The 72,089-nt window shown below is 43.4% G+C and overlaps 4 long non-coding RNA genes across 9 annotated transcripts; 1 reads left to right on the top strand and 3 right to left on the bottom strand.

Annotated features, from left to right (window-relative positions):
* Window positions 1–19,525: 19,525 nt before the first annotated feature.
* Window positions 19,526–21,385, bottom strand: LOC115548533 (uncharacterized). Its single transcript, XR_003977615.1, has 3 exons — window positions 21,232–21,385; window positions 20,886–21,005; window positions 19,526–19,655 (listed from the first exon to the last, which is right to left on the bottom strand). It is a non-coding gene; the product is annotated as an uncharacterized LOC115548533 (long non-coding RNA).
* A 376-nt stretch (window positions 21,386–21,761) lies between these two features.
* Window positions 21,762–22,260, bottom strand: LOC115548584 (uncharacterized). Its single transcript, XR_003977620.1, has 3 exons — window positions 22,218–22,260; window positions 22,005–22,076; window positions 21,762–21,885 (listed from the first exon to the last, which is right to left on the bottom strand). It is a non-coding gene; the product is annotated as an uncharacterized LOC115548584 (long non-coding RNA).
* LOC115548246 (uncharacterized) lies at window positions 21,774–28,262 on the top strand. Of its 6 annotated transcripts, XR_003977569.1 has the most exons (6): window positions 21,774–21,923; window positions 22,634–22,679; window positions 22,781–22,912; window positions 23,132–23,309; window positions 27,593–27,701; window positions 28,080–28,255. It is a non-coding gene; the product is annotated as an uncharacterized LOC115548246 (long non-coding RNA). The 6 variants fall into 6 exon arrangements; XR_003977562.1 differs by lacking the exon at window positions 21,774–21,923 and having other exon boundaries at window positions 22,601–22,679; XR_003977586.1 differs by lacking the exons at window positions 22,781–22,912; window positions 23,132–23,309.
* LOC115548638 (uncharacterized) lies at window positions 22,286–22,868 on the bottom strand. Its single transcript, XR_003977627.1, has 3 exons — window positions 22,743–22,868; window positions 22,569–22,659; window positions 22,286–22,480 (listed from the first exon to the last, which is right to left on the bottom strand). It is a non-coding gene; the product is annotated as an uncharacterized LOC115548638 (long non-coding RNA).
* Window positions 28,263–72,089: the final 43,827 nt, after the last annotated feature.

Below are 72,089 nucleotides of genomic sequence, written 5' to 3'. Positions count from 1 at the left end.
CACACACACACACCACACACACACACACAACACACACACACACACACACCTCCAAGCCTTCAGTCAAAAGACAATTTTCTAGTATGGTAACATACTAGACAATAAAGCTTTTTGAATCTTGAATCTTGAAGTTCTTTACAGTGTTTGGCCTGCCAAGAGTTATCCAGACCGACCAGGGTTCGAATTTTATGTCCCGTGTGTTCTCTCAGGTTCTCCAGCAGTTGTCTATTGAGCACCAGACTTCATCTGCTTGTCATCCAGAGTCTCAAGGAGCCCTTGAGCGGTTTCATCAGACCCTAAAGTCCATGTTACGAGCCTACTGTAAGGAGTTTGAGAGAGATTGGGATGAGAGAACACCTTTGCTCCTCTTTGCAGCTAGAGAGGTCACTCAAGAGTCCCTTGGCTTTAGTCCAGCTCAACTGGTGTTCGGTCATACTGTGAGGGGCCCTTTGAACCTTTTGAAAGAGAGATGGTTGGCAAACCAGTTCCCCTCCACAAATTTGCTAGACTTTGTTTGTCATTTTCGGTCAAAGCTGAACAAGGCATGTGAGCTGGCAAGGCAGAACTTGGGGGAAGCCCAAGGACGGATGAAGGGGTGGTATGACCAAAGGGCAAAGCATCGGGCATTCTCTCCTGGTGACAAGGGGTTGGTGCTGCTGCCACTTCCAGGGTCTGCTTTGCAAGCTCGATTTAGTGGTCCATATGTGATTGAGCGTCGGGTGGCAGAATGAGGAACTCCAACCACCGGCTGATGCGATGGAGTTTGTTCCTGCAGAGCTTTAACCCGGAAATAAAGCACATCCGTGGAAGGGACAATGTGCTCGCAGATGCCCTGTCAAGGTCATGAGTGTCATAAGCAAATGTGATATAGCTTTTCATTTATTTTGTTGTTATTTTGATTTATGTAACTTGGCGGTTGCCTAGAGCAACCGTTTTAAGGGGGGGGGGGGGGGGGGGGGTGTTATGTGCAGATCTGCTCCATGTTTTGCAGTGCTCCCGGAGCTCCTCCTTCAGCCCCTCCTTCTCCTCGTTACCTGGAACCTGCTGTTGCCTTTAAAGCCTGGGAGGCTTCACTCACTAGGGCTCCAGCCAGGGCCAGCAGCATGGTTCCCATTCCCCAGTCTGTTTAAACTTTGTAACAATAAACCCGGTTTTCTTATATTTAATCCTTTGTTGTCGACTTCATGTTACTTCCCTCGAGCCGGGTCGTAACACTGGGCAATGAAATTCTTAATTTGCAAGTTCCCTTCACACAAAATATACTTAAAATAAAAGTAGATAAATAAACTAAACTACAAAAAAAATGACATTTCATTCAACGCCATTAATGTTAAGTAAAAGGAAAAACCTCGGACACGAGAAGTTAAAGGAGCTTCTTTAATAGGTCCATGGCACTGAGCCGTTTGTTTCACTACGATTCCTTTCAGCTGCCCATCCCTCCTTCTCCAGCAAAAAAGAAATACATAAAACGGCTAATAAAACGTTTGAGGAGGTGTTTTGAAAAGAGGAAACTTCTTTTTTTTTTAGAAACATGGTATAAATATAATTATGAGCCTTTTGATTGATATCCAGACATTTTTGGTGGAGACACATTCCTGTTCCCCACTTGTATTAGAGTGAACGGAGATATCTACTTCTGGGACCCGGTGAGTTGACGGACCCGTTGACAGCCTGCTAAACAGCTGCAATACCAGGCTTGGCCGCTGAGCACTGGTGGATTTCGGAAGTATGCACTGTTCCTGTAGCCTGGTCCTACCAGACCATCTACCAGACCACCTTTGTACAGAAGGTCTTGAACTGCCCAATTGACAAACGTTCACTTACTGTCTGTTGAAGTTTTAAAATGATTGGATCTGCCCAGTGCCACTCTGGATCTGCCATAACCAATCGCATAGCGTTTGGTCCTGACGTATGTCATGCGACGGGACCGGCTCCTTCACCGCTAACGGAGCCAGCTAGAAAATCAAACTTTTCCCGAACCCGGTGGGGAGAGGCGGCACAACATCATGGCCACCAACAGAACTCAGCAAAGCTTGTTCTTGCTCCGGCTTTAATTGATCGATATTAGGCAGCGATCCCACAACAGACCGAATAGCCTTCTTTTGTATCCTTCTTCATTGTCTTCCTGGTCTTCATCTGACTACCAACTGAAACTGGCGCGCGACCTCGACGTCATCGTTCTCAGCCACTCCCTCTGTTCGCTGATTGGACCGCCAAAAATCTGGCTTCCAAGGAACCCATGCATATGAAGCAGACCCAGACCTAGTACTGAAGTGAAATGAAAATTGAGCGGAAGTAGGTAGGTGGCGGTGTCATGCTACGGTTCCTGAGTGCCTGGTGGAGAATTATCATGCAGGGCAGGTCTGACCTGGTCCGGTCTGGTCCTGCTGGCCCGTCCAGTGGTGTGTGGCTGGTCCAGGGGTCTGGGCAGTGAAAAAAATCGAAAAGCTATTTTCGCATAGCTGTCGTTCCCTTAAGGACGCATTTTACTGCAACACTAAACGGGAGCTTCCAATGCGAGTAGAGTTTACTTCTTTGTGATTGAATTACCAGCAGCCACAGATGCAACATTGTAGCGTGTGAAAACCGCAAAATTCTGCCGTGTCCATGTATGGGCAGATTTAGAAAAATTAGTTGCAAAATGTTGCAAATTCAACGTCGGTATTCTTTCTTCTCTATGCATAGCGCATCTCGTCGATTATGCTGTTTCGTGCTGCTAGCCTTTTAGTGAGATCAGAGAGTGTTGAGAAGGACAGTACCAAAATATCTTTGGTAAGATGGATATAAGAGAGACCCGCAGTGAATTCAACCCGGTCCACTTGACATCGGGTAGGTGCATGACAGGTAGGCCTACCGTAAAACGTAAATAGCCCGGGCTATTATTTGTTTTCTATCACTGAACTTTCGAACAAAACTCTTGCTCAGCAACGATGGGAAATAGCCTATCAAATGCATTATTTAAAACAGTATGAATAGTACCGTAGGCCTACATGTTTACCAGCAGTGGCGTCACTAGGCTGTTTTATTCGGGGCTAAAGCCCCGGATCTAATTTGATTAGCCCCGAATCTTTTTTGTTAAAAAAAGAAAGAAAAAAAATATTATAATTTTTATTTTTTTTATTTTATATTTTGCTGCATGCAGAGCCTGTGCCATATCCGCACGTCGCACATGCTCCCATTTGTTATGACTCTTGCGTAGCTAACTGCTAGGAATTTCTGTTCTACTGCTCCAGATTTTAAGCCATGAATTGATGAACTTGCATTGAAGAAAATATGTCAGTTTTCTGTGGGCTGTAAATAGGCCAATCTATGAGGCTAAATAGCATGCCAATATTGATGACTGATTGTGTCACATGTCTAAGGATGAATGCTAACATGATTTGTTTCCAACTTTGGCCTTAAGTTACAATTCGTTAACTAGCTAGCTGCCCACCCTTTTCAATTCCAATGGTGGCTGTCATTTACCAATGTTAAGTGTTATAAATAGTTAACACTGGTGCTGAGTCATGATTCCTAAAAAAGTAATACCCAAAACATGTGATATGTTTTCAATTTGCAGAAAGTTTTGAAAAATCCAGGATGCCTGAGAGCCTTACTGCATTATATTCCATAATAGTTGTTTCTTTAGGAACCTCAATGTTGTCTTTTCCTTCACAGAAAAAAAAATATTTCCACTATAAAATGATTCAGACTATCTGCAGGCACAGATAGATGAATAAAAATCCATCAGAATGCAGGAAATTAAGTGTTTGATGCTTTAAACGTTTCTGGGGGAGCACCCCCCATACCCCCCACCTATAATTTGTCCCCTAAAATGTTGAAATGAAACCTAGCCTATATGACCCTCTACGCAGGCTGTATACAATATATTCATAAATATGTTCTTTTTACTTTTTGGATTAAAAAGAAGGCATGTCAGTAAACTCCATGTCGGCCCTTAGTGTGATTAGTGGCCCTTTGTGAAAATGAGTTTGACACCCCTGATATAGGTAATGTAAGGTCTGTCGCACTTGTATTCATTTTACTCTTAAATAACTTGAATGGAACTTTAGATGTCTGGGGATAAGCAGCAGTCAGGTAGCTATTCAATGTGATTACCTGCCTATTTTTTTTATTTAGGTAAAGCATTATGAAAAAAAATGTGCATGCGCAATAAAGGTATACAACAAAATTTGCCTGTCCTATTCCCTCTTGGGCTAAGCCCCGGATGTTTCAGAAACCTAGCAACGCCCCTGTTTACCAGGCAATTGAATAACGCCTGCCCTGCACACAAACACAGGCACGCACGCACACGCAGTGCGTGCCTGTGTGGTAATCGGGAGAGTTGGGAGAATTCACTGTGATACATTAACTTTTCGGGGGGCGCCGGGTCAACGTCGCAACCAATTCGATTTTGTCTAGAGGGGAGTAACTGAGCGCCCCCCTCCCGAATATACAGCCCAGGTCGGCCTTGAACTGCGATTGGTCAGAAAGACGTAACAGCTAATGACAACATTGAACTCTCATGCAGGCTCGAACAGAGTGACACACAAACACACACACACACACACACACACACACACACACACACACACACACACACACACACACACACACACACACACACACACACACACACACACACACACACACACACACACACACACACACACACACATAGTTTTTCACCCACTCCGTATCCAGCTTGTTCCACGCTTAAAGCACCCAGGCTACTATGCGGCGAGCTGGGGCTCTCATGTTCTCCCCTGCTGTGTATTCCTATTCCGCATCCCCTGCCATCCAGTTGTCATACGATTCATGCAGACTGGTTTTGAACGGCTGATTCCATGGATGTTCTTAGTGTGCGTCGTGTTTTCCCGGCGATGTGGCGAAGGCAAAGCTGTATGGTTATGATGTTGAGAGCTTAAATAAATGCACTATATAAGTTGACTATGAACAATTATTGAAGTTTAACAATTTCTTCAGCAAATTTGACAACTGACAGATACAATATTGTAGCCAGGGAAAATCGCAAAAATGAGACACTAAAATAATGGACTTATTTTCTCTAGATGTACCCTCTAGATGGGTATGTTTAAGTTAACTCCAGGATTGGGGACTGGGACTACTAGAATAGTTAGAATAAACTAGTTGTTTTTTCCGCTGCCTGGTATGTCAGCGGTATGAAAAGGCCTAATACTATCAGGTAAAGCCGACTTTAGATGCTTAATGAAAACAATCATGTTTCTGATTTATGTGGCCACCACTATGAGAATTTTGGTCCCAGTCTGGCCACCCCTATAAAATTATTCTGGCTCCGCCACTGGGTCTGGGGATCATCTCCAGGCAAATTTCAGGCTCCACAATTGTGGACATTCATAGCTATAAATATATGCAGTGCAGCACGTCCTTCATCAGACTCCCAGAATAACCTGAAACACCTGTCCTGAGACACACACGCACACAGACGCACGTACGCACAGGCACACGCATACACACACAAGCACACACACGCAAACATGTACACACACACATACACACGTACATACGCATACACTTGTACACACGCATACACACTTACACGCACACAGCCGCACACACACACGCACAGAGACACACGTACACGCACATACATGCACACGTACACACACACACACACACACACACAAGTACACACACAAACACACACACACACTCTCCCACACAACACACACATTCAGGCATGTACACTGTGCTTACATGCCTGTGCACAAAGCGTCTCTAAAGCACCCTAACGGGCTGTCAAGACCCCCTGCTTGATAGAAATCATGGAAATATTGGACAATATTAATTACGAATGTATTAACAATGTACGTATGGTTATAAACATTAAGCCACAATTTGATCCAATGCCCCGAGTAAAACAGAGAATGAATCAGAGCATGATAAATGGAGTGAAGGCTAAGGACGTTGAACTCATTATGAGGTTCAATTACAGATTCTTGAAACAGAAATCATTATTTCTGTCTGTGTGCGAGTGCGTGTTTGTCTGTGTGTGCGTATGTTGGTTGTGTAGGTTTGGTTGTGTCTGCATGCTGGTGCGTGCATGTGGGTGTATGTGTGTGTGTGGTGTGCATGCATGTGTGAGTGTGTGTGTGTGTGTTTGTATGTGCATGTGAGTGTGTGTGGGTGAGTTTGTGTCTGCATGTGTGTGTGTGTGTGTGTGGTGTGTGTGTGTGTGTGTGTGTGTGTGTGTGTGTGTGTGTGTGTGTGTGTGTGTTATGGGGGTCAGGGGCCCGGGGGGCTATGTTGCCAGCGGTCAGCTGCCTCCTTGGCCCTGCGCTCCGCTCCTGGAAAGTGGGCCTGGAGCCGGCCATGTTCACCTTGGCACCAGGTTGCTGCTGACACACACGCACACATACAAATAAAACCCAGCTCCGTTAATAAGAGTCCCTTGCATCTTTCATATTCATTTAGGTGCCGTCTGCATGTATGTAGGAGTATGTGTGTCTGTGTGTGCGCGCCTGTATCAAGACAGCGACCAAATGTGTGTATTGCATGCATTTGTGTTTGTCTGTCTGGTCGTGCATGTCTGCAAGGAAAGAGTGAGCATACATTTGTGTGTGTGTGTGTGTGTGTGGGTGTGTGTGGTGTGTGGTGTGTGTGTGTGTGTGTGTGTGTGTGTGTGTTTGTGTGTGTGTGGTGTTTGTGTATGTATGCAGGAGTGTGTGGTTGTGTGTGTACATATGTCTGTGCATGCTGGTGTGTGTGTGTGTGTATCTTTGTATGTGTATGCAGCTGTGTGTGTGTGTGTATGTGTGTGTATGTGTGTGTGTGTGTGTGTGTGTGTGTGTGTGTGTGTGTGTGTGTGTGTGTGTGTGTGTGTATATGCATGTGTATGCAGCTGTGTGTAGTCCACGCAGACCATGAATTCAGCTCCCCATGCCCCCTTGTGGTGGCTCTGTAATCTGACCTCAGAGGGAGTGCAGGGCCCACTGCACCAGAACATGATGCTAGGGTCCTCCTCTGTTTCCTCCTCCGTCTGTCTCTGTCCCGGGCAGACCCACTGATGTCGGCTCCACCTGGACGTGAAGCTCCCCGTCTGTTGACTGGCTGTCTATTTCCATCGTCCTCGGGTCTTCTGGTCCACAGAGGGTCAATTGAGCAGAGACCCACGGTGAGGAGCGTCCACCGCGGGGCAGCACGGAGACTCGACCTCCTCCCAGTGTTTGACCAGTGCCACCATGATTAACGCGTCTTAAATATTAGCGGACTAATAATATATAATAATAATAATTGGACATGTCTGCAGGTTGGCTCCTAAACGAGTTTACACAACAAGAAGTCAGTCGATTGGCCTGGTCACAAAACCAGACTTACTGGCTCCAGTGGGAACTTGAATACGAATTAACTTAACCTCTCTCAGTTTAAGAGAGGAAGGGATTTGTTTTAAGTTACAGGGAGAATGTATACAGTTCCTTCTAATGTAATAATTATATAAACAAGGCTAATATAATTTGTATGTGATTGTATATTTATAGTTATGATTGATATTTCCACGACAGTTCCTCCCTTTTTGATCATAAGATCAACACTTATTACAGGTGATATATTATGTCACAGGATTACAAATGATGGTAAAACAAGTTAAAACAAAATTCAAAGAAATTAGTAAAAATCAATCATTAATAAAGTAATCAATCTGTACATTAGTAAAATTGCAAATTCAAAGAAATTAGTAAAAGTAAAAGTAATCATTAATAAAGTAATAAAATGACAGTCAAAGAAATTACTAAAAATAAATCATTAATAAAGTAATCAATATGTACATTAGTAAAATTGCAAATTCAAAGAAATTAGTAAAAGGAAAAGTAATCATTAATAAAGTAATAAAATGAAAGTCAAAGAAATGAGTAAAAATAAATCATTAATAAAGTAATCAATATGTACATTAGTAAAATTGTAAATTCAAAGAAATTAGTAAAAGTAATCATTAATAAAGAAATAAAATGAAAGTCAAAGAAATTAGTAAAAATAAATCATTAATAAAGTAATCAATATGTACATTAGTAAAATTGTAAATTCAAAGAAATTAGTAAAAGTAAAAGTAATCATTAATAAAGAAATAAAATGAATTTCAAAGAAATTAGTCAAAATAAACAATAAAGAAATAAATATGTACACTAGTGAAGCTTGTAAATAGAGAGCTTAAGATTAACTATGTGTCAATCATTAATAAGGCCATAAAAATGAACAATAGTAAAATTTATGCCTAGCATGTTAGGTCACTCATTTTCCATTTGGTAACTCTTCATTGGAGTAAGGGGCCCATTCTTGGTGGTGTTGAAGTGGGTTTGAGCTGCAGCAAGTAGGCTTGCAAACTGGTTGTGTGATGATGTGGTTAGCTGGGGTTCCGCTATGGTTGGGAGTCGGTCGTTGTTGCTGGTGGTTGCGTTGCATTGGTCTGCTGGGCTCATCAGGAGTATTATGCAGATTGCGGTAGAGGTGGTCCATTCGAGGCGTTGGTGCTTTCCTCTTCTGGAGGTGCTGGGCGGCATCGGCTTGCATGGATCCATTGCCGGCCATGTTCTCCTTGGCACCAGGTTGCTGCTGACACACACGCACACATACAAATAAAACCCAGCTCCGTTAATAAGAGTCCCTTGCATCTTTCATATTCATTTAGGTGCCGTCTGCATGTATGTAGGAGTATGTGTGTCTGTGTGTGCGTGCCTGTATCAAGACAGCGACCAAATGTGTGTATTGCATGCATTTGTGTTTGTGTCTGTCTGGTCGTGCATGTCTGCAAGGAAAGAGTGAGCATACATTTGTGTGTGTGTGTGTGTGTGTGTGTGTGTGTGTGTGTGTGTGTGTGTGTGTGTGTGTGTGTGTGTGTGTGTGTGTGTGTGTTTGTGTGTGTGTGGTGTTTGTGTATGTATGCAGGAGTGTGTGGTTGTGTGTGTACATATGTCTGTGCATGCTGGTGTGTGTGTGTGTGTATCTTTGTATGTGTATGCAGCTGTGTGTGTGTGTGTGTATGTGTGTGTATGTGTGTGTGTGTGTGTGTGTGTGTGTGTGTGTGTGTGTGTGTGTGTGTGTGTGTGTGCTGTATATGCATGTGTATGCAGCTGTGTGTAGTCCACGCCGACCATGAATTCAGCTCCCCATGCCCCCTTTGTGGCTGGCACTGTAGTCTGACCTCAGAGGGAGTGCAGGGCCCACTGCACCAGAAACATGATGCTAGGGTCCTCCTCTGTTTCCTCCTCCGTCTGTCTCTGTCCCGGGCAGACCCACTGATGTCGGCTCCACCTGGACGTGAAGCTCCCCGTCTGTTGACTGGCTGTCTATTTCCATCGTCCTCGGGTCTTCTGGTCCACAGAGGGTCAATTGAGCAGAGACCCACGGTGAGGAGCGTCCACCGCGGGGCAGCACGGAGACTCGACCTCCTCCCAGTGTTTGACCAGTGCCACCATGATTAACGCGTCTTAAATATTAGCAGACTGGAGATATGGAGGGTGTGTGAATAGACGGGTGTGTGATACAGACGCTAAACACTCAAACACACAGAGTAGACGTAGGCTGGAGGAGGAGGTGTCGGAAAAGGGCTCTGTTCTGCACAGCGCTTTAGGGACGATTGATGAAGAGAAAGTTCTCTCACGGACACGTCGGACAGCAAAATATTTGATTTAATCTTAAGGCTATGATCATGGGAAAAGTAATGGCAGCAAAGTTTACCGAGAACACATTCGACGAGACAATAGATTCACAAGATTCTTATAGGGAACATTAACATTGTGGAAGGGAGTGGAGTGACCTTAGGCCAAGTAAATGTGTAATACAATGGGTGGGTATTGGACATGTCTGCAGGTTTGGCTCTAAACGAGTTACACAACAAAGAAGTCAGTCGATTGGCCTGGTCACAAACCAGACTCTACTGGCTCCAGTGGGAACTTGAATATGAATTAACTTAACCTCTCTCAGTTTAAGAGAGGAAGGGATTTGTTTTAAGTTACAGGGAGAATGTATACAGTTCCTTCTAATGTAATAATTATATAAACAAGGCTAATATAATTTGTATGTGATTGTATATTTATAGTTTATGATTGATATTTCCACGACAGTTCCCTCCCTTTTTGATCATAAGATCAACACTTATTACAGGTGATATATTATGTCACAGGATTACAACTGATGGTAAAACAAGTTATAAACAAAATTCAAAGAAATTAGTAAAAATCAATCATTAATAAAGTAATCAATATGTACATTAGTAAAATTGCAAATTCAAAGAAATTAGTAAAAGTAATCATTAATAAAGTAATAAAATGAAAGTCAAAGAAATTAGTAAAAATAAATCATTAATAAAGTAATCAATATGTACATTAGTAAAATTGTAAATTCAAAGAAATTAGTAAAAGTAATCATTAATAAAGAAATAAAATGAAAGTCAAAGAAATTAGTAAAATAAATCATTAATAAAGTAATCAATATGTACATTAGTAAAATTGTAAATTCAAAGAAATTAGTAAAAGTAAAAGTAATCATTAATAAAGAAATAAAATGAATTTCAAAGAAATTAGTCAAAATAAACAATAAAGAAATAAATATGTACACTAGTGAAGCTTGTAAATAGAGAGCTTAAGATTAACTATGTGTCAATCATTAATAAGGCCATAAAAATGAACAATAGTAAAATTTATGCCTAGCATGTTAGGTCACTCATTTTCCATTTGGTAACTCTTCATTGGAGTAAGGGGCCCATTCTTGAAGTGGGTTTGAGCTGCAGCAAGTAGGCTTGCAAACTGGTTGTGTGATGATGTGGTTAGCTGGGGTTCCGCTATGGTTGGGAGTCGGTCGTTGTTGCTGGTGGTTGCGTTGCATTGGTCTGCTGGGCTCATCAGGAGTATTATGCAGATTGCGGTAGAGGTGGTCCATTCGAGGCGTTGGTGCTTTCCTCTTCTGGAGGTGCTGGGGCGGCATCGGCTTGCATGGATCCATTCTGGTTTTCCCTTGGAGTTTGACTGCAGCCCTCGTGGTCAGTTACACCTGGATTGGTCCTTGCCATCTGGGGAGGAGAACATTTGGGTTAAGTGACTTTAACATGATCATATCAACTAGGATAAAACCATGGGTCAGATGGTATTGGAATGGAGAAAAACGCTTAGCACAGATCAATTACTGTGTAATGTGTGGAATCTGAAGGGATTGATGACAGTATTGTATGTGTGTCTGGTACTATGGGTGTGATAGGAACAACGCAATTGTGGACTGCTCTCAAATCTTGTACAAATCTCTATTCATCTGGACTCCCTGGTTTCGGGAGGGGCAATATGGGTGTGTTACAAGGACTAGTAGTTGTTTCCTTTAGAATATCTTGAGATAAAAGAGAAGTTATTACCGGCTGAATTCTATCTAATGCTTCGGGGGACAAACGATATTGTCGAGTACAAGTCAAAGTAGCATCTGACTTTAATGTAACTTAAGAGATGGTGAAGAGGTTACAAATCCTGCATGATTTTTATGCATGGCCCATAGTTTAGATGGTACCTGGGATAAACTCTGGGGTGAACTGTAACAGGAGAGGTGGGAGAGATTAAAAACTTCTGTTCCAATGGGACATGTGATACAATAGTGGGAACCGGCTTTGATATTGTTTCACTCGCAATGCCAGCAATACCAACCGTTTTTCAATGTTTGTTTACTTTCTTGTAAAATACCAGTTTTGTTAATAGCTGATACTGTAGCACCAGAATCGACAAGAAATTCAAAATGGTTTTGTCTGCACGGAGCATTTTGGATTTTCGGTGGGGGTGGAAGACAGTTGAAGAAGCGTTGCCAGGATCCTTGTTTCCTTTTCCAAGGGGTCCTAGTAATGATTATACTCACCTGGGCGTTGGAGCGTGTTCTTCATGGTGTGGGGGCCGTTTGACTGGTTCCATGGGCGGGGCCGACGGTTTGGCCTTGTCTCTGTGTTTCTTTCTGCTATATCTCTCCTGATGACCAATCTTTTCGCAGTAATAGCATCTGGGGGGTTCTTTAACGAGTTGACGTTGGCTCCATACACAAAGTGTAGCGAGGGCGTTTTTTGTCTTTTATGTTGTTTTGGGCTGTTTTAATAGCGTCTACTTCTGCGGCCTGTTAACTCTATTTCAGTCATTTAATTTATCAACATGTTCTGCATTACTAGTTGCTGTTATGTTCAACAGAGCTGTTCTATACACTTCTGTCCAATCTGGGTTGATTTGCATCGTTTTTTTTTTTTTTTTTTAAATGTTAGACGCGATTTCTGGAGTTACTTCTTGTTTACACTGGTTTCGGTATTGGGTGTCGTTTTTCCGTGCGAATCCATGCATCTAAACAATTCTGTGTGTAATTAAAATCCCAATTCGGATCTGGTCAAGACGTTATTGTTTCTTTTAATTCTTGTAGTTTGCAAGAATCAAAAGAACCACCTATTGGCCAACAGCCATCTGTCCATTCGTACACATCATAAGTAAATGGAAAGACCGAGTATATGCCTTCTTCTCTTAAGACTATATCTGCGGGGGATCTGGTGGCACTATAGGATCGTTTTAGTTTTTTTACCATAGCGGGTTCTTACCAGGTCCGCTCTTTTTTTAATTTGCTTAGATACCGTTATTGTCACCCTAGCGTCCCGTTTTGACGATATGGGCGTCCATTTTACTCTTCCTTATGATTGAGTCAGACGTTCTTTTGAAAAGAAGACACAAACAAATTAATACAAATAAGGAATACACACACAGCTGATACAACAGATAGGGATATACGAACAAAATACAATCACTTTTGTTATAGTTTTACGTCATGAATTCTTTAATGCTAAAAAGTAGGCTATGTTATTTAATACTTTTAAACTTGTGGAACTCAACGCAAATGGAGACCACAGATCTGTTTGATAAAGAAACAAAGAAATGTTACCTAACTGAATGATATTAATATATTTTGTACAAATTTGTAAATCAGAGTAAAGTCAATGTCTCAAAGGAGCCCGATTTATTTATTTCTATGTTAGTTTCAGGGTACTCACTCGTGGTTTGTCAATCAAACCTGTTTGAAGAATAAACTTTTGTGGAGTTGAATTGTCCTCTGGTTCTGGATCAGTGTCCTGAACTGCTACGATTTTCGGGCATTCGTTCCTTGGACATTGCTAATTTATCTGAAAAAAAATCTATACGATCTCTCAGATCATATTAATACAACTCAGCAGTAAATCTATTACAATCGCATTCAAATACATTTAGAATTTCGGGACGGCGTAAAACTGCTTCTCCAGCGCTGTGGAGAGAAGAAGGGTCTACAAGAGGTTGTAGACAACATGAAAGCAAAGCATGGAAAGAAAGGATAGAAATACGGCGCGAAAAATACATAACATAACAATTGGGATGAGACACTACGATATTCTTTATATATTTTTCGTTTCACAAACGAGGGGGGCCTATTCCCTCAGTTGTTTCAGTGCCATAATTACCTGCTGGCACTGTTTGCGTCCGTAAAGGCCGGACGTTATTTTTCTATTATATTTAGTTTTACCACTCGTCACTTTTCTGAAAAAGATAAGTTTAGTAACATGACAAGAAAAGTTGAACAGTGGTTAAATCAAATTTTCCGCCGTCGTTGGTGTCTTTAGGTTGGGAGGCTCCTCTATTTTATGTACATTTCATTCAGGTTCAAACAACATGAGGCCACTCAATTCATCCTACTTGGTTTTCCGTGGGTGCAATCATCAGCCCTATGTGAAATAGATCTCTGTCCATTCATAATACCTTTGAACGTTTCTGTCAGTGCAGAAACGGTGCAAAGGTCCGGGTCAAAATTAAAAAACTTCTTCCCGTGGGTGTAATTATCAGCCCTATTTGAAATAGATCTCTATCTATTCATCATACCAGTGAAAGGTCTGTCAGTACAGAAACGTTCAAAGGTCCTGGGTCAGAATTGCATAACTTCCGAGGGACGTACATTACCCATTCATCTGAGGTCCAAGCAAATACATTCACTGGTTGGCCGTATGTGGGGTCCCAAACTGTTTTATTACTGGGCTACTTACTGAATGGGTTCTACTTGGGATACACAGTTCATTAACACACCAGCGTAACTCTTGTAATGTACGTAGTTATTTGGAGGGTTGTTACTTTTACTGAGAGTAATCAAAACGTCCTCCGCCAACATTCCTGCATTCGTCACATAACAAGAGTTAATCTGCAGAGCGAAATCTTGCTAATGATTCGCACGGCACAAGCTTTCCATTCGTAGTAACAAACAGTCTCATGCTTTTAGATCGATCTTTCCGAGGGCGTTATCTTAACCCTTATATAAAATAAACCACTAGTTTACATTCATCATACCAAAGGCAGGCAACTATGTCCACTTATCCCCTCTTTAGCTGAATAGTTGTTTTAGTGCTAATCGCCTCCAAAGGTCCAGGTTAGATCCTAATCACATGTGTTTATCTATTTTCCAAATTCCGGATCCCGTCAGAGGGTCAGAATGGCAAGATAGTCATTTAAAAAAAAACATAACTTACCAGTCTGATGATCTCATATTGGGATCCTGCCGACAACGCCATTTGATGAAGAGAAAGTTCTCTCACGGACACGTCGTACAGCGAAATATTTGATTTAATCTTAAGGCATGATCATGGGAAAAGTACTGGCAGCAAAGTTTACCGAGAACACATTCGACGAGACAATAGATTCACAAGATTCTTATAGGGAACATTAACATTGTGGGAAGGGAGTGGGAGTGACCTTAGGCCAAGTAAATGTGTAATACAATGGGTGGGTATTGGACATGTCTGCAGGTTTGGCTCTAAACGAGTTTACACAACAAAGAAGTCAGTCGATTGGCCTGGTCACAAAACCAGACTGGCTCCAGTGGGAACTTGAATACGAATTAACTTAACCTCTCTCAGTTTAAGAGAGGAAGGGATTTGTTTTAAGTTACAGGGAGAATGTATACAGTTCCTTCTAATGTAATAATTATATAAACAAGGTTAATATAATTTGTATGTGATTGTATATTTATAGTTATGATTGATATTTCCTCAACAACGATGGAACAGCCACTGTGGACACCTATAGGCTTAGAACTTTGACAAAGTGATACACACACACACACACGTGCACACACACACACACACACACACACACACACACACACACACACACACACACACACACACACACACACACACAGATGACCACTCACACATGATATGATCACCTTTGGAAACCGTATGTTTAACCGGACCCATGGGCTCCACAAGCAGCCGATGGAAAAGAGAACGTACACCCAACAATTACCTGTTTTAGTGAGGGGGGGGGGGGGGGGGGGGGAGCAGTTACCTCACACAACGTTTCTGGAGCCTAAAGACGGCGCTTGTGGAGCAGACCCAGAGAGGTTCCCCAGGGCTCCTTGGAAGACTTCATCTCCTCTCCCTCCTTTCCCTCTCCTTCTCTCCTCTCCTCTCTCTCTCTCTCTCCTCTCCTCTGCTCTCTTCCTCTCCTCTCCCTCCAATCTTTTCCTCTACTCTCTTCTCCCTTTCCTCTCCTCTCCTCTCCGTTTCCGTTTCCGGTGTGTGAGTGTGAGCGGCGGTGGTGGGGGTGCGAGTGGCGCGGAGTTTTGAATTGTTTGCTGTCCCTTTTTCACGGTTTTCCCTGGTTTCTCCGTCTGTTCTATGTGCATGATCAGGTAAGATTTATTAATATCTTTACTGTGTTGGCGAGTGATCAGTGGTTGTGTCGGGAGGTTTTCGGGAGGAATGGCGTCCCCCGAGACACCACCTCCGTCTATTCGGCAGGGAGTTAGGATAGTCCCGCCAGATAGTAGCGTTACTGTGGAGGAAGTTCTATTGGCTGTCGGTGAGCAGGTGGATCATGTTTTGCATCGAGAATGAATAAAGCAGTGGTTGTGTTCCTGAAAGAAGAGCCCCTTGTGTATCAGCTGGTAGAGAGTGGCGTGTTTATTAGGGACCTATTCGTGCAGGTCTCCCCGCTGTCGGTTCCCTCCACGCGGATCACCGTGTCCGGTGTTCCGCCGTTTATGCCGAACGAGTTGTTAGAGAACGAGCTCCGTAGGTTGGGCAAGTTTGCCGGTGGATTTAAACCAGTGAGTTTGGGATGTAAGGATCCCAAACTGAAGCACGTACAGTCTCTGAGACGGCAGGTGTTTATGTTCCTGCCCAGATAGCAAGCATACGTTGGCCCTACGTTGGCAAAACGTTGTGAGCCAACGCCGCATATCGTTGGCCTGACGGTGTGAGCCAACGCTGGCCCTACAACATTTTGGCCGCTGGCCTAACGTTGGCACACCGTTGGCATAGCGACGTAACCGCGTCATTTCGGCCGTAGGGCCACCGTTTGACCAACGTGCATTATCCCCAGATGGCCACCGTTGGCTTATAGCCAATAGGCCTATCTCACGAAAATCGGAAATGACGTCACACCGGGTAAACATTCTTCCGGCGTAGTCATTTTTGTATTGCCGTCAATGCAAAAATGGATCGTTTCTTCGCCACTTCCCTGGTGGGTATTCCCAAATTGCGATTCGAAGATGTGCAGAAGATTGTGGAGACACATTCAGCAACACCACAGCCCAGGCTGACAAAGGGGTACAAGTTTTTTGTGGAGGAGTTTGTACACAATTATCAAGGTAAGTTGTCTGAAGGTGTTTTGTTGTTGTCAGTAGGCTACTCAATGGCCGCCTTGCTCATTCATGTTTTGTGATGACAAGCAAACCATATACGATCCATATAAATCGTCAGAAATATTGTCTGTGTGTGAAATGTGTGTAAAATGATCATATTTGTTACGTGTAGACTATAATATTATGAATATAATTAGCCATGGTGGCTATGAAGTCTCCGTGTGTAGCGTTAGCATTTTAGCATTAGTTTAGCCAAGGATAGGTTCAGCTAGTTATTTGCTGACCAGTTTTCTTCCGATCAGCGACATATTATTAACATTATGTATATGCTAAGTGTCAAATATAGTTGATGGAAAGGTGGTAGTGAGAGGTAGATGCAACCGCTCGATGAGGAGCCCCACATACTACAGGTTTCTGCTGAGTTAGGGCCCGTTGGCCCAAGTCTGTTAGTTTTGATAGTCTGTCTGGACTAACAACTGCAGTTGCAGTTTTCCTCTTCTTCTGAAGTTCAGATCATTTTCATTGTTCTTTCTTACAAACAGTAGCGTGCTTAAGACTTGGCCCACCTAGCTTGCTGCAATGTTGTGGCTGTACAGAGTAGACCTATGTATTTTTCTTCCTCTTCATTAAGGCACAAGCCGTAAATAAAGGAAATGTGTTGAGTGCATTAAAAGGACAAACATCTGGGCTAGTTCATGTTATAACATTGCTAAAACAACAGATGTAATGGTGGCCCAAGAGTTTTGCACGGAACTGTACATGGCTTTTCTGCGGTTGCAGGCTCCTTGCCAGTTTCCAATGGCCTTATATCAAGGTCCTACCTACTAAGTTCAGTAACTCAATTCTTATGGTGTTCACAGATCACCCTGGAGGTTGTTGGACAACTGGGTCTCTCAGAGCTGTAGCTGTACTGCGGGCAAAGGCTTCTGTAGCCATATAACCGCTCTGCTGTTCCAGACAGCGCATTATGTGCAGCTGGGCCTTGATGTGGTTCCACCTTCCCTGGCCTGTACCAGTCAACCACAGATGTGGCATCGACCTCGAACCCACGTGTGCTGTTGTGTCCTCTGTTCAAATCATACACTTCAGTATTTGTCTAGAGTATATGAGCATTTCCTGTATTGTTGTTCGCCTCAGGGAATCCATCCAGAGGCTGTGAGTGACCTGGTGGTGAAGAAACCCAAGTCGGTGGGGAAGACTGGAGTCAAGTCCACACTCTACAGAGCGTATGCTGGTAAGACATTTGTTTTGCAATTTGCACTCTGTTAAACTTGCTCATTATGAAAAGATGCATATTAGAATACATCTGTTATCACTACAATATAAAAAAAAAGTCACATTTTTATTTGACGTTTCGCCCTTTGATGTCCCACATCCTAGAGGGAATATCCAGCTTGGAGTTGGTACCATCTCAGCTGTGCTGACCTGGAAGATGTCAGCAATGACCTGTTCTTTAAGGCCAGTTGCTACTCTACAACAGTAGATGAAAAACTCATCAATGACTGGAATCTTCCTTGAAGGGCGTGGTGTTGGAATCGCCTCTTGTCCAATCCTCTGTGCTTTGCTCCAATAAAGAATATATTGTGTTGAGGGGCAAAACAGACTCCCAAAACACTTAAAACACTTCTTGAGATGGAAACCGAGTATAATATGTCATGGTCTGATCAGACACACAAAACCTGTTGAGGACAGTTTGTGGCCCCATGGACATTTCTTGCAGCCTTGCCTCCAGCTCAGCAATATACTCCAGGGCATCATCCAGTGCACCTACAAAAAAAGAAGACAAATCAGTCTTCATTACCATTCATTCGTATTCACCCTTTCTTTTTATTGTATTGTTATTCTGTATACTTAAGTTTATTTATATTTCTTCTTATTAAATTTATTTGTACTGTTTTCTGTTTTTCTTTTTTATGTATTAACTATAGGTTGAGTGTACCTAGAGTAAAAACCAAAGTCAAATTCCTCGTTTGTTCGCAAACCTGGCCAATAAAGCTGAATCTGAATTAATATGCAACCCCAGTTTAACAGTAGGCTACGTCTGATGTTGATTGAATGTTTTAACGTTAACCATGCCATGTTTGGCAAAATTATACAATAGCCCAACAAGTGTTGAACACAAATAACAGACATAACAGCTAGTTAGCACACATCTACTTACCGGCAGGGGGGCGTGTCGCGTAGTCATGTTCCCCGGTACCTCTCCGGTCCGTTTGTGTTTTGTCCTCTCCTTCAGCTTTTCGAGCTGACACCCGTTTATACACGGGTGTTTTTTTCGGGGCTGTGGTGTAGCTGTTCCAGTCAAAACGACTAGGAACAGCTCCAGTATTCAGCGTAGCACTCCCGTCGTCATAATCATCCGCTGAGAAATGCCGACTACAGACCAGTGTACTCCCCTTCTGAATTACGAAATTAACTCCTTCATTCCGTCTGATCGCCACTGCTGTATTGGGTATTATTTGGGAAGTCGTGGAAATGTAAATACGGTTGTTTTTGTTTTGAATTGGCGCATAGAGGTACACAACAGAAGCTTTTGTTTTTTGACCGCGCCATTGTCAAATATCATGGACTACGCGACCGGAAGTCACTTTACCCGGTGAAGGCAAAATCGAACGCCGAACCAGGAAGTTGTGAGATAGGCCTATTGCCAACTTATAATTAAGGTAGCCAAATTGTATTAATTTGCCTTTACCAAATAATTTGAATTTCCTTTTAATTAAACCTAGCAACAAGAGTTTTGAGTTCAAAAACCATTCAAACATCATGGAATTAAACCGGAAAGTGTTAACATTTATTAAATACTTATTAAATACTTGTAATGATAATGATAATAATAATAATAATAATAATAATAATAATAATAATAATAATAATAATAATAATAATAATAATAATAATAATAATAAGATAAATTAATTAAAAATGAATTAAAATCCGAGTCGGTGTGCAGTCGTCGTCACTGTCGCTGCTAGTTGTATCATGATCCAGGATGACCGGGGAAGGACTCGGAGGAGGAAGACTGAACTGCTGGGGACCTGGAATGTAGAAGTTCATCGTTAAGCGTACAATTTGGTGACATGGGTAATGTTTGGCTTTCTTGCTTTCTAAATCAAGCTTTTTGTATTAATGCCATTGACTTGAATATTATTCTGTTCAATATCAATGATGAAGCCCTGTGATAGTTTTAGCAGCATTTTCTCTCAACACGTGGCTACTGATTGATGTGCTAACTAGCTTTTTTAATCTCTAGTGCTAGTTAGCTGTTTGCCAAGAGTTAGTGGGAGACTTTCCCACTTCCTTACTAAATTCGTTCAAATTCGCTCATCATCATTGTTCTAAAATTAAAGAAATAGTGTTGAGCAAAGAAGGGAAGTTTGAGGGGAAAATAACATCCCTGAGACCGACGTCGTACAGTAGCCTAGTTATGCTATTTTGCAACCATGCTTTTGGTGATAGCGGGAAAACATGCTTTCTACATTTTATGGTGAAATCCAAACATTACTTACCGATTTTAAGAACTCCGATTAAAGTACCAATTGTAAGTGGAAATGTAAAAAACGTGTGGATAGGATATTGTGCCAATTTGCCGTTTGGGGAGTTTCTTTTTTTTGTCATTACGTTTAGAATTGACTTTATGTCTTGTCTTTCCATAAGATGCAAGGAATATGGCTATATGGGCTTATATTAGAGGGCAAATGTTAAAGAAATACAAGTCATATAGTACATGTACCCACCATTGACTCCAAAATGATACTCTACTACAATTGCCTATTGAACCACACGCTGAAGTCCACCTCTAAAACTTTCACATACATAAGTAGTTTCACCTCCTCTCTTTGTTCTCACATGCCACATGCTCACACCCCACTCAAAATAGTGTTAATTGTACTCTTTGGTCAGTAACATTCTCAGAGTTAAATGTACTTATTGTGTAACCTATTAAGAGCTGTAAAGTTGAAACTGGCCACATTCAGAATTGACACCGATTTTTGACTCTGTTAGAGTAATTTGATTCTCCATGGTGTTGTAAATAGTCTATCTGGATTTATTTACTAGTAAATTACTTAAAGGTGCACTAGGATGGTGGATTTCAGGGTCTGGTTCAACAGAAAATCAAACACCTTGAAGAATAACTTTTAAATTCCATGTTAGGTAAAGCTCCAACTGTAAAAGGTTCAGCACATCCCTCTTGCCCCTCAAACGCTTCAAGAGAAAGCTATGCAAGTCTCATTTCCAGTATTTGATGGTTTGCTGTTCATGCATACCTTCATGCACTCTGCTTTCTCTCCTCTTTCTTCCTCCACTCCGGTCACCGCTGCACTTCAGCCAGCTTTTAATAACTGCCTCGCAGTCGCTGGCCGAAATGTTCTGGCTAGCCGATGCACCTAAACAGAGAAAGTGTATTTATTTAGTTTATTTAACATTGATTTATTGAGGAGGAAAGATCCTTTGAGATTAGTAATCCGTTTTCATGTCCTGGCCAATAATACAATGGTACAAGGTGCATTACAAGTGTTTAATGACAAGATGCATGCAGTACACTCCATGGTTATTCAAAATAAATGAATCCATTTCATAATTCATAGCTCAATGAGTGATTTGTTTACATACCTCTTACTGCATTGCACACCTTGTAGGAGGCAAAAGCCAGCTTCTTCCCTCCTCTGCCAAGCCAGTTGAATTTCAGCGCAAAGTGGTTGGTGAGGATGTGGCGAAGGATTCTTCGAACCGCGTCACCAGGATTGCAGCCCCAAGCGCACTAAGGTGTGCTGCCTGCAAGTAAGAATGGAAAGTAATGTTTTAGAATAACTTATTATGGCTTATAGTCAGCATACCGTTCAAAATGAACATCTTTGGTAATGCGAAAAGTTCATTAAACACCAAACACTGGATACTGTTCTTTTTTCTCAAAGGCTTGATCACGTTTTCCATGCCCAACACCTGCACCTGGAAAGCTGAAGGGTTGTGCACAAGGACTTCATGCACTTTGATCTTTGGTAATGCATTGTAGCAAAGAACTGAAATGTATCAGTATTATAGAAGTCATGACTATACCAGGGCCTTTTCCTGGGATTTCTCCCTCAGAAGATCCTCCACCCTTTGAAGGTCTTCTCACAGTTCATTGGAACTTAAATTCCTCAGATAGAGTGTCTGCTGCTGCTGCTGCTGTAGTTTTTTGCCTAGTAAGGGCCTGGAGGAGGAGGTTGTTCTGCCTCACCAAGGCCTTCAACTCCTCCACAGCACGCAGGAGTGCATGATCCCGTTCTACAGGACAGAAAAACATCATGACTGTCATGTCAAGAGTAAGACCCTTTGCTAAAATTAACAGACTTAAGTTTAAACAGATTTTCAGTATTGCTGTGTAAGGCCAGATGTTTGTGTACCGAATTGACTTTGAATGTTGCCAGAGATCTGGGCAGAGGCCTGTTCAAGAGCAGCTGATGTGTGGGCAGCAACTGTAGGCAAGAAGATGTATATTTATAATCAGAGTAGTCAGTGTATTGAAGTTCATTACATTCAAATTTCCCAGATTCGAGACATTCAAAAAAGATAGTGAGTAGAATAGCAGAATTCAGGTTTGGAATGATGTGTTATACCTTTATGTATGTCCTGCTGTGATGATCTAAAAGCAGGTGGAGAAAAGCAGGGGTTTGTGGAGGGACTCCTTTTTTTTCTTTTTTCTTAGCCCTATACATTGGAACAGTACAAGAGTATGAACAACAACAGTTTTGTAAGACTGCAAACTTGCCAATCACAAAATGTCTTCATGTGAGTGATAATGCATGGCCATCTGTAATCAGACCTTGTATGCTTCTCCCCCTCATCTGCAGGCACAGTTTCTTTCAGCTTTGAAGAAGGGCTGCATTAGAAAAGAAATCACTCAATAAGCATGCATTGTTTTGTGTAGCTGATGGTTTTCATAGTATAGATTACTGCACAGTGCTTACATTCTCCTTCTTTTACCCCCTTCATCATCTGATGTCGGGGTGCTCCTGGTTTGGGCTTTTTTCAGGTTCATACGCGCTGCATCATAATTGGCTGTTGAAGACAACAATGAAGTGAGTAAAGCTTTTAAAGCCTAAGGGGAGAAAAGTGGTACATCCTACTTTTGTCTGTCTCACCAAAGGTTTTCACCACCTCCACAAAAAACTCTCCCCAGGTCTCATCTGGCATAGCGCTTTGGATGACTGCAATTTTCGTCCGCTTGGTGTCTTTATACGGTGGCCAAAAAGACACCTTGCCGTCCAAACTTAGCCACGAGCAAGGCACAACCTCCACCTCGTTTGACTCGGTAAAATGAACTACCGCATACATCTAAACAGAAAATACGTTTTGAAAAAGTTGAACACATTGAATTTAGATAACCGATTTAATTGATTGAAATATGAATCATTTTTAAATTAATTTAGTTGTGGTTGAGTGGAACTGCCACAAGTTTGTTCTTGTATTCTAACGTGACCATCTTAAAGTCAATATCTTTAACGGCAATTGACGTGGTCTCTTCTGCCAGGTTCCCAACCACAGCTGTCCCCAGTGCAGTTGAATCAACAGGGTGGTTGAAAAATGGACGTTGGTCTAAATATTGCCTCGCCACAAAAGACGTACCACCAAGTGTCCTGCTAATTGCCTCTATTTTAAAAGTGGCACCACCACACGAAACTGTGTTGTTCCCATCCTTTGTGGACAGGGTAAATCTATCAGTGGCGTACTGTGTTGTTGAGGGTGAACTTTGGTTATGGGAAGATGGACAGACTGGGTTGATGCTTGATTTTTCCGTTAATCGTTTAACAATTTGTTGTAATGTCTGGTTTGGCTTTCTAATTAGTTTCTTTAATTTATACAAGAAATTTTCGAAGGGAAAGGCTGAAATTTGGGGTAGTGGGCCATATTTTCTAACATCACTTGCCAGGTGGATCAAGTTGTGGACGTTATACACCAGAAAGTCCCCATAGATGGCGTGAAAATTCTGAACGAACACTACCAGATTTTCCGCATAGTCACAATAACGGTGGTGGAGACGGGGGGAACATAAAATTGTTATTGCTACGTGGAGTAAAAGAAAATCTTTGATACATGTGTTTTGGTAGTTTTTTTTTTAATGCAATGGGGCCAGTAGTATAGTAAAAAAGTCCTAAATTAAGTGGCCTTCCACCGATCAACCTCACGGAGGGACCTTCCCTTGCGTCCAAACTCCTTTGGCAGCCTCTTGCCCAATTTGATTAAGTTCTCCGAAATAATGCAGATGGATTGACTCCCAATGCGGGTTGGAAGGGGCCCTCTCTGCCACAGCCAGATCAACTTTCTCATCACTCCTAGGCACACCAGGTGCATAAAGTCCAGCACAAATTGGGTCACCAAGCCTACATCTAGGTGTTGTAATGGACTGTCGCCCTCTTTGTGATGTTCCTGGTTGACTTTTGTGGCAAAATTGTCATCGGTTCTGAGAACCGCATCTGTTTCGGAGTAATTTAGGCGTCGGTTTGCCCATGAGCCCTCTTGCATGCACCTTTCGCAGCCGTAATAGGAATTGTGTGCTTTTATGTTTTTTAGAAATGCCCTTGCCGGTGCATCACAGACAAAACAGGAAATTTCGATTTGAATTTTTTTTGACTGATACTCCAAGCCATCAGATGCAAGCTTCCCCATCTCTGCCACAAAGTCAGAGAGGTACTCGCTTGCATCGGTTGGCTTGGAGTATCCACAATATAAACCAATTAGAAATGGGGATCTAATGGGGTCCTCTTCAATTAGTGCAAGAATTGGCCAAAATTGCTGGCTGCTGCTTTTAAAAAGGGGCAGGCCATCCACATTTATTTGTAGTTTTAGTGTTTGGTTTTTAGCTAAGTCCTGTTCTTGCATTCGGCCCAAGATCCCTTTTGCCACACCAAAATAGTGCATGTTCCCCCCAGCTTTTGGTACTATCTCCGCATAAGTAGGGGTTGACAGGAGAGTGCGGCCGTCTTTTGGCAGTTTGGAATCTGGGAAGTGCTTGCGAAGCACGGAGAGCAGGCTGGAAATGTGGGAAATTGGTGTATTTGTTGTGATTGCCCATTCCTTGAGCTCATGTCTTAAGTCCCTTTGAAAACTGCCCCCCCTCCTCTGAATCTGAGCCACTGCTAGAGCTCGACAAATCATTGAACTCCCAGTCATCCTCGCCAGAGGAGGCGCTCTCCTCTGATGCCATTACCCAATCCACCATCTCCGCTTTCGTCGTCTGTTTTCTATTTCGGTGTAAGCTGGGACACTTGGGCCCAATCTCATTCATTTGCTCTGTCTCAACCCCTACATCTCAACCCTAACCCTCATTGCTCAATCTCATTGCTACCCCTCATTGCTACCCCTTAACGGTCCCCTACCAAATGGGACAACCCTACCCTGTGACGTCATCATGGCCTCCCCGTGCCCCCTAGCAGATAACCAGACCCCTGGTAATGTTACAAGAGACAGACTGGCTGCCATTGTCTCGGGCAACGAGCAAGACCCATTGTAAAGATGTTTAACGTGAAATGGTATTTATATTTTGTAATTGGCATGTTTAAATAAAGTGTTAAAAAAATAATAATACTGTTAAAGGTGGTATTAGCCAGACTGGCCACACTCACACTGGCAGATTTGAGCACGGTTAGGTGCTAAAACGGCCACGGACAGATGGCCTAGTGAGTGCACCCTTAGATAATAATCGGCTAAGAACAAGAACACTTTAGAAGAAACACTTTATTTAAATAAGAAACACTGAACCACACATCTAAAAATACAAACACACGCATCTAAAAATACACACACACGCACACCTAAAAATACACACACACACACACTCTCTCTCAGCTTTTGAGAGAATGGTGGAGAATCACATCTTCTCCACCATTCCGCCAACTTTGCCTCGCTCTCCTCATGCCTCGCCTGCCCCTGGCACTCTCCTCTTGGAAGGGGTTGTCTGGGGTGGTGGAAGAGGTGCCTGGGGTGGAGGAGCATGAGGGAGAGGTGGGGGGGGGGGGGGGCTGGTGGCAGTGGACTCAACAAAGTCCTGAAAGAAAACGAATAAGAAGGAAACAGAAATTATATGCCAGAACTGGTTGATATGGCCATATGTTATGTACAATATATAATAGCTATGTACACAATATAGTACTGCCAAAAAATACATTGATTAACCATGTAATATTACTAATATAATATATTAGTATAATAATACGTATAGAATATTACTAATATAATATATATATTAGTATATATAATATCACTTATAGAATATTAATAATTAATAACTAATAATGTTACTAATATTACTTTCTATATTAGCTAAGAGTTTATTGTTTACTGTTTACTGTTTTTTGTTTACTTTTTATAGTTAGTTATTTAAGAGTTTATTGTTTATCTTATATTATAATTATTGTTTACTGTTTACTTTTTATTTTACTTTTTATTGTTATCTTAGAGTGTATTGTTTATCTTATATTGTATATAATTTAATATTGTGTTGTGTTTCTTTCTGTAAACTACTGGACAATCAATTTCCTTGAGGGAGTCATCCCAAAAGGATCAATAAAGCCTAATCTAATCTAATCTAATCTAATCTAATCTAATATATTAGTATAGTAACGTTTATTTTTAACCTGGAGTCACTAGAACATGGAAGATCTGGATATCATACGACATGATATCCAGCCCGGTCGTATGCATCCCGGTCTGCAGCCCGGTCTGCAGCACGGTCTGCAGCCCGGTCGATGGCCGGGCTGCAGAGCCCGTGATCGGGCATGCATCCCGGCCGAGAACCGGGGTCGGGCGGCCTGCGAAAGTCGGCCGGGGACATTCGCGATCTTCCGCGAAAGTTGGCCGGGGACTTCCGAGAGTCCGCGGCCGGGCTTCGAAGCCCGCGGCCTGGGCTGCAGAGTATAATTAATAAATAATTACTAGTTAATTACAGAGAAAATACTTACATTTGTGTTTTTCCAATCCTGTCGCATCTTTTTGTCCATCTTGTCTAGGATATTTCTTGATTTTCCGTTTTCTCGCAAGGTATTGTGTGAGCAAGTCAGAACTGAAGCGCTTTGAGGGTGCCCATCGAAAATCTCAATTTTGAGGGGATGTTAGCCCTCCCCCTTACCCCTTAAAGCTACATTAAAGAGGTATTGGGACATTGCTCCACGGTGCGTGCACGCGCAACAGCGAGGGCTAGGGCTGAGATTTTCTTTGGAGCAAAGGAATGAGATTCACCCTTGGTGGTGTGTCTAATGTGTCTGCGCCAGCGGCCAGGTTAAAGTAAGTGGGCCCGCTAGCATGAAGCGCTGCCAACGCAGCATCCGCTCCTCTTTTAACATGCCTTCGCAGCGACCTCTTTGATAAAATTATTTTACTCTCTGCCATTTTTTGTAATTTTGCTGTCGTAAGAGGAAGGCTATAATTGAATTATTTTGTAGCGGCTAGACGGTAACCCGGCTGGCGGCTAGCTAGCTGGCTAGCTACAGTTGTTGGCGAATTTGTTGACAACATTACGACTAGCGCTAGCAATTTAGCCGGTACTTTGTCAAACGGGTGGGGTTTGCCTTACCTTGGCTAAGTGAACCGGTTTACTTGTTTGTTTTCGTATTGTTTGACGTGTTTACTGGACGATGTGAAGTTGTCTGCATCAAATGTGGTTGTTGGCAGGCAGCTGACGGTTATTTTTTGTTGTTATATGGTCGCGAGCTTTGTTGACGGTTATTTTTTGATGTTATATGGTCGCAAGCTTATTGCTGTTATTGTTGCATATCATATCAGTTTGGACCCGTTTCTCTAAAAAGAAAACATGCTACATCAGGGGTCCTGTACTGATGAAGCAATATTGTAAGCAAAGCAATAAAGTAGTGTTATCAGGGTAGCACCAGTGCTATCTTGTACTCATTTCCCTAATATGTGGTTTATCCCCCCCCCCCGGTTTATCTGTCCCTACTCCCCCAATCCCTTAACCTCCCCATCTACCAATACTTTTCAGTTCCCATCTCTCAGACTTACCTGATCCTCCATCCAAACTCTGATGTTGGAATCCATGCTGTCCAGTCCATGTGAAGAGCACAGGAAGGCTTGTTGCAGCACACTTAATAGTAAGGTGTGTGTGTGTGTGTGTGTGTGTGTGTGTGTGTGTGTGTGTGTGTGTGTGTGTGTGTGTGTGTGTGTGTGTGTGTGTGTGTGTGTGTGTGTGTGTGTGTGTGTGTTAGAGAGAATGATGTGCGCTCCAGGGTTTGACATTAGCTTTTTAGCAACTGTTGTGACTTTTCTTTCCAAAGACTTACCTGTCAAAGTGAACACTGAGACTGAAATTGTTTCTAGCCACAACCAAGTTTTACCAGCGCTTTGCCGGTTGGCAGGTGCCAATGTCAAGCCCTCATGTGCGCCCATGACTGTGTTTGACTGTTGATGAGCATGCATTGATATTAATCTCTCCTTATTCCATGTTGTATACTGTGTCTGTTTTTACTCAGGTAGGGTATCACCATATGTCTGGTTGAGCTCCACAAAAGATCTCGTCTGGCTCAGCTGTTTGAAGCGCATCTACCTAAATGTGTCATTGTAAGGTGGTCTCCCTCTCCCTCCCCACCTCTCTCCCTCCCCACCTCCCTCTCTCCCTCCCCACCTCCCTCTCTCCCTCCCCACCTCCCTCTCTCCCTCCTAGGCACACCAGGTGCAAAGTCCAGCACAAATTGGGTCACCAAGCCTACATCTAGGTGTTGTAATGGACTGTCCGCTTTTAAAGCCTAAGGGGAGAAAAGTGACCTGGGCCCTCTTGCATGCACCTTTCGCAGTCGTAATAGGAATTGTGTGCTTTTATTTTTTTTAGAAATGCCCATGCCTGTGCATCACAGACAAAACAGGAAATTTCGATTTTAATTAGAACAGTAACCCGGCTTGCGGAGGTACCTTCCCTTACACCCAAACTCCTTTTCTGTACATAGTTTCTCATTTATTCATTTTGTCTGTTCAGTCAAATTGCAAAGATTGTATTTATATATTTCATTTCATTTTCATCTGTTGTTTGCACTGACATACACATGACAATTAAAACTCGCGTTGTACTATTTTATACATCAGTGTTTTGCCTTTTTTTCTTGCTAATGAAACATCTTAGCCTGCAGTGAGCAGGGTCGATCAATCGTTGTGTTTCAATGGGGTTCTTTGCTCTTTATTCCACTGTTCCCAACCAGGTCAAATGCAATCTCTCCATATAAGCCATTAACCTCACCATTTAAATCCATACGAAAACACCTGAGATTAATGCTTGGGAGAAAGGGTCCCATTGTGAAGAGGGCCAACAGAGGTGTTTATAATTCTTTTGACAATTATGTATCAATTTGTTAAATTAAAATCGTTAGATTGGTTTTGCAGGTAAGTGAACAGCCTGACTGCTTTGAGCCTTCAAACTTCAGCTACACTGTTGTGATGGTGGTTTCTGTTCTACTGTAGCATACAATAGGCCTACATAAAGAAGGCATTAAAAACAAAGGTGTTGGGGGGGGGGGGGGGGGGGGTTCTTGCATCATGTGTGCTCAACATACAGCATGCTATTGCTGAAATGGCTTTTTTTTTGCTCCATGTTCATTAACTTGCACGTCTGCCTAAATGAAAGGGAAAGGGGAAAATCTTTTTCAGATGAAAATGTATAACATTTCTGAAAAGTAAAAAAAAAAATACAATGGTACAGCTCAAACGGGCAGTCATGGGTAAGCGGTTAGGGTGTCAGACTTGTATCCCAGAGGCATAAATGCAATTTCGTTGTGTGCAGTGTTCACTTGTGTGCTGTGGAGTGCTGTGTCACAATGACAATGGGAGTTGGAGTTTCCCAATGGGCTTTCACACGTTTCACACAAATGTGCTTTTTTTTCTTGGAACTGCTGTACCTATTGGTTCAGGCTGTGTTTACAATCATTGCTTCTGTTACAATATACAGCATTGCCTGCTCTATATTCAACTGAGCCATGGTCAAATTCAACCTCAATCCATCTATCACACATGTAAGCAGCCTGAGAGCTTGTTGGAAAGTGTACCACTGTGTGTGCCTAAAGGTGTTCATAACTGTTTTGCCAGCATAAAGAGTTCAAAGTAGGCTAAAGGAAAAACATGTAGGCCTACCCTACTGTGAGGGTTATAATTCATGCCAATCTGAGGTCAGTTGTTTGACGCCAAAAGCTTGGTGTTGGGCCAGCGATGGACCAACAGTGGGTTGACGTTGGAAGTCCATGGATTAAAAAAAAGGTTCAATTCCACAGTGCTGAGTTAAAATGTTTAGAAAGTGAGCCTGAAAAAAAAATACAAACACACAAATACACAAAAAAAATCCTCTAACTCTTGATTTTTTACGTCGGCTTTCTGACCAAACGCCAACGCTTGCTGCTGCTTGAGGTTGGGCCAACGATGGCCCGAGGGTGGTTTGACGCCAAAGCTTGGTGTTGGGCCAACGATGGCCCGACAATGTTTTGACGTTGGAAGTCAGGGATTAAAAAATACATTCAGACCGACTAAATAGTAAAGGCAAATGTTTAATTCGACAGCGCTGAGTTAAAATGTATAGGAATTGATCAGCCTGTGACTTTTTTTTTTAATCTTCTAACTCGTGATTTTTTACGTCGGCTTTCCAACCATACGCCAACGCTTGCTGCTGCGGAAGCCGAGGTTGGCATGAGGGTGGCCCAACGTTGGAATTCCACCGCCAACCTTTCCAACCAGTCGCCAACCAATGCCGCAGTTGGGCAAACGTGTGCTTGCTATCTGGGTGGACTCGCCGACACAAACACTCGATGTATCGTTCAGAGTGAAGCACGGTGATGGGTTTTATATGGTGTACGCCAGCTCAGGACAGTTCAAATGTTTTGAGTGTGGAGATGTGGGACATAAACGCTTTGCGTGTCCACATAGACAGCAGGGGGCGGCTCGCTCCGCTGATGCGGCGGACGGCTCTGGTCGGTCCGCGGCTGGCGGGTCCGGTGTTGAGTCTGCGGCTGGCGAGTCCGCGGCTGGCGAGTCCGCGGCCGGCGGGTCTGCGGCTGGTGAGTCCGGTGCTGGGTCCGCGGCTGGCGGGTCCAGTGCTGGCGCCGCGGTTGCGGATGCGGGTGCGGATCCCGTTGCTGAGAACGTGGCAGCCGGTGCCACTGGTTCGGTGCCACCGGTGCAATATTTTGAGGATGTTGATTTGGATAGTGAGGAACAGAGCGAGCCTAAGAAACAGCACTCTCCTGTGGCTGCGGAGAACCTGAGCGTTTCTCAGTCTGCAGGCACTGAAGCAGCTTCCACTAGTTGTACAGGCAGAGATCCCACTGTGATCACCAATGAAGGAAAGGGTATGTTAAATAGTCAGGCATCCTGTGAAGGAGAAGACATGTATGACTCGGAGTCAGATACAGTATCTAGCATAGGTGAAGCTTCCAATAGGAACACAGATCTCTATTCTTTGGAGGAAATAAATCAATTTCTGGATGTGACATTTAAGAAGTCTGTTAGACTGAATGAATATTTCAGTGACACCGAAAAGTTCATCAGATCGGTTGATGTACTGAAAAGATTGGTCGGTTTTGACCTCTTGGATGAAAAGAAACGCTTTCGCCTCAAAAAGCATATTACAATTCTGAGGAAAGCGAAAAAAGGTAAAACTGCTAAGACTAAAAAGTAATATGATCATGTACCACACAGTGTTTTTCCTCTTTTATTGTTCCTTGCCTTTTTCATTGTATCTGTTTCTCTTCTCTGACCTCTATGCAGAGCCTTAAAATAGGGTCTTTGAACATCAATGGTGGAGGGAGAGACAGACACAAAAGGGCATTAATCTCTGAAGTCGCCACTCAAAAAAGGGTTGATGTGCTGTTTTTGCAGGAGACGCATACTAATCAAGCAGACGAGATAGATTGGGGTTTATGGTGGGAGGGTTCATGTACCCTTAGTCATGGCACCAACCTTAGTGCAGGGGTAGCTGTTCTGTTCAGAAAAGATGCCAATGTAAAGGTTCTATCTTCTACTGAAGTGGTGAAGGGCAGGCTTTTGATAGTCAGGGCAGAAATAGAGGGCTCTGTGTTCTGCTTTGCTAACATTTATGCCCCAAATCGAGGAATAGAAAGAGTGGGTTTTTTCGCCCTGCTGGAAAGTGAGGTGGGGAATTACCAGCATGATCATTTCATCTTTGGCGGGGATTTTAATTGCACCCTGGACTTTACTATAGACAGGACAAGTGAAGAACCCCACCCACAGTCATCCCAGAGCCTTAGCGGTGTCATCGCACACCTGGATCTGTTGGACACATGGAGGTTAAAACATCCGCAATCCAGACAATACACTTGGGTGAGGGTCCGCAATAACAGGGTGAGTGCAGCTAGACTAGATAGGATTTACATTTTCAAAAGTCTCAGCTCTAGATTAATCCAAAGTCACATAAGTCCAGTTGGCTTTACTGACCATCACTATGTCAGCGTAGATTTGGTCATTTCGCCAGGTGAAAGGGTGCGGTCCTACTGGTCTTTTAACAGTAGACTTCTGCAGGACCGTACTTTCTGCAAAAGCTTTGAGGTTTTTTGGCAGCAGTGGAAATCTAGGAAAGCAGATTTTGTTTCTTTGAAGCTGTGGTGGGATGTTGGTAAGGCCCAAATTTGTGTTTTTTGCCAGCACTATACCTCCCACTCGACTGCTAGGATAAAGGCAGCAATTCAGGAGCTTGAAGTCAGTATTAGGAACATTGAAGAGGGGTCACATAGGGTTTTGGATCCCACCACGGGTCATCGGTTGCAGGAGAAGAGATTGGAGTTGAGCTCCCTCCTGCAGGAGAGAGTGAAGGGAGCTCTTGTCAGGTCTCGCTTCCTCCAGCTAAAGGATATGGATGGCCCAAGCTCTTTCTTTTTTAATCTGGAGAGATCGGTGGCACAGAGGAAGCAGATGACCTGCCTTAAGCTTCCTGGAGGCAGAGTGACTACCAGTCCGGGTGAGATGAGGGCCCATGCGATGGATTTCTACCTGACCTCTTTGGGGCAGAACAGTGCAGAATGAAGTGCCGTGAGGAACTCCTGGAGGGGCTTCCTCAGCTCGTCCCGGGAGAGAAAGCTGCTCTGGACTCTGAGCTGACTCTGGACGAGTTGACAGCTGCCGTCAATCAGATGGCATCAGGACGGGCACCAGGGATTGATGGTCTCTCCACTGACTTTTACAAGCGGTTCTGGAATATCCTTGGACATGATTTACATGGGGTTTTATTGGAGTGTTTCAGAACAGGATCGCTTCCTGTCTCGTGTCAGCGAGCCGTGCTTTCCCTGCTTCCCAAGAAAGGAGACCTGGCCTTACTTAAGAACTGGAGGCCGGTTGCTCTCCTTTGCACGGACTATAAGGTGCTCTCCAGAGCCCTATCCAACAGACTTAAGGTCATCCTGGGAATACTTGTACATACAGACAGTTATTGTGTGCCTGATAGGAAAATTATGGACAACATTTTCCTTATTCGAGTTGTTATTGATGTGTGTAGATCCCATAATGTAGATTTTGGTATTGTTTCTCTGGACCAGGAGAAGGCTTTCGATAGGGTGGATCCCTCTTATTTGTTTTCTGCACTTAAGGCTTTTGGTATAGGTGATGGTTTTCTGGCCTGGATTGGTTTATTGTATAGTGGTGCTCAATGTATGGTAAGGATGGGGGCAGGGCTGAGTCGGCCAATCCCTGTTCAGCGAGGGATAAGACAGGGTTGTCCTATCTCCGGTCAATTATATAGCCTAGCTATTGAGCTCTTGCTGTGCATGTTGAGAGGTCGGCTCAGTGGTCTCTCACTGCCGGGGTCCTATAATCTTCCACTTACTGTTTCTGCGTATGCAGACGATGTTAATATTTTTGTCTCCAGCCAGGGGGATGTTCAATGTTTGCAGGATACCCTGTCCCTGTATGAAAAGGCCTCATCTGCTCGGGTGAACTGGGCAAAGAGTGAAGCCTTATTGGTGGGACAGTGGAGGGTTCAGGCAGTGCCCAGTCTGCCTGGAGGTCTTGAGTGGGGGAAGGAAGGCCTGAAAGTGTTGGGAGTATTTTTGGGCACTGAGGGGTTTCAAAACAAGAACTGGGAGGGAGTAAAGGAGAAAGTGGGCGCTCGGTTGTCTAGATGGAAATGGGTGCTACCCCAGCTGTCGTATCGGGGAAGAGTTCTGGTGGCCAATAACCTGGTCGCATCGACTCTTTGGCATAGGCTGATTGCTCTGACGCCACCGAGAGGCCTGATGGAGGACGTTCAGCGAGTCATCCTGGACTTTTTCTGGTCTGGCCGGCACTGGGTCCGGGCAGCAGCACTCTACCTGCCTGTGGCTGAAGGGGGGCAGGGACTGATTAACTGATCCATGCAAAAATTGCCTCTTTTAGACTTCAGACTGCACAAAGGCTGCTGTATAATTGCGGCCCAAGCTGGTTTGACGTAGCTCGATTGCTGCTGAAGAGAGCTGGGCGATTGGGCTACGATAAACAGCTTTTCCTTCTACAGCTTGAGGATGTGGACTTAACTGGACTGACACCTTTCTACAGCTCGGTATTGCAGGCATGGCAGATTTTTAAGGTTGCACGTGCCACAAATGAGACTCCGGGCATGTGGTTGTTTGAGGAACCTTTGTTTTATAATGACCTCATAAGGACTCAAACAGTGCAATCTGCCAGCCTGGGAGCCTGTCTTAGAGAGGCTAGCTGCACCAAGCTGGGCCATCTGATGACGATGACGGCAACATCTGTGGACGCCTTGAAAGAGAGAAGTAACATCACCTCCATCAGGTTGATCAGCAGAGTGGTGGAGGAAGTCTGTGCTGCCCTGCAACAACCTCTGAGAGAATTTGCAAAAAACCACACTTTGTGTGGCCAGTGGAGCGAAGAGGGAGAGTACAGTTTCCCCGCTCTGTATATCACCCCAGTTGTGGGGGAGTGGCAGGAGGGAGGAGGTCAGCTGCTGTCTCTCACAACCCCACACCTGGAGACTTTTCAGGCTGCAGGGAAGAAGGATTTGTACCAAATCTGCTCCAAGGTTTTGAACCTGCGCTCTTTGGCAGGCTTGCAGGAGTCGAGGTGGACAGATTATTTTGGTCCAGACGTTTCCCCGAAAGGCAGCTGGCAGTCTTTGTACAAGCTGCCCGTTAAAAAACGGACAGCAGACCTCCAGTGGAGGATTGTACATGGAGCAATAGCTACCAACAGGTACAGAGCGCACCTGGATCCAGAGCAGGGGGTGGAGTTTATTTTCTGCTCTCAGATTGAGACCCTGGGGCATTTATTCGTTCAGTGTCCTCGGCTGACAGTATTGTTTGAGCTTTTAAAAAAGTGGTTTCAGGGTCTAGGGGAGAATTTTTCTTTCGATTTGGTTATTTTTGGCCCAAAGTACTGTGCTCAGAAGAAGAATGTACACACATTGGTGAACTTTTTATCGGGTTCTGCCAAGTTGGCCATCTGGCTAACACGCAGGAACCGGGTTCAGACGCCGGTAGTGTGGAGCCGGTGCTGGTTCTGAAGGGCCTGCTGAAGGCCCGACTGAGGGTGGAACATGCCTATTATCAAATGATGGACGATATGCAGGGCTTCAGTCACCATATGGGCTGTTGGAGGGGTTTTATGCTCTGTGGGGGGTGAAGGAGAGCTGAATGTAAGCTTCTGATTAGAGAAACACGTTTTCTGTTTGTTGTATTTTAGGGATGTTTCTGTTTTGTTTTTGTTTTGTTTGTTTTTTTGCATTGCTGAAGTGATGATGTGACAGTGATCTGTTTTTCTCCTTGCAGTTGTGCAATAAAGGGATTTTAAAAACCAAACCTCTCCTCTCTTCTCAGACCTGCTCTCCCTCTCCTCTCCTCTCCCTCCCCTCACCTCTCCTCTCCCTCTCCCCTCCTCTCCCTCTCCTCTCCTCTCTACTCCCTCTCCTCCCCTCTTCTCTCCTCTCTTCTCCCTCTGCTCTCCCTCTCCGCTCCTCTCCTCTCCTCTCCCTCTCTTCTCCCCCTGCTCTCCCTCTAAATCCCTCTCCTCCTTCACACCTCCGACCGGTCAGCAGCAAACCTGGACAAACCTGGACCAAGCCACAGATCTCATTCTTTCACCAAGCTAGCCCCTGTTGGGCAGCAGCAGCTGACCTTCGTCAGCTCTGTGTTTGACCTCTGTCAGCTCTGTGTTTGACCTCCGTCAGCTCTGTCTTTGACCTCGGTCAGCTCTGTGTTTGACCTCGGTCAGCTCTGTGTTTGACCTCCGTCAGATCTGTGTTTGACCTCCGTCAGCTCTGTGTTTGACCTCCGTCAGCTCTCTGTTTGACCTCCGTCAGCTCTGTGCTTGACCTCTGTCAGCTCTCTGTTTGACCTCCGTCAGCTCTGTGCTTGACCTCCATCAGCTCTCTGTTTGACCTCCGTCAGCTCTGTGCTTGACCTCCGTCAGCTCTCTGTTTGACCTCCGTCAGCTCTGTGTTAGACCTCTGTCAGCTCTGTGCTTGACGTCTAATAATATGTCCTCCTTGCGCTGCCTAGTCCTAGTCCAAAATACTTCATATGTTCAGCAGTTTTGTTACGTTACGCGTTTTGAGTTTTTATTAGGCATTTTAGAGCCCCCTGCAGGCCATTACTTGTATACAGTCCTTTTGTAGTTTCGTAATATGTGTTCATTCTCATTGGCTGATAAGAGTCACATTCTGTTAGTCACGTGATCGGTCATTATTTTGGCAAACATTTTGATCTGTCATTTGAGCCAGAGATCCACACGGTGAAACATCTCTTTTTTTTATCTCACGTCCTTTAAGGTACGGCCACACCAACCGTGTTACTCGCGTTAGGGGCGTCGAAAATCGGCATTTTTGCATAGGGAACCATTGGTCTAGGCGCGTTGACGCGTTACACGCGTTGAAGCGTTGCGTTAGGGGCAGCCTTGGAGAAGCTTTGTTTGTAAGTAACTTAATTCATCCATGTCTTATGTAATTATTTACGTTCATATTTCATTGTATTTCACAACTTTATAAGTACATTTTTATAACCAATTTGCATATTGGTTCATTTTCAGTTTCACACTTTTAAACCTGCAACAACTATCAATAAATGGACATACAAGTGGATGTTGACAACATCCTTTACGGACTTTCATCATTGATCCTGTCTTCAAGTTTTGTGGGGAAAAGTGTTTAGCTGCCTGGTGATGTGTGCATCGCTACGCACTCAGGTGCCAGAACAAGTTATGTTAAATACGGATTATTTTGACTCAATAAAAATGACTCTAACCCTTGTATTAGTGTAGTAAGTTAGTGTTTCAGTTTAATCTGACCAATGCCTTCCCTTACCTAAAGTAATGTTAATTTCCTTGGTCAAAGAATAATCTTTACTGGACAGTCTCTACTTTACCGTCTCTACTTCACAGTCCTTCATCATAGCATTCATAACAATGGTCTGCCTGTGTTGACAGACAGGGAAAAAACATGATTCACCCCTTTAAGCCCGCTGGGAAAGCCACCGACTTTTAAATAGTGCTCTGATGGTGTGGTGTTGGCAGTGATATATATATATATATATATTATGTACATCTGTGGACAGAGAGTTATTTTAGCTCGAGCCGCAGGGCTAGAGGATGGAAACAGACTTCCATACATATAGAGCTTAGAGTTTGCTTGTTAATTTGCTCTGAACAATCTGAGAACCCAGTGTACTCCAGAATCGGCCAACGATGTTTATGATCTCACCTCGAACCTGGGGTTTACAGTTTTCCTCAATCGTTTAAAAACGTTTCCCGACACTATAGCTCAATTTCTCAAAACTCTAAACACAAAACTGAAATAAGATTTTTTTCAAAAAAGAATTCCACCAAAACGATAAACACAGCTATCATATAAATATATCTTAGGGAGCATCAGTTAAACACTGGTGTGATACATTTAAAACACTTCGATCAAAATGCCGTTTACATATGTTTTGGCTTCATGAGGCCATGTTTCATATTCAAATGTCTAAAGTTGTTTAGAAATAGCTTCCTCTTTTAAAGTTGCAATTAGGTGGTACATACAGTATAAAGACTGTTGCCATATTGTAATACAATACTGTGAATATATCATATAAATATTGCATCAACACAATCATATAAGAATAGGATACAATCCATATTTCTCCATCCAATGAGCTCCAATGGGCTAAACTGACAATCCCAGATTCTCAGAGTCATACTGTACACCTATAGTTGATATTGCAACATTTTTGGAGTTCCGAGAATACACCAATGTTACCTATTTTGGAAAAACACACAGTACAGTAATTGCACTGATAAGTAAAATGAAAAACACTAGTAAAATAAAACACCCTGAGTAAATGTTCTTTCGGGGGATGAAATGATGAAATCGGTGCACAAGTACAAAAAGGTAAGAAAGCAAATAATTATTTGCTAGTCTATTACAGTAACATGTTCAGCTGAAATTACTACAAAAAAAACTTTTTGTAGCCCAACAAAAAATACAAATAAGAATATAAATGAGGTGAAACATGTTTCACCTCATATAAGTCTCATGTAAATCAGTCTGTATCCCACCTCCGATCCTGATCAGGCAAGAGGAGCTCATCTACAACACAGCAGAGCTCACCTTAGGCCTCTTTTATGCTCTCACACATGATTAAAGTGTTTTGCCAGTTGAGTTTGAACAGGTGAGAAGTGAGCGAGACCAATTGGTAATTGGGTGTGGCGTTTTGAAGGCCAGTGTTTTGAAGGTGAACCAAGTGTGCTAAATGATGAGAGTTGTGCTTAGAGTTTTGCAAACAATGGAATGTGCTTACCCTAACCCTAACCCTAACCCTGACCCTGTCCCTGACCCTGACCCTAACCTTAATCCTGACCCTAACGCTGACCCTGACCCTAACACCTCGTTTCCATATGCGTACATTCTCTTATGCGATCCAACCGTCTCCGACCGAAAGTCCATTCATTCCTATGTGATTCTCCGTAATGTCAGTTTTTCCTCAGAGACTCCTCCCCTCCGTAAAATTTCTGTCGGTATGTCCGTAATATACGTTCAAAAAATGTAACTTTCGCCGTCGTTTTACGGAGATACCGTATGAAGGTTTTAATGTTTTTCACAAAACATGTAAGTACCTGGCAGGCCAAACTCCTCGCCGATCTCTTTCCAAGTCTGGTTCGTTTTGTTTTTATCTCTGTATATGTCGATCCTCATGTTCCAAAGTACCGGTCTCCTAAAAACGGCCATTATCATACGTTCCCCCATCTTTTTGGCTGCCCATAAATAAATTCATGTCCGTACGTAAAACACTAGCGACCACTTCCGTAAATTTACGGAAGCACGGATACGAAAAACATACGTATGTGGAAACGAGGCGTAAGCTTTTCATTCATATCCATCATGAACTCCAAACTCAAACTAAGTACAACACATCGTTGCATGTGTAAGATAGAAATGCTAATGTCATTAATATAGGACAAAGAAAAACAGAAAACTAAAGTTGGTTCGAAGTGAGTGTAATCTGAATGTCAAATTAAAAGATGTTGTGTCACACTTTACAATAAGGGTACACAGACACGAACACCATTAGTTAACTGTTATTTAACTGTTCGTTCATGCTTATTTCTGCATTACCTAATGTTAATGAATGGTTCATTAGTGTACCTTTATTGTAACATGTTACCAAAGGCTGTCTCAATGTAGGGGAAGAAGAGCCAGAACGTGTGCGTGGTATTTGAGAGCCAGCCAGGCAGCCCGGACTGGACAGGGAGAGGAAGAAAACGGAGCCAGTGGTGAGGGGCCCTTTGGCTGGGGCTCCTCAAAGTCAGAGGCTGTTTACCAATGTCAAGGAAGCATGCTCAACGGCCGCCCTTTTAAGGACGCTACGTCATAGAACGCCGACAAGCACTGTTCCAATGTTGAGGACACTCGAAAGCCGCGCCATTTTTGCGTCCTTTGTTTTTGAGAATTCTGAGATTTTTCAAGGATGCATCGCTGCATCCTAGACGAGCCAAAACTAGCGCAGTACACGTTCAAATGAAGTGAAGTTATATTAGTTTTCAGAAAAATTTTGTGCCGTATTGCTTTTTATAGATTCATCATGTTAATGCAAATAATCAAGCCTAAAGACCTGTGCCACTTTTCAAACGTTTTTGCAACTTAATGATACGTTGCTATATTTTGCATGGACGTAGCTGGTGTTAATCACCACTGTCACCAATGTCAATTTACTCACTCACAAGATTACATTATTTATGTATACCTATTTATGTTCGTGTTGAATCGTTTTTTTTAGGAGGCTTTTGCGCCGGGTGGCGCGCAAAAATTTGTTTACCGGTGGAAGGGATAGTGCCACTATCCAATGTTGTAAAATTAATGCACAACCGATCATTTGCAATGTTTGTAATTTTTAATGAACGTATATAATTGTATTTTATATGATATACTTATGTGTTCAAACCACTGGTAGATTGTAGGCATATATGAATGAATGAATCAGATCAGTTAAATAATATATCCAAATAAATACATGTTTATCATCTCTTTCTTTGTCTTCCCCCCCCTGCATAATAGTAATCAAACGTACTGTAAATGTGATGCATGAATTAAGTTCTCAGACCATTTCACTTAGTTTTATAAAAATTGAATGGATATTCCTTTTAATAAAGACGATTCTATCAACCGCAACAAAGCTTTTGTGACTTCCCCAAAGAGGCTCCATGCGAAGGAGACATGACCGCATTCATAACAGACAAAAGTCAAATAAATATCGATCAGCTTGATTGCTGCCATGTTTTATTCATAAGCACACAGGTGTTTACAAGCGGACACGCAGTATTAAAAAACGGAAGCGGAAGCGCTTCCACACTACCAAGTCGTTCCAAAGTCTGAACGTTACAAACGCTAGGAAGCACTCTAGGTAGCACTCTAGTCTCATCTCCATAGGACGCGACTAGCAAGGACGCGTCCTAGCAAGGCTGCAGCCTTCACTTTGGGAAACAGCCAGAGAGTCTCCCCCTATGCACATAAACAAGGCTCCTCTGGGCTCTCAGCCCCACGGAAGGCCTCCTCCGTCGATATGAGCAGGAGGACATGTGAGTGCGGAAAAAAGGGGGAAAACATTTTGTCAATTTGGCTCCGCTTGCTGCAGCTGAGATGAAAGCGGCGGTGGGATTTATGGATGCCGGGGCTCCAGGGGGACATGTGCAGCATGGGGGATGTGTTTCACAGTGAGATGAATACTTAAGGAGGGGGTTAGGAGCCAGGGTTACCTTGGCCCACAGACACACGAGGAAGAGCTGTGAAGCACAGGAATGGCATGCTCTCTGATACAGCAGACACTTATTTTACATGCACTGGACATAAGGAGCAATGTGTGCAAACAGCAATCGATTCATTGAGTTGTATTTGCTTGATTTATCTCTTTCTTGACATACATTTTCTAAAAAGATAAACAAACATGCATTTTGAAGAGAATCACTTAAATATAATGATCAATGTTTTGTACTTATGTTTCCTTTACTTCTGTTTTGAGTTTTATATTAGAATTCAAACTTTTGATGTGTTGATCGGGATGAATTGGAGAGCGAGGAGGAGAGAGTGAGGAGGAGAGAATGAGGAGGAGAGAGCGAGGAGGAGAGAACAAGAAGGAGAAGCGAGGAGGAGAGAATGAGGACGAGTGAGCGAGGAGGAGAGAGCGAGGAGGAGAGAAGGAGAGGGAGAGAGCGAGGTGGGGAGAAGGAATGGGAGAGAACAAGGAGGAGAGAGAGAGGAGGAGGAAACAAAAAGGAGAGAATAAAGAGGAGAGAACGAGCAGGAGAGAAGGAGGAGGGATTGAGCGAGGAGGAGAGAAGAAGAGGGAGAGAGCGAGGAGGAGAGAGCGAGGAGAAGAGAACGAGGAGGAGAGATGGCATTGATATGTAGAGTTTAATGTATTCAATTTTAGAGTAAATCTCTGAATATCATACAGGATATAGTGATTCCTGAAGCAGACATAAATGTTTTTTTCGTGCACACGAACTCACACACTAACACGCAAACACACACACAGACACAGCCTACAGTCTACGGGTATGCTATTATGAACGAGTGAATTGTACGAAGAGTAGCACAGTCCAAACACTCTTTTCTGACTTTCTGTAGGGTACAGCTTCCTAAGAAAAGTTATTGAAGGCCTCTAGAAATTCAGCAGTCAGAATAGCAAATGGAAAAATAAGCAACTGGGAAAGAGGGATGGAAGAATCCCCTTGTTTAAGGATTGATACGATCAGTTCTTAAAGGTCCCATGGCATGATAATGTATCTTTATGAGGTTAGGGTTAACATTACTAACATTAATATGAGTTCCCCTATCATGCCAATGGTCCCCCAGTATCTAGAAATGGCGTTAGGTGTAAAACGAGCACTAGGTATCGTGCTCTGCCTTTGATAAAACAAAGCTCAGACTCGCGATTTGGAATTTTCCACGTATGTAGTCATACGGGGACATGTTACTATGAAGGTATTATTGTAGCAAAAGTCTTTAGCACCTGTAACTGCAGATTTTGTATGCGCTAACTAAAGTCACAAATGTGTAACAGTAAATTTGAAGTCCTAAATATTTATTTTGCATGTGTACTTTAAAGTCACAAATGCAGTGCTCTAAGTGGGCCGGTACTCACCGGTACGCAGTACCGGCACTTCTACATTTTGCCCTTAGGCGTACCGGCACTTTTTCTTGCGTACCGGCACTTGTCACAGGCTGATGAGGAATTGATAGTCCGATCATAGACAATCGAACCAGAGAATCTGTCATCACATAGTTCTAACCCTAACCCTAACCCATTAAAATGTACAGGGTTTTTCTTGTCACTCTGTTTAAGTGCGTTTGCAGAGTTGGGTAAATAGCCGGTGGCTCTACTACAATTTGTTGAAAGGGCTATAGCGTCAGCTAGCGTAGCGGTCAGAGTCACGCCTCGTGCCCACTGCACCGTCAGTCAAAGGACTCAGAAGGCGTGGCTGACGGATGGGGGAGGTTTTCAGGGTCGTCAGAGCCCGAGTAGTGTCACAGTGCTTAAATTTGCATACGTGTTCTGATTGGATAACGGATCCGTCGCTGCCGAAAAAGTTGAAAAATTTTCAACTTTTTGACGGAGCCTTCAGCGCACGGATCCACAATGCATTGCGCGTCCGTCCCCATTCAAAGTCATTGGGGATCAGTCAACAGACGGAGGTAGTGGGCATGAGGCGTCAGCCATGCTCCGGCAATATACTAAAGTGTGACGTCACGTTTCCATAGCAACTGGTTCTACACAAACCAAATGAACAAGGGGAAATCCTATCCTATGCCACACAAACCTTTTAAAATGTATAATCGTGTGGAATAGGATGCTTGCCCCGGCACGTTAGCCTATCATAGCAAGGTGATGATAGGATTTTACAATCCTATCCTGTGCATCACAACTTCAAAGAGTCATGCACTTTACACTTTTGCTACAATCATTGCAGCGCAGTTGGTGCAAAACACATTCACACAACCGTGTTTCATAATCTTGAACATGCACAAAATTTGTGCATTGGTAAACCCAAATGTGAACAAATGCATCAGAAGTTGCACATCTGTGAAATGTTTCCTCACAAATTAAATTAGATAGATCGCTATGCTCAATGAGCATTTTAATGAGCGAGCACAAGTCCATCGATACAACTGCTCGAATCTGCTGCTACGAGTCTCAGCTGTTGTTTTTCTTGCAGATACTTTTGCAACACGTCTGTGTGGTACAAGTGTAGCAAAGTTATTCGTATCCGTATGAAGCAGAGCATCCGTGGGCGGGACAAAATTGCAGCATTAACCAATGAAAGTCGCCGGCAGGGGGTGCATTTTTCAAACTACACTGGGACCATCCAAGCAAACTCTTACTTTCTGGAGTCTTGAAAGTAGACAAGAGGGCATCCTACACGACGGAGTTGGGTATCTTACATTATGTCAAATGAAATTACTTAGTTCAACTGAATTCCCCCCAAACTAATGCATTAACATGCCGAAAATGTCCTTCAATGTATTTTAATGGTCTGCTTGGATGGTCCCAGTGTAGTTTGAAAAATGCACCCCCTGCCGGAGTCTTTCATTGGTTACTGCTGCAATTCTGTCCCGCCCACGGACGCTCTGCCTCACACGGATACAAATCACTTTTGCTACAAATGTACCACCTAGGCGTGTTTATCAAAACTACCTGCAAAAAAAAAATCCACAGCTGAGACTTGCAGGAGCAGATTCAAGCAGTTGTAACGATGGACTTGTGCTCGCTCATTAAAATGCTGAATCAATATAGCGTTCTATATCATTTTATTTGCGAGGACATTTTTCACAGATGTGCTCTGATGCATAAATTCACATTTGGGTTTACGAATGGACACATTTTGGGCATGTTCTCAGATTATGAAACACGGGTGTGCGAATGTGTTTTGCACCAACTGCGCTGCAATGATTGCAGCAAAAGTGTCAATTGCATGACTCTTTGAAATTGTGATGCACAGGATAGGATTTGTGCACCGTTAACACAGACTTGTGAACTCGTAGACCCCATTTAGTGTTTACAATGGTAGAAAAAATATTTACGACTTAAAATGTACTGTTACACATTTGTGACTTTAGAGTACACATGCTTAATAAATATTAACAACTTCAAAATTACTGTTAGACATTTGTGACTTTAGTGTACGCATACAAAATCTGCAGTTACAGGTGCTAAAGACTTTTTCTCTGCTTTCCCTGCCCAGAGAATTTGGCCCGCCAATGAGACAATGAGCTACGACCTTGCGGGCGCCACGTGTGCGTGTGTGTGAATACAATCTCTGTATCTCTAACCGTTCGATAACCGTTCTGCTGTTAGTGTTATGGCGCATAACACGCAGCATAAGGTAAGGTAAAGCTCCCATTTGGTGAAAAGACAAGACTGCGTCAGGTTCTCTGACGTCTCTGGTACTTCCACAACGAGACTTGTAGTGGGGGTTATCTCGGCCATGGTTTAGAAGGAATTGGGGGGAAAGGAACTTTGGCTTTGTCTCCCTGAAGTCAAGATTGAACCTCAACATGGAGGAGAAAGGGATTGTTGCCCGCGATTTTTTGCCGGGATTGTCTCCCGCCTAGGGGTGCAACGGATCAAAAAACTCACGGTTCGGATCGTTCCTCGGATCAGAGTCACGGATCGGATCATTTTTCGGATCAGCAAAAAAAAAAAAAAATAGCGTTTGTGATGCTTTAGCCCGGTATGATTGTGGAGGAAGGGGCTGCTTAAATGCCGCGGTGATGAGCGGTTGTTGAGCCGCTTTCGGTTTCACTCCTGTCAGTGAAACACCGGGGTGATGTCGCTGTAAATGCGTGGCCATGCTCTGTGTTTTCCTTTATGTTAGCAATCGCTATGTCAGCTACGTGTTACGTCTGTGTGGTAACCTAGGCGACAGGTTTGTGTGGCAGCGCGAGTATATGGAAACAGACGTAGCACTGGAAGCAGCAGTTATCGCGTTACAGTAGTCACCGAAGTCTAGCCTACTTTTATTTTCCATGCCCACTGTTCTTCATGTTGTACGCTGAGGACAATAAATCACAACGACCCATAGGACTGTTTGCTTATTGAAAAGGGAACTGTTGCAGACTTTTACCCAGAGCGTGTTAGCTCTGTCCCTGGAACTAGCAGGAATGGTTACGGCTGTGTGTGGACTGAACATGCGCACAATTTTTTTTTTTCATAAATCAATCCGCGGATCATGCGTGTGCCGAACCGAAATAGATGATCCGAACGGATCACGGATCAATGATGATCCGTTGCACCCCTACTCCCGCCTGAGCTCCGCTGCCGGGCTGCGGCGGTGGTGCCCCGAGGCGGTGGTGCCCCGAGGTGGTGGTGCCCTGAGGCGGTGGTGCCCCGAGGTGGTGGTGCCCTGAGGTGGTGGTGCCCTGAGGTGGTGATGCTCCAGCAGCGGGGCACCGGCAGCGGGTCACCGGCAGCAGGGCTCCGACAGGAGACAATCCCGGGCAACAATCCCTTTCTCCTCCATGTCCCTGCTCAATCTGGACTTCAGCAGGTCAAATCCAAAGTTCCTTCACCCCAATTCCTTCTCAACCATGGCCGAGATAACCCCCGGGTACTTCTCGCTGTGGAAGAACCCGGAGTCCGCAAACGGCAACAATCCCATTGTCCCCTCCATTTCGCCGCTCAGTCTGTGCTTCAGATTGACGTGGAGTTGGAAGATCCAGAGACGTCGGACAACCCGACACAATCGTTTGAGATTCATTATATCATCCGGAGGCGCACGCAGCTTTTGGCCTTGATAGTGCATTACATAGATATCTATATATTATATTATATCATTTTGATATAGAGCTCCCGGACTCCCACCGGAGCACCCAGAGTGTTCTAAAATATTTTCAGAACACGGCCAAAAGCTGTGTGCGCCTCTATTATGAATCTGAGCCATTGCGATACATCCACTCTAAACACTAGCGCATGGTTCCGTGGCCGTAAGCTGCTCAGGGCCACACCCCCACCCTCAACCTTGACACGCCTCTAAAGAACGACACGTTTCTGGAAAGCTCATTGTGGACTGGCTCGTAGTGGCTGTAATTCTGCATCAAGATTGAGTTTCTTGAACGTCGTCAAATACTGTATTAAGGGCCCACTAACATCTCTATATAAGCATCCATAAAGTAGCATGCCATGGGACCTATAAATATACAAGCAGTAACACAGCAGTTAGAGGATTACTCAATCTGGTAACTAATAGGTGTACAGAATCTGTCCACACATACATACTCCAGGGTCAATGTTCTGGTGCATTGACCGGTGATTTGCTTCTCAAAGTCCAGTGAGAGCCCTTTTATTTCCGAACTGAATGTAGCAATGATCCACAAATCAGACCTATAATTTCAGGCAAAATATTGCATAACATGATGATGTACTGTTTCACTCCACATATTGTCATGCGTGTTTCTTTAGCATTACAACACAAGAGTATGTTTATACTTTCCCGAGCCCATTTGAACGTTGTTTCTTCACTTGTTTTACATCAGTCTCTGCGGCCCATCCCTGGTTTTTGGGAGTGGGGACATCCAATCCCTGGACTGAAACCACTCACACACAGCTGGGACAATGGACATGAAAATAAACCGTTGGTTCCACTAAAGTACAGAAGCCCATGCCAGGTTCACATCCAAGCAGACTTTAAATCCAAACTGTCTGTCTGTCTGTCTGTCTGTCTGTCTGTCTGTCTGTCTGTCTGTCTGTCTGTCTGTCTGTCTGTCTCTCTCTCTCTCTCTCTCTCTCTCTCTCTCTCTCTCTCTCTCTCTCTCTCTCTCTCTCTCTCTCTCTCTCTCTCTCTTTCTCTCTCTCTTTCTCTCTCTGACGGAATTCTAATCGAGTAGCTGTCTAGAACCATGTGTAACATTGCTTAAAAATTGAGATTTTCACCGGTTTGGCGCATCGCCAGCAGCAGTTTTGCTGCAAACAAACATTTGCCGCGGGGTAGGATGGCCAAGCCAGCTGAACCCACCAAGCCACAATTCACTCCCAGGCATTGTGGTTTTCTTATCTGAAACCCATGGGCGTTAGTTTGGTTTGAAATGTGCTGGGGACAGAGAGGCATTCGGAAATGCCTTTTCCATTTTCAGAAGTGCTTGGTACAATGAGGAAGATGCACTCTTTTTTCTCTCTTAAGTGCCTGTAATGAAAGATTCTGAAAGACGGCATACCCATGTAGCTAATTACTACGGAATAAAATGTATACAAAAACTTTTTATGAAGAAATTGTTTCCAAAAAGCATCGGACATATGACCCACTATGTTCTGCTCCATGTATCTAATGTTGACAACATGACATGACATGGCTAAGCTACCAACATTAACAAGAGGAGCTAGGAAAGGAAATTAACTGCGTGTTTAAGTTCAGAAGGGGCAAACGTGTGGCTACACACAGAACTACAAAAGTCATCAAGATTGATGCACAGCTGAACGCTGTATCACATCATGAGCTGGCTGTTCTCAATTCACAACACGCATTCCATCCAATGTAGCCTATCCATTCTTCCATCCAATTCTATTATTCCAGAATTGAAGCAAAGCAAGAATGACCAAAAGTCACTTTGTGTAAACAAGAAGCTGACTCCTCCAACTATCAATTGCACGTTAAAACAGCCGACCACTTGAGTGCAAAAAACACAAAAGACCTCGCCACAGCACCAGCAAATCTTAAGCAATAAATATCGCGTCTTACCTTTATTTATGAGTCAGTGGTCTGCAGATGCATCCCTTGTTGTAGCCTACACATCCATTTAGTTAAACAGGTTATCGTTCTGATACTGTCCATGGTACTAGCAACCTGCTCTGGTGCTTTTTATGTATTCCGGCTAAAATTACTTGTTTGTCTGATGCCTCATCATCCCATTCAAAGAGTATTGGTATTATTAGTAATGGCTACTAGCCAAAACGAAAAAATTACTTCACACATTGTGTCCTTTTCCAATGTATTGGTTATCATTCGTAGCGTTGATCAGCAGAGAAATGGTTCGCCAAAGTCGTTGACGTCGCTTAGCAACCGAAGACGCTGGGGTTGACAAGTTACCGGACTACTTGCAGAGTAATACCAAAGACGTCATTAGAGGCAAAAAGTCATTTTTTTCCTTGACAGCGGTCAATTATACTTAGCAATGGTGAATTATCAAATATAATTCACCGCCGGAAGTTGTGAAGAGCCCATGCAAGTGAACGGAGCGTGCTACAGCATTGAGAAGACCCGTGTAATAATCCATAATAATTAAACTCATGTTTATTTATTTTTTACAAGTGGTGGTACAAAAGGAATCTTCATGAAAACTGGAATCGACGCCTATGCTGAAACCGCGATGGTGGATAAGCTGATTGAGGAAGGGCTTGTTATTATGGACTAATTTGTTCAAGTTTTGCCTCTATTGTCCCCAGCTAAGAGAGTTGTTCTCTCTAATGCACCCCCGTACTTCAAAAACGAGATTATTGAGAGGATCCTCTCCAGATACGGGAAACAAACGGCAACGATAAGGCCAATTCTAGACGGCATTAAAAAGTTCAAATTAGCTCATGTGGAGCGTTTCAGGATGCAAACGTTCATGATTTTGAGTGAACAGCATCAGGACCTGGACATGGCTATCAAACTGGTGCAGGGGGGGTGGGAAGGACTATGTGATATACATTTCCTTAAACACCATCAAACGTTTTGCATGTGGAGAACACAGGAATTTCAGTAGATCATGCCCAAATACGGCGCAGGGAGAGCGCATACCCGGTCCTGCACCATTACCACCGGGACCTATTGTGGATTTACAGACACCCAGTCTCGCAGCAACACCACCGGGACCTGTTGTCGGTTTACGGACACCCAGTCTCGCAGCAACACCACCGGGACCTGTTGTCGGTTTACGGACACCCAGTCTCGCAGCAACACCACCGGGACCTGTTGTCGGTTTACGGACACCCAGTCTCGCAGCAACACCACCGGGACATGTTGTCGGTTTACGGACACCTGGTCCTGCACCAACACCACCGGGACCTGTTGCGGGTTTACAGAAACCCGGTCCCGCGCCAACACTACTGGGACCTGTTGCGAATTTAAAGTCCCCCGGTCCCGCACCAAAACTACCGGGACCTGTTCTGGACTCCCAGACACCCGGTCCTTCTTGTGCTGGAGCAAAGAGGACGTTCAGGTGGCAGGTAAAACACTTTTCCCCAACACCTCAGCAGCCACCGACCAGCGCAGCTGGAGGACCCAGAGATCGCCTCTTCGCTGGAGGCCGACGCTAAGTAGGACGCACACCGAACGGCGGGTCTATAGCAGCCGAACCAGCTAGCCAACCAGAGCGGAGCAGCGGCAAATGCAAAGCAAAGAGCAGTGTGAGCCAGGCAGGGGCGGAAACAGGGCACAGAACGCGCTCTTTGATGCAGAGTGCGGTGGTTTCTGAAGTTTAATCTGAAATCGATTTGAATGAATACCAATAAGTTACCATGGAGAATGTGCAGCAGCCTGTAGAGGGGGAAAGTGTGGATGTTCTTGGGAAGTTTCTAGGCATGATTTATACTCGATTACCAGACTCGACGAATTCCTAGACGACACAAAGGGTCAGCGTAAGATAAGCCTCACATCTTTCTTCCCTGTCTATAATCTGTTTCTTCTCTCCTTCTCCTACTGCAGCTTTAAGGAATGCCACTATGACAGAGCTTACTATACAGAAGCGTTTCCACGTAAAGAAACTGCAGAGTACAGTACGGGCTGAATTAATTTTCTTTGGACCCTTAATATCAATGGCTGTAGAAATGAAAAGAAAAGAGCACTACTGGACTATATTAACCTTAAACATTCCTCTGTTGTTTTTTTGTGTCACTCCGACCAAGATAATCAGCCGCAGTGGGAATTGGAATGGAAGGAACCAGTGTTCTTGAGTCATGGCTCTAGCTTTAGTGCTGGAGTAGCTACTCTTCTCTCCCCTGGTCTACCGTGGCAAGGTATGCCTCATGTGAGCAATATAGCAGGACGCCTACATAGGGTTCATGCCTCCGTAGATGTAATGGCTTTTTCTTTTTTGAATATCTACGCTCCGTGCGAAGGCCAGGAGAGATGTGTTTTCTTTAAAGCCCTGTCAGACGCATTGAAAAGCTGCCCCCCAGATAATGTACTTATTCTAAGTGGGGATTTTGACTCCTTGACCACAAATTTGATCGTAACCATGACAAGCCTCATCCTCAATCAGCCAATGAGCTGAGAGCTTGTGGATGTGTGGAGATAGGAGTTTCCAGGTTCTAGGCAGTACACCTGGTTAAAAACAAATAGAAACATGTTTTCAGGGGCAGGGCTAGACCGTATTTATGTTAGAAAACAAGATAGGGGGACGTTTTTTTTAAGAGCAGTATCACCCCAATGGGCCTGTCTGACCATCACTATGTCACTGTGTCAATTGCCACCACACCGAAAAGCCTATAATGGTGTTTTAACATTAGGCTACTTCAAGATCAGGGGTTTGTGAGTACTTTCACCTTTTTGTTGCAGAACAACAACAGAACTCTGGCCGGTCACCTGGTTTAGATGGTCTGTCGGGGGAATTCTATAAGGCTTTCTGGTCTCTTTTAGGGCCAGACCTGCATACCGTCCTCCAGGAGTCTATTGGACCAGGAATTCTCCCTTTAAGTTGTCGTAGGTCAGTCCTGTCTTTGCTGCCCAAAAAAGGGGATTCAGGATACTTGGCTCAATGATCCATAGTGATCACACATACTGCATTCCAAATCGATAGATTTTTGATAGCCTGTTTCTGGCTCATGACATCATAACCACAGCTTTCTATCATAAGCTGAACCTCTGCCTTCTCTCCTCAGACCAGGAGAAGGCTTTTGATCGGGTAGACCATGGATTTCTGTTAAGGACTTTAGAGGCATTTGGGTTTGGTCCAGTTTTCATAGGCCTCATCTAGTTAGTATTTAAAGACTTTTTTATTATCCTTAAAATAAACGGCTCACTCACCAGATCTTTCTCGGTTTCCAGAGGAATACGGCAGGGGTGGGGCCTCTCTGGGCTTCTTTATGCTATCTCTATTGAACCTCTCCTTGTAATGCTTAGGGCACGCCTGGGCACCATCGCTGCACCAGGGATTCCAAAGGCCTCTACTGTGTCACTTACAGCCCATGCAGATGATGTAACAGTGATTCTGCAGTTGCAGGAGGATGTGAAGGTGCTCTCTCAAGTTTTACAAACCTACCAAAGAGCTGCGTCTGCTAAGATTAACTGGGAGAAATGTTCTTCCTTTTTAATTGGAGACAGGATTCGATACCACAGTATTGCCACAACGTTGTGTCTGGAATTTGGATGGTTTTAAGTTTTGGAGGTATATCTTGGAACTGTTGCCTATATGGATAAGAACTGGAAGAGGATGGAAGAGAAGATAGCAGGTCGGTTGTAACGGTGGAGGTGGATATCACTACAGCTCTCGTATATAGGGCGGGTGGTGTTCAATAACCTGGCAGCATCGATGTTGTGGCACAGAGCGTTCGTAGTTGACCCCCCTGTCTCCCTCCTGTGTAGTCTCCAGAAGACTTTTGTACATTTCGTTTTGGGATTGGTATCATTGGCTGGCCCCGGGGGTTTTGTGCCTGCCAGTGGCTGAAGGAGGGCAGTGACTGATTCACCTAGCAAGTAAGGTCACTTCTATGAGACTACAGACGGCCTAATGTCTCCTCTAAGCGCCCGACAGTGTGCTTTGGGTTTCCTTTGCGCAGTCAGTGATGCATGGCATTGGGGCCTTTTCACTGGACAGACATTTTTTTCTGATGAGAAACAATCGATGGATACAAGGGTTTCATCTCCCTTTTTTCTATAAATCTGTCCTGGAAGCATGGAATATTCTAACTGTGTCTAGAAAACCCGAAGAACATTATCGTACAGAAGCGCCCCTTAATATTATTTTCTCATGCCCACCCAGGAGAGAGTCGGGGATAGCTTGATCTCGGCTTTCATGTGAGCAGGCATGACCAAGTTGGGACACCTGCTAGACCGTGAGAATGGAAGGTAGAAGTTGGCACTTTAGGTCAGTGCCCAGACTGGACTGAGGTCTTTGCGCCTGGTGGCTGACCTGTTGGGCAGGCTCAGAGTCTCGCTCCTGACCAGTCTCAGTGCTGCAGCAATCAGCGTGGTAGCTGGAATACAATAATGTGTGCCTCCCAAGTGTGTATCTAGAGGAGAGGGACACCTGCTGTCCTTTAATGGTCTTACTGATTTAGTTTTTGACTCAGTTGACTGAAAGTCACTGTATCACATTTGCAGAAAATCCCGGTTCTTCAAGCAGCGGGCCAGTCGTCCAGACACCAAGTGGCGGGAACATGGACAGGCAGCTGACCAGTCATCCAGACACCAAGTGGCGGGAACATGGACAGGTTCTACCAGACATCTCTCCCACATGGCGGTTGCTGTACAAGCCTCCCATCTCCAAAAGAGTGGGGGACTTGCAGTGGCGCGTCCTTCACGTGTGGCCATCCCCACCTATCGCAATTTGTCACAAGGTTCAACCCTGACGTCATGCCAACCTGCCCTTTCTACCCAGCCCCAAACATGGTCTTTCATTTTAACTGAATGCTCCAGATTGTTACCTTTGTTTTCTCTTCTGCAGACATTGTTGGGGAAACTTGGGTTTCTGTTTAATCAGAATCTGTTACTATTTTCAGTGAGGTACAGTGGGGAGAAAAAAGCAAAATGTACACTGGCAAATTTCCTTCTCGGTCAGGCAAAACTGGCAATCTATAAAAACCACAAGACTGAGAAGGAGGAGGGCAATGGGAAGGATTTAGGGCAACACATTCTCACTCCGAGCGCGTCGATTTTTGACGAACGGTCAGTGACTTTGGCTTCAGCTTCTGACGCAAAAGGGTACCTGTGAAGATGTGAATGGCATCTTCACTGTTTTTAAACATGTTTTAAAAGATTCACGTGCTCCTGTCTGGCTGGTTAGCCGTGATAGTCCGCAGCTGTGGCTCATAGGCTAATTGAGCCACACCCATTCTGGTGCTCTTTAAGGGGGCCAGAGTTTTTGGCTGGAGTTGTGTAAGTGACTCGACAGTTGTGCTGTGTTTTAAGTAAAGAGATGCTTTTTAACAACAACAATGTGCGTGAAGAAAGCTCTTTTTCACATTTGGTGGCAGTGGTGGGATATTCCTCTAGCCGAGTGGAGGGGACCCACATTTCGAAAAACATTGTTCGAGGAGCTTCGTGGTGGACCGCAGTGAAGAAGAGCAGGTAGACGAAGAGTCCTGCTAGGAGAGGAGATCACTGGGGAAGTTGAACTGCTGTCCTGTGGGGTTGGCCAAAGCCTGAAGGAGGAATAGCTCGATAACTCCTTGTTGCTGACGTGAGCCATGTGGGGAGCTATTGCCAAGCCTTGGCAGAACAGCAGTGGCGGAGGACTTACTGCGAAGAGTGCAGTGTTTCGCCAAGAAGGAGGGATCTTGGAATGGAGATGGGCGGTCACCAGAGACTTTTTGAACTGTTTATTTAGCACAAATGACTGTCCTGCACAATATTTTGCCTTTTTTATCTCATGCGCTTGTAACTGTGTTTTACAGGCTTAAAAGAGGGGGAAGGTAATGTGAAGATTCATTCATTCAGAAATTGTATTTGCGTAGGATAAACCCCTTGAGAGGAATCCTCTCGTTTTCGAGGCGGTCCTAAAGATACATTACAAGACAAAAAACACTCAACAATTTACAGACATACAACAACAAAGACAGCAGGCATCAACACAAACATAGCAGAAATGGGTACAAGACTGATCACAACCTCTCAATGACCACAAATTGTCCATAGCATTAGCATAGTAAGACTGAAAGAAGTAACATAATACTATTGTAAGAAGAAAAAAAATACTAAATATATATATATATATATATCATTATCTGAAACACATGCAGTTTAACTCAAAATAAGAAGACAGGGCATTTTTTAAATTATGAGAAGATGTCAGTGATCGTATGTTTGAAGGGAGATTGTTCCAGTCCGATGGCGCTTTGAACATAAATGCTTTTTTACCAATTGTTTTATACACTGTAGGAATGGAAAAGAAGTACTGAGATGAGTGTCGTAATTGATATGTTGAGGAATATGGAATCAAAAATTGTTGTAAATAAGCAGGATAATTGCAGTGTATACATTTAAAGATAAACTGTAGCCAGTGGATATGTCTTCTTATATTGAGTGCGGGCCATTTGAGTGTGTTATACATGATACAGTGATGAGTGTAAAATGAACAACCAAGAACAAATCTACAAAGACAGTTAAATGCTGTGTTGAGAGGTAGAAGATTGAATTTAGATGCATTTAGATATACTACATCAGCGTTATCAAAAAACTGTAAAATAAGTTGTAAGGCATGTTTCTTTCGAACATTAGATGTAAAACAGTTCTTGGATCGAATTAATACACCAATGCCGAAGTTGATTTTACGAAGCATATAGTCAATGTGAGGTTTGAAGGTAAGTTCTGAGTCAAGCCATAAACCTAGATATTTAAATTGTTCAACTCTAAGCAGATTCATACCATCATTACATGTTATTATTAAATTATTAGATTTTGTTTTTAGATTATGTTTTGTACCAAAGACCATGGAAAACGACGTTGTTTTATTGAGCAGAAGTCTGTTAGATGAGAGCCAGTTTTGAACGATATCAAAGTCCAATTGAAGAGCATTTTGTATCAGTGAGATGTTAGATTTAGAGGTCTAAAGGACAGTATCATCAGCATAAAGTTGAACTGAAGTATTAGAACAAACCAAAGGAAGATCATTAATACAAATGGAGAAAAGAAGAGGTCCAAGTGTTGAACCTTGGGGCACACCCCTTTGTTGTACAAAAAAATCAGACTTACATCCCTGAAGAACAACACATTGCTTTCTATTATGAAAATAAGAATTAAACCAGAGAAGTACATTTTGCGAAAAACCAATTGCATAAAGCTTGTCTAAAAGTAAATAATGGTCCACCACATCAAAAGCCTTCTTCAGATCAATAAAAATAGCTCCTGTGAGATCACCAGAGTCAGATGCTGAAAATATATCATTAAGTAATTATATGAGTAATTAGGAGTAATAATATGAGTAATAATGTTGAGTAATTAGGTCTAAATCCAGACTGAAAAGGTGAGAGGACATTGTTTATTTTAAGATAATGTGATATTTGATTGAAAATTATTTTTTCAAAGACTTTTGTGACAGTACAGATTATTGATATTGGTCTATAATTATTTGGATCAAGGACGTCGCCTCCTTTGTGAATTGGCGTAATACGTGAGTATTTCCACATTGTTGGTATCTCACAGGTAGAAAAAGGCAGGTTGAACAAATCAGCTAGAGGAAACATAAGGACATGGGAGGCCAATTTAATATATCTTGATTCAATCCCATCAAGGCCAGCACCACTACTCAGACTAAGTTGTTTAATGGCGTTCTGGACTTCTTGAGGTGTAATTTTATTAAATAAGAAGGTACTACGACAGGCAGACATATTATTAGAACACTGATTATAAGAGAAATCTGATATTGAGTCAGAACAGACTGTGGAGAAATGCTGACTGAACACTTGAGCAATTGAGGCGTAAACGTATTTTATTAATAGGGCTTTTATCAGAGGTATTTATTATGGATTTTAAAGCATTCCAGAATTGTTTAGGATTTTTTAACTTGTTGGAGAGACATTCCTTATAGTAATCAGATTTTGCGTTGCGGGTCATTGTCTTAGAAAGGTTTCTTAGTTTCCTGTATGTTTCCCAGTCTGCGTTATCCCTTGTCTGCCGAAATTTGGCCCAGGCCTTGTCCCTCTGTCTAAAAAGGCTTAGAAGATCAGCAGTTATCCAAGGAAGATGTCGTCCCTTGACCTTTGACATTTTCCATGGAGCATGTTTATCCACTACTTGAGTTAACTCAGAGTACAGAAAGTCCCAGGCATCCTGCGCAGTTGGAATTAACTGATACCTGTCCCAATAAATAGAAATTAAATCATTGATAAATAGGTCTATATTCATTTTCTTATGTTGTCTGATTTTTACTAATTTTGGTGGTGCTTTTGGGATTTTAATTTTCCATACACAGTATATAACAGAGTGATCACTGAGGCAGTCTGACAATATACCAGCTTCAACAGATCTTTCAGGATGAGTGACACGTATCCAATCAAGTATGGACTGGGATTTAGGAGTAATTCGAGTGGGTTCTTTAATGATTTGTGTTAAATATAGTTTTACTTTTTATCTTTACCAGAGGACTTATCTGGCCAATTTTTGTTAAAATCGCCTAGAATGATCATTTCATTTTTAGAGGGGATAGCATCAACGGTAGACATCAAGCACTTGGAGGACTATGCCGGGGCAGAGGGTGGTCTATATACATTACCAACAGTAATATATTTATTCTGATGAAATATAATTTTAACAAAAAGGCATTCAAAGTGTGTTGGTTTAACTGTAGGTGTAATTAGCTCAGCAGTTAAATTAGAAGAGATATAGGTAGCCACACCACCTCCCCTGGAGCCTCTATCAGCTCTATATAATACGTAATTTTCTAGTTGTATTTCATTGTCTGAGATGTTGCTATTGAGCCATGTTTCGGACAGAGTAATAATATTGGGATTGTGTTGGGCTACCCATGAACGAAGTAAATCAATTTTTGGCACGAGACTTTGAATATTCACTCCAGCCAGAGTTTTTGGCTGGAGTTGTGCAAGTGACTCGACAGTTGTGCTGTGTTTTAAGTAAAGAGATGCTTTTTAACAACAACAATGTGCGTGAAGAAAGCTCTTTTTCACAGTACCCTTGTGCTTCTTTTTTCGACGCAGGGGTTTTCCACTCATTAAAATGTAATCCCTCCACGGCAATTTATGAAGCTATGAGCAATCATCCCTGGCTAACGGAAGACCCGATGGCTGCACATTAACGGCGATTTTACAGTGAAATATGTGACATTACTCAACACAACTAAACCAACGTGTCCTTGTTAATTACACAACATGTATGGGTTAAGGCTATAGACATCAGTTGTCCTGTTTTGTGCTTTGATTGAGAAACAATAATTGTTTTGATCAGTGTTGGGTAGGTGAGGTCGTTGCTATAGAGACCACGTCCGTCTGCTTTGTTTGACAACTGACAGAGCAACCCTATCTCATCAAAATTACGTTCCCAGAGAACTATTCGGCATTCTCAATTACGTTTGTCTGAAAAACGTATTTTGTCCGTGATTACGTTTTATTGAACATATCGTAAACACGAATTTGTTCTCAGCCTATTTTTTGCCATTTATTTACCGTGTTACTATGGCAGAATAAATTCATGCATTATCATTCAACTTGAACATGTGTTTTTACAGTATAAAGTGGCGGAGGGATGACGTATGTTGGCAAACCTGGAAGTGAGCATCGCCCTGGGTTCCCTTGACAACAAGCCAACGGGTTTTTCCATTGGATTCTGGATGATTGCAGAAAAATTTTGCATTTTTGAAGCACCTCCTCAAAAACTCCTCAAAAACTAACTAACCCTAACCCAATAAATAAATAAATAAATAAAAGCAACGGTGCTCCAAATAACGAAATGTAAACCAATGCATCCTCCTCCTGAGTGTGTAGGGTGCATTCTATTCTTTTCAATGGGGCTGCGTCACGTCACTTGACTTCATGGTTGCTATGGTGGTTGCTATCGACCACGCGGTAACTGAGCTGCCGTCAATTGTGTTGTTTTTGTCGTAAACTAGGGTCCGCTGGTTAAAAAAATTGACAGATATTCAAAGATTTCCTTAAAAGGCACCTTGGATGTTTTTATTTTCTGCAGTTTAGACTTCGTCTATCACCTATTTTTGAAAGCAAAACACCAAGCTCATTGATTTAACGAGGCAGGGTTATTTGAAACAATTAATTAAATATGTGTGAGAGGTCATTCCTCTTCCTGAGTTTGCTTCCTATTTATGTCTAGCGTACATCCCTACTGTCCACAAGCATCCCCCCCTCCCCATATGGATTTGAAGAATTGCTGCCACCTCCCAGTAGTAGTGTAATGGGTGACTGAGTCACCCATTACATTTACAAGTAAGCTATACCTAGGGTCTCTTTCATATATCAAAGGGGGTCTTAAAGGACGCGTACGCATCAACCTGTGGCTCCAGCCCTACAGGAAATGACTCAGCAAGTGCTCCATCTCGTTCCACCTCACCCAGCGGCTGAGATGGCTAGGGTGGATGGCTAGGGTGTAGGTCCGGGAAGAACTTCAGGCCAAAATCTTGTAAGCGAGCCGCTGGGTGAGGTGCAACGAGATGGAGCACTTGCTGAGTCATTTCCTGTAGGGCTGGAGCCACAGGTTGAAGCGTATGCGACCTTTGAGACCCCCTTTGATATATGAGACCCCAAGGTACAGCTTACTTAAATGTCGACTCAGTCACCTATTGCATCACTTCCTTTAGGGCTTCGGCCTCCTAATTGATCATTGTAGTAGGCTATAATGGAATGCCCTCTTTCATATATATGATACCTCCACCACTGGGACGTGGCAACAATTCTCCAAATCCATATGGGGAGGGGGGGATGCTTGTGGACAGTAGGGGTGTATATAGGGGTGTACATAAATAGGAAGAAAAACTCAGGAGGAGGAATGACCTCTCACAAATACTTATTTAATAAATGGTTTCAAATAACCCTGCCTCGTTAAATGAGCTTGGTGTTTTGCTTTCAAAAATAGGTTATAGAAGAAGTCTAAACTGCAGAAAATAAAAACATCCAATCTGCCTTTTAAGGATACCTTGGAATATCTGTCTATTTTTTAACCATCGGACCCTAGTTTACGACAAAATAACACAATTGACGGCAGCTCCTTTGCCGCGTGGTTTTTAGAGCCATGTAAGTATTAGAGGGGAGGGGGCAGTCGATAGCAACCACCATAGCAACCATGACGGTCAAGTGACTGAATGCAGTCCCGTTGAAAAAAATAGAATACCACCCTAGACACTCAGGAGATTAATGATATTTACATGATTATGACCATGGAGTCTTTATTTGCATGGGTTTACATTTCGTTCTGTGTAGCATGGAAAAATCTGAGAAACGCTCCCATTCAGAATGCATTGGTTTACATTTCTTTCTTTGGAGCACGGTTATTTTTATTTATTTATTTATTTTCAGTTTTTGGGGAGGTGCTTCAAAGATGCTAATTTTTCTGCAATAATCCAAAATCCAATGGAAAAAGCCATTGGCTTTTTGTCAAGGGAACCCAGGGCGACGCTCACTTCCGGGTTGGCCAACACACGTCATCCCTCCACCACTCTATACTGTAAAAACACATGTTCAAGTTGAATGATAATGCAGGATTTTTTTCTTTATTCTGCCATAGTAACACGGTAAATAAATGGCAAAAAATAGGCTGAGAACGAATTTGTATTTACGATATGTTCAATAAAACGTAATCACGGACAAAATACGTTTTTTGGACAAACGTAATTGAGAATGCCGAATAGTTCTCTGGGAACGTAATTTTGATGAGAAAGGGTTGCTCTGTCAGTTGTCAAAAAAAGCGGACGGACATGGTCTCTATAGCAACGACCTCAGCTGCCCAACACTGATAATTTTTTTTATTGTTTGTCTCAATCAAAGCACAAAACAGGTCAACTGATGTCCATAGCCTTAACCCATACATGTTGTGTAATTAACAAGGACACGTTAGTGTAGTTGTGTTGAGTAATGTCACAGATCACTGTCACTGTAAAATCGCCGTTAATGTGCAGCCATCGGGTCTTCCGTTAGCCAATGGGATGAATGCTCATAGCTTCATACATTGCCGTGGAGGGATTACATTCAAATGAGTGGAAAACGCCCTGCGTCGAAAAAAGAAGCACCAGGTCCTCCGTTAGCCAATGGGATGAATGCTCATAGCGTCCCTATGTGCAGCCATCGGGTCAATCCCCATGCGTCGAAAAAAGAAGCACAAGGGTACCCTTTTGCGTCAGAAGCTGAAGCCAAAGTCACTGACTGTTCATCAAAAATCAACGCGCTCGGAGTGAGAATGTGTTTTCAAATCAGGAGCTGTATTACCTCCAAGTACAGAGATGGGAACCTCATCATTTATGGATTACTTCAAACTACCTGGGGAGCACAAACAAGCTTCTATATTTTACAGGAAAACCAACCAATTCCTTAGCTATGACTGTCATAACCTAAAAGTAATATGGCAGAGAGATTTAGGATGTATAATGGAGGACAGTACATGGTTGAAAATGATATCTGACAATGGAAAGTACATAAGAATAGCAAAAGGTAAATTCACCCAATAAAAAATAATACACAGGTACTACTTTACACCACTAAGATTATATAGAATGGGAGTAATGAATAACAATTTATGTTGTAAATGTCAGAAAGAAGCAGGCACTTTATTACACTGTATTTGGCAATGCCCATCAAATTCAGCCCTTTTGGAGAGTTGTTTTTGAGTACCTTGGCAAATGGGCCTCCATTTGCAAATGGTCTCTCCAAGACTTTGCCTGTTAGGTTACAGAAGTCTACTACATAACATGTCGAGTGAAGAGTTTTCTGTCATCATGGTTGGCATTACAGTGGCTGCAAGGACGATTCTTAAACACTGGAAAACATCTACAACTCGAGGATTTAAAGAATTGACTAACGCCATGATAAAAACAACCTCATATGAACATATGCATAAGCGGAATACTATAAACAAGGATAAAGCACCAGCATGGGATCGTTTCTGGACATATCACACTGACCGATAAACCTGTAACGTGAACAAGGTTGATGGAATGTACTTATGCTTTCGATTGTTGCATGGATAACCATTCTAGTCACTCCAATTTGAATGTGCCCCTAGAGCTGCTCTTGTTTTCTATTCATTTTACAGATACTAGTATTTTTTTTCCTTTATTATTATTTATTTTTATGGCAAAGACTTTATTTGTATCGTAATAACAAATGCCTCTGTATGTTTAACATTGTACTGTCATGCACCAAAGCGAAAATTCAATAAGAAAACTTGAATTGCAAAAAAAACTAAAGGGAAAGATGATGTATGTTTTTTGAGGTATAACAGGTCAGAGTGATGAAATAAAAGTATTTTTAAAGTCAAAGTCTCTCTCGCTCTCTCTCTCTCTCTCTCTCTCTCTCTCTCTCTCTCTCTCTCTCTCTCTCTCTCTCTCTCTCTCTCTCTCTCTTGTGTTTGCAATCAAAGACATGGAGCCTCGCTTGTTCATGGCTTCTGCTACAGAATGACCTCCATTTACCTCCGCCATAGACACACACACATATGCACACACGCGCGCACACACATATACTCACAAATACATACACACACATACACAAACACACACACAAATAAACATGCAGTACATACACATGCATGTACACACACCTAAGGGTGTATCAACACTCCAGTGTCACTCTGCTGGATTCACAAACTCTCCATTGGTGGTTGTTGTAAACGTAGTCATGCACCGATTGCTCCAAAGAGCTCCTGTAGGGGAGAGGCTGGTGTGCATGTCCACTGAAACCTTTATTCATATATTTATTCTATTAATTTCACAGTGACACTAGGAAAGAGCAGGTCCCTGTCGACATGAGATCAGACGTCTTTAACAAAGGGAGGGGACGCCTTCCCTTAACAGGAGGGAGGGGACCCCTTTCCTTAGCAGAAAGTTAACTATTCTGCTCCAGACTTAACCTCCTCATTTTAGATTAAATTTAAACAAGACAAAGTAAAGACAGACTTCAAAGCAAAGAAAGTTATACAAAAATGGCTTTCAAAAACAAGAAAACATTTCTTGGCATGTCATGTTGTGACTCGGTGAGCCCCTGAGAGCATCAGGGTCTTTGCGAGGGGAGTGAAACCCTTCAGGACAGTCTCAATCTCTTCCTCACAGGACAGTCTCACTCTCTTCCTCACAGGACAGTCTCACTTTCTTCCCTCGCAGGACAGTCTCACTATCTTCCTCACAGGACAGTCTCACCCTCAATCTCACTCTCTTCACCCACAGGACCATCACATGCGCAGTCTTACACTCCTCCTCACAGGATAGTCTCACTCTCTTCCCTCGCTCGCAGTCTCACTCTCTTCCCTCACAGGACAGTCTCACTATCTTCCCTCACAGGACAGTCTCAGTCTCACTCTCTTCCCTCAAATGACAGTCTCACTCTCTCCCCTCACTCTCACTCTCTTCCCTCACAGGACAGTCTCACTTTCTTCCTCACAGAACAGTCTCACTCTCTTTCTTATCAGGAAAGTCTCAGTCTCTTCCTCACAGGACAGTATCACTCTCTTCCTTAGAGGACAGTCTTACTCTCTTCCTTCCAGGACAGTATCACTCTCTTCCTCCAAGGACAGTCTCACTCTCTTCCTAAAAGGACAGTCTCAGTCTCTTTCTAAAAGGACAGTATCATTCTCTTCCTAACAGGACGATCTCACTCTCTTCCTAACAGGACAGTCTCACTCTCTTTCTAACAGGACAGTCTCATTTCTCTTCTCTCAGAGGACAGTCTCACTCTCTTCCCTCACAGGACAGTCTCCCTCTCTTCCTAATAGGACATTCTCCCTCTCTTTCTAAAAGTACATTCTCACTGTCTTTCTAAAAGGACATTCTCACTGTCTTTCTAAAAGGACAGTCTCACTCTCTTTCCAGAAGGACAGTCTCACTCTCTTTCTAAAAGGACAGTCTTACTCTCTTCCTTACAGGACAGTCTTACTCTCTGCCTAACAGGACAGTCTCAGTCTCTTCCTCACAGGACAGCCTCAATCTCTTTCTAAAAGGACAGTATCATTCTCTTCCTAACAGGACGGTCTCACTCTCTTCCTAACAGGACAGTCTCACTCTCTTTCTAACAGGACAGTCTCATTTCTCTTCTCTCAGAGGACAGTCTCACTCTCTTCCCTCAGAGGACAGTCTCCCTCTCTTCCTAACAGGACAGTCTCCCTCTCTTTGTAAAAGGACAGTCTCACTGTCTTTCTAAAAGGACAGTCTCACTGTCTTTCCAGAAGGACAGTCTCACTCTCTTCCCTCACAGGACAGTCTCACTCTCTTTCTAACAGGACAGTCTCACTCTCTTCCCTCACAGGACAGTCTCGCTCTCTTCCCTCACAAGACAGTCTCACTGTCTTTCTAAAAGGACAGTCTCACTCTCTTTCTAAAAGGACAGTCTCACTCTCTTCCTAAAAGGACAGTCTCAGTCTCTTCCTCACAGGACAGCCTCAATCTCTTTCTAAAAGGACAGTATCATTCTCTTCCTAACAGGACGGTCTCACTCTCTTCCTAACAGGACAGTCTCACTCTCTTTCTAACAGGACAGTCTCACTCTCTTCCCTCACAGGACAGTCTCACTCTCTTTCTAACAGGAAAGTCTCACTCTCTTCCCTCACAGGACAGTCTCACTCTCTTCCCTCACAAGACAGTCTCACTGTCTTTCTAAAAGGACAGTCTCACTCTCTTTCTAAAAGGACAGTCTCACTCTCTTCCTCTCCATGTCTATCAGCAGGCTGAACGCCCGTCCACTCACCGGCTGACGAGACGTGACCTCATAGCTTTCCACGGTGAACAGGGCCTTTAGAGAGTGACACAATGTAACCCTTCAGGCACGCCACAGAAGGCTTCAGTGTTCAGAACCAAACCCAAGTCCTACACCAGGACCGGGACGGGGTCAGACTGCCTTTCTCCTGGAAAAGTTTTGAAAAAAGGCAGATCACAAAAAAAAGCCCAAAAGCCCAGACGATCCTAAACCCACTTTAGGTTTGTGTTTGAAAGCCATGATTGATCACGCGGTACAGGTAAAGCCCTGCTCAAGGGTTCCTGGGCACTGGCCTCAGGGGGCTGGGGTGGTATGTATGTATATATATATACATTAGGGCTGTCAAGCAATTAAAATATTTAATCGCGATCAATCGCATTATTGACATAGTTAACTCACGATTAATCGTGATCAATCGCAAATCTTTTTTCTATGCTAAATATCCCTTGATTTCTTTGTCCCATTAATTGTTCTCATTTTAATGCTCTTATCAACATTGAGAAGTGCATCGGCTTGCCTTGTGCAAATGTTTTTTTATTGATAACAACATTGGCATATACTGATCAAAACAGGAAGATACAAAAAAAAGCCTATAGTGCAATTAAACGATGAACATACAAACATTCTGCCTTGAACATAGCAGTCAGGCTACTGCCTCTTTGTTTTGAGCCAAATAAAAAATAAATAATAAATATATATATTTTTTGATATGAATTTGGTTTGCGTTAACGTCGTTAATAACGCGCTCAACTGACAGCCCTATATATATAGGGGCTGGGCAAATTAACGCGATTAATCCAAATTTACTTGTTCACGCACGTTTTTTCATATCATTAATTTTAGAAATCGTTATTTTTTCAGTTCCACTTAATTTACATTCAATAACTCTGCCTGATTACAATTGTACTAATTAACTGCCTGTTTACAATTCCCAAATCTGTGGTGTTCTGTAAGTTTCATATTTAACCCACTCTGAGTGAGTCAATAAAAATCCCTCGAGGTGACTTGGTCTAGTTTTTGCTTATTAAGTACATTTGGTATGAATGATAATGTGTCATTCCATTTGATAATCTGATTTAACTTCAATTGGTGTGGATTTAAATGTAATTTTAAAAGTGTGATTAATGAGTTAACTCACCAATACTATGCGATTAATTGCGATAATTGTTTCTAAACTTTACCCAGCCCTAATATATATATATATATATATATACATATACTTATACATATACATATACAGAGAGAGAGAGAGAGAGAGAGAGAGAGAGAGAGAGAGAGAGAGAGAGAGAGAGAGAGAGAGAGAGAGAGAGAGAGAGAGAGAGGGTTCAGTATGTGACCACTCTGACAGACACGTTGGGGTCCATTGAAGACATTTACATTTAAATTAAAGCTTAAGACATCTGTGCTTTTATGTGTTAGAGAACAAAATAAAAAAGCATAAGACTCTCATCTCTCACAGTTATGGCCGGCATGTTTTGAAGCCATAATGCCCAGTTTCTTTGATACTTCCTGGCCTGCCACGGCTGTCTTTCACCAGTCTGCATAGAGAACTTAGACTTGCATTCTATTTCCACTTAATGGGCGTGCAGTGCTGCGTAGCAATTACAAATTAGGTAGTACAAGAGAGAGCTAACCTAGCAGCGCTAGAATTAAAGGGATAGTCCTGGCTCTCGTGTGAAGCCTCTGTCACAGACAAAATCATTGTCCAGGTCTCGCTCACCGGAGAAAACCAGAGGCGAAGAAGGAGGCTGTGTGTCTACGTCAGTGAAAGGGGTCTCAATAAGAACAATAGCGGGAAGCTGCTTTTGGCACAAAGCATGGATCTCAAGGGGCTGGACACAGACGTCCACATGTCTTCCAGGCTTTGATCCAAGTGCTTCACTGTACCATGTCCTTGTCCTTGAATCACAGCAATATGTTGTAGATGTATGGCCCCAGAGAGAGTATTGTGCATCCTATTATTCTAGTGTCGGCATCAAACCACTGATTGTGTGACTCTCCTGCATCCTCCTGTTGCTATGGGGACGCATTGGGGAGGAATCTCATTTCGAAAGGAAACGGCTTCCTCACACTATTGTGTCCATGATCGAAACCTGCAATTAGATATCTGAGCCCATAAACAGCATGAGCCAGCGGAGAGGAACCTCCATGCAGCGCCGTCCACACCAGAGATCTCTCTAAAGCAGGCCTCCTCCTGTGGCCCCCCTCTAGAATAGTCCACCATGGGAATGGGATTATACCAGACAGCATGCTACAGGGTGAACAGCGCCCTAGGGACTATTCTAAGATCTACCCCTCACCACACCTCGGCTGTGCTGGAGGTTGTTCTGTAATTCAAGGCATGGTGGGTCTGCAGGCCAGTGGTGACCTACTGACCTGGTCCCCTGATCTCCAGGGTGTCAGCTACAGACTAAAGTCCACAAGAGATGGAGTTCATAGTTCCCATTTCCACTGAGCTGCAACCAAAATGCGAGCTCACTTTCAGCTCTAAACTCTGTTTCGTCCACTCTTGAAATAATTTAAATGTCTCCACGCCCACTATCACCTTTGTAACAAACAGGAAATGACATGCACCTCTCTCTCTCTCTCTCTCTCTCTCTCTCTCTCTCTCTCTCTCTCTCTCTCTCTCTCTCTCTCTCTCTCTCTCTCTCTCGTGTCCCTGCAGTTTCCCGGCCAAGTCAAACCAAAGAGCCACAACGGGATTGATCTCCTGCCAGCTATTCGCCTGCCAGATTGTTCTTGTTTTTCTCCCACAGTCCCACTCCACTTCGACCTACGTCTTCCTCAGTGGCTGGTCTAGGGCCCTTGAAGGGCCAAATACCAACAGGATCAGGCCTTGAAGTGAGCTGTGGGAGGGATTGGCCAGAGAGGCTGTCAGGAGACATATCATCACTAACATCAGACCAAGCCAGGTGACAGGATGGGAAAACTCATTCAAAAGGGGTTCAGATGTTGGAAAACGGCACATACAAAACCTCATTGAGAATTGTCAAACTTATCAAATACTCCTATTGACCTACCTAGGCCTATGTTGGTTGTTCTGTGATATTTGTGGATAGTTTGTCTGATTAAGACACTCCAATTTTAACACTACTATAACTATACCTGCTTGATTGTAACTATATTATGATTGTCAAATTCATATAACAAATGAATAATCTCTTCAAAACTGCTTTTAGGAAACCGTAAAACAGTGGCAAGCAGGATAGTCTGGCCCCACACCAGACCGCTATATTTACCCGTGTGACTGAAACCCAACACAGCACATGACTGTGGTGATGGGGGCGCTCCCTCCCTGTTGCCCTGTACTACGATGATGTGATGACCAGGACACATTCAGTACACAAGTTCCTGCCAGCTTACATGCCTGGCCCATGCATTCAGTTCCCCCCCCGTCCTGTCCCCCCCATCACCCCCTGCAGCGCTGGATCGCTGTGGCACCTCCTTTGCGGTCTCTAACGTAAGTGCTTTGTTCCAGCGGGATCAGCAGCTCCTTGTGTTTCAGGAGAAGCTCTGCACAGTGGAAACACTCAACAAGGTCTGTTCACCTCCAGCCCTGCTTCCTTTCACCACTCAGGACTTTTCTTTTTAGAACTCGGTCATGCAGCACTGGGAATATTTTGTAGTTTGTATTTTTACAAGAGGTTTGGATACATCGACAAAATGAAAGTGTGTCTTTAGAATTATTTTTTATTCTCACGATGCTCATTGTACTGCCAAAGACGTGTACGTGCATGCGAGTCTCTGTGTTCACGGCTCACCAGGAATCCATAAAACATCTGCTGGATGTGAGGGAGGACGAGGTCCTTCCTGAAACGCAGCAGCACACCCAGGAGAGCGTTGTTCAGGTCTGGGCCTGTGAGCAGCACTGAGTTGAGGGAGAGGCCGTGCAGTTGGGTGCTTGAGTCAAACATGACTCGTATTTGCCCAGGCTAGTGGGGGTGATATACCCCGAAAAAGGGCAAGTACCAGAGTTCCTGTGCGTCATCGACGCATAGGAACTGTGTCGGCTGGTGCATGTTTTCTAACAGCTTTCCCATGAAGGAGGAGAACTGCTGCTTCATCTCAGCGTTTCTGCTCAAAACAGTCAGCCCGAGCTTTTCCTCGGCTGGCATAGACTTCAGTGTGTGTGTGGAGTGGCCATACCTGGGCTCCCCGCCATAGCAGTTTTTCCTTCATGCTGATGCTGCTGTGGCAAGGAGTGAAGAGTGACGGACGTCCATTCTGGAGCATGTGTGTTCTGAAGACGCTCAGGGTTGGTTTGTGAGCGTTGTCCAAGGCACACTTCACCTATAATCAACCAGCCTAAGTCTAGACGCTGGGCAAAGGGTGCGTTATGAGGTCCATTGACTTGATCTCTCACCTTGTGCACGCGTATCATGTCTCTCCCTAACAGGATCATCATCTCAGCGTCGGGATCCAGCTTGGGGATGTGGGGAGCAATGTGTTTCAGGTGAGTGTGTGCTAGGGCTGAACGATTTTAAGAAAAAATTGAAATTGCGATTTTTCTGGTAGAGATTGCGGTTTCGATTTCAACAACGATTTATTTTCTTTAAATCAAGTTTCAGTATAAATTAATATAACCAATGAATTCCATTAAGGTAATGCAATAATGAAAACTGCTGGCAACAGATTTCAAATGCAAGACTGTTTATTCAAGTACCTAAGAAACAACAACCAAAAAAGTCAAATAAAAAGGGAGCCCTCTTTCTTAAGTAAACTTGCTTCAATGGCTCATCAGCATCAAAATAATTGCACTTTTGTAAAATAACGTAGGCTACATAAAAATTATAAAATATAACAACAAAGTGGAGCAAAAAATAGGTCTTACCTTAAAAGTAGTGCAAAATGGCTCAAAGGAGCTAGCTTATGAGCATCAGCAGCAGTTACAGAAATTCAACCCATGTACTCAGAAACCTGTGCTTCTTCTTCAAATAAAGTGGCAAGAGGAAGTGAAACATAGTAAAAAAAAAAAGGGAATAAATAATAATAATAATACTTAAGTTGAAATAATAAAATGACCCTACATTTTCCTCAACAACAAAAGATGTCAAAATGGTTACATTATTTTATATCTAGTCTGTAAACAAAAGATAAGTAAAAAGAGTGAACACCTTTTTTTAACAGAACTAAGTCATGTCAGGGTAAGGTGCAGATAAGGGATTTTAGGGTAAGATGCAGAAGAACAACAACAAAAAACAATAAATCTTCCCCTTCATCCCTGCATCTCTTCAGAGATTTTTGGCCAGGAAAACCAACATGTCAACCTTTGCTGGCTTCAGACTTGCACGCTGACATGTGACAATATTGTCACTGGCACTGAACAGTCTCTCTGACGGTGCACTCGTTGCTGGTATGCAAAGGTACTTACGAGCCAACTTGCTAAGCCAGGGGAAGTTGACATTGTGCACTCTCCACCAGGCCAGTGGATCTTGCTCTCCATCAACGGTAGGAGTTATGAGGTAGTTGTCCAGTTCTGCTTTAATGGTATCCTCCAACTGCACAGTAGAGGAAGCAGGGATCGCCTTGGTCTTGAAAAAGCTGCCCCGTGACCGCTTTCGCTTTGTAGAGGTGGATGGTGGTTCTTCTTCTGCACTGAGGGGCATGGGATGGGTTGTGACACAAGCCCTCTGTTCCTGCAACACACAGTAATAAGAGGCATTAATGTTTTGCTATCAGTTGTGATTAAGACCAACGCAGCATTTTGGCTAAAAGTTTAAAATGTCAGTAGAGTAATGTTCAAAAAAATATATACACACAAACACAACTTTTTGTTTAATTTTTAAAGAGTGAAGAAAAAGGACAGCTTACCTTTTGTGCCACCTGTTCCATTTCCATCTTCACTCTGTCTTTCCTGAATTGGACATTCTCCTCACTTATGTAGGTGGTTTTGAATCTTGGGTCAAGAAAGGATATTATGTCCAGGAGCTCCTGGGTCACTGTATTTCTCTTCGATGTAGTGGAGGGCTCTTGATTTTATCTCCTTTGTGAGATCTGTTTCCTCGTCAGTTTCAGCAAGTGTAGCTGTTCTCAGGAGGTGGAGCACTGGCTTGAGGTAAGATACACTTACGTAGTCCTCACCTGAGAGGGCGTCTGTAAATTCTTGAAGAGGACCGAGGGCATGGTTGATAAATTCAAGCACATCTGTGTCTTGCCAGGTGGGGACCAGGTGCCGCGTCTTCCTGTCTTCAGACAGAACCTGGCACAGTGCCTTGCTCTGTTCCAACACTCTGCTAATCATTTTCTGCCGGGAGCCCCATCGTGTCGGACATTCGGTGACCAGAGACTGCTGAGGAAGATTCAGGTCTTGCTGTGCCTGTTTCAGCGCTGCCTTTTTCTTCCAGCTGTGGCTGAAAACTGCTACCAGCTGCTTGCACAGTCCTGTGGCCCGTTTGATGCGTTGGTCATCTTTGACAGCATTTTCTGGGGAAAACATTACATATTACAGTCTGAAAAGCCATAAGGATACCTCATAACACAGTATTCATAACATATCATCTGTTGTCATATGATCAATGACGTTTTTTAACAGCAGACGTCAGGTGGTACTACCACATTAAGTTATTGCCCATGAATTCATTTGTAATTGGTAATTCATTTGCAGCAATATGCTTCTTAGATATTCCACTAAAAACTAAAAACAACTTTTAATCCGTAATAGTATAGTGGCATCAGTGGTTGCACCATCCTGATATCTGCTACAAAAACGTCATTGGCCCATTAGTAAGGGCTTCAAAAATAGGGGAAACCGCATTTGTATCTCTCTGTTCTTTGGCATTCCGCAGTTAAACAGAAGCAAGCAGTAGCTTATTGGGAGGTTTCAAAGTTTACCCATGAAAGGGTTTTACCGCTAGGATAAATGGTTGCATTGCGCTAACCTAACAGTTGGCCAGCTAACGACAGCTTGACAACAAACTTATCGGCGCTCTTACACTTGTAAATTTGGAAACACGCACACACACATTGACACACACTGACACACACACACTGACACATAAACACACACACACACACACACACACACACACACACACACACACACACACACACACACACACACACACACACACACACACACACACACACACACACTTACCAATTGCAAGATGCAGTCTGTGCCCGAAGCACTGCAGTCTCGTCCACTGGTTGAGCTCCATCGCTTTGACCATGTTCGAAGCGTTGTCAGTTGTAATGCAGGTCTGGGCCTCCTCTTTCAGGCCCCAGTTTGCCAAGCACTCCTTAAGCCCCGCTGCAATGTTCTCCCCGGTATGGTTAGTGGGGAAGTATGCTGTCTGCAGGCAGCGGTTACACAACTCGAAGTTTTCGTTCACGAAATGCACCGTCAAACTCATGTATGGCACGGTTGTTCTGCTTGACCACATATCCGTAGTTGACGCGTAAAACTCCATGTTTTCCAGCTCATTTACAACTTTGGCCTTGCATTCTCCGTACAGCTGTGGGATGGCGACTTGGTTAAAGTAGGTGCGGGAGGGCAGAACATACCTCTTGTCCATTGTGCGCAGCAAACTTTTAAATGAGTCTTTGGTCACTGTGTTTACAGACACCATGTTCTTCGATATGTAATTCGTTACGGCAGTGGTAATCTCCTTGTGTCTTCGGCTAGTTCTTTCATAAGGCGTCACACTGGCAAAGGATGAAGTTATTGTTGACTGTTTCGCCGAAGCATCGCTGCTACTTGATGTTTCACGGCCCTTTTTCGTCATGCCCTCCTCATACAAGTTCAGGTGGTGAACTCTTAAGTGGCGATATAAATTGGTGGTATTGCCAGCCGATGTAGCCACTTTTCCACGACATGTTTGACAAATCACCTGTTTCTGGTGTTCATCAGTGGCCTCAAATCCAAAATACTGCCAAATGACCGACGTGCTGTTTCTCTCCCGCTTCAGCCATGCTTGAAGTTGAATGTCGAGCTACACTGATTGGAGTGGAGCAAACGTCACCTGGTCACGCGCAGCCTGCAGCTTTGTGATTGGTAGCTGACACAGAGCCTTTCTACACCGGCATTGAGCATGCATGGGAATCATTGACGAAATTATTAGGCCTAGGCTATTATTATGCACCAAGAAAAACCGCAGCTTTGACGATCCCAAAATCGTAATGCTTGAGATCGCAATTTTCGGTCGAAAACGATAGATCGTTCAGCCCTAGTGTGTGCGGGGGCTACCTCTGGAGTTGGAATCTCAGATTCGTTGGTCATTATTTCTTTGCACTCAATGAGAGGTGGAAGGTCCAGGCACACACCTCCTTTAACTGCTTCGATCTGAAAGCCTGCCGCCTTTCTTCCAGTCATCTCCATGGTGCCGGCGCAGGTCTTCAGCAGATAAGGAGAGAGGCTGCTCTCGACTTTGAACAGGTGGAAAGATTCAGAACGGGCTAGAGAGCGATTACTCTGATCGTCGAGTACGGCGTACATCTTGATGGAGCGCTCTGGCTGACCCTGGGGGAAGACGCGCACCAGGCACACCT

The sequence above is a fragment of the Gadus morhua genome, chromosome 1 (assembly GCF_902167405.1).
Source record: "Gadus morhua chromosome 1, gadMor3.0, whole genome shotgun sequence".
NCBI classification, from domain to species: domain Eukaryota; kingdom Metazoa; phylum Chordata; class Actinopteri; order Gadiformes; family Gadidae; genus Gadus; species Gadus morhua.
Note: the sequence above shows the minus strand (reverse complement) of the source record. Positions and strands in the feature narration are given on the sequence as shown.